General features: G+C 44.6%; 1 non-coding gene and 1 pseudogene across 1 annotated transcript; both read left to right on the forward strand.

The window, feature by feature from the left end:
• The first annotated feature begins 10,553 nt into the window (after positions 1-10,553).
• LOC126022746 (adenylosuccinate lyase-like) lies at positions 10,554-11,776 on the forward strand (annotated as a pseudogene).
• Positions 11,777-26,732: 14,956 nt separating this feature from the next.
• On the forward strand, positions 26,733-26,839 carry LOC126023494 (U6 spliceosomal RNA). Its single transcript, XR_007500612.1, has one exon. It is a non-coding gene; the product is annotated as a U6 spliceosomal RNA (small nuclear RNA).
• The last annotated feature ends 41,467 nt before the right edge of the window (positions 26,840-68,306 follow it).

A 68,306-nucleotide genomic window follows, 5' to 3' on the forward strand; every position in this document is an offset into this window, starting at 1 on the left:
GATGGTACTTCATTGTTGTTTTGATTGTTGCTTTCTGTATTCTATCATTATCTGTGTTTTTTTCATTGTGACTAAGTTGTGCTTTTGGGTATTTTTTCTATGGGTCTCTGAGAGCTGGTACTATTCAGGCATCCAAATGTGGTCACTTGCAACTTTATCTTTGGGAATCCCTCTGCAATGATATCCTTGATTCTTCATGGGGGTTTTCTTCCTGACCTATAGGTCCCAATTATTCTCATTTTGTTTCATTAAATTTATACCAAAAGTCTGTTGTCATTTGTTCACTGGTACATGCTTGGTCTCCAGGGATACCATCTTCATTATCTAAGCATCTACATCATTTCCCCATTGTTACCTTTGCAGTGTGGTGTTATTTCCCTAAATCACCACTAGGTATAGGCCACCAACCTTTCCCTAGAAGTAAAATAAAAAATATTATCATAAAAATGTTAAGATTCTGAGTTCCAGGGGCCGGAGTGGTGACACAAGATGTAGGGCATGTGCCTTGCACACGCAAACCTAGGACAGACTTTAGTTTGATCCCCCAGTGTTCCATATGGTCCCCCAAGCCAGGAGCAATTTCTGATCACATAGCCAGGAGTAACCCCTGAGCATTACCGAGTGTGGCCCAAAAACCAAAAAATAAAATAAGTTTCTGAGTTGTTAAGTCCAAATAATTCCCAAGAAAAACTAAAAGGTCTATTTATTTATTTATTTATTTATTTATTTGGTGTTTGGGCCACACCTGGCAATGTTCATTGGTTACTACTAGCTCTTAATTAGTCCTGCCTGTACACTCAGGAATTAGTTCTTGTAGTGTTCCAGCACCATATAGGAAACTAGGGATCAAATCCAAATTGAACATGTGAAAGGCAATCCAAACTGTTCAATATATTATCTAATACTCTGGCTCTACGTGGATGGTTATTCCTTACCTTACCAACAGTACTATCACTCAAGCCAAAAGATATGGTTTTAAATGATGTAAATCAATACATTATTGATTTCTTAAATGCATAATATCATAAATAGGCTTAGATTTTTGGATAGTTTGTTTACCCCAATGAGCATGGCAATGCCCCACTCTGCTCCTGCAGGGGTTTGGCAGTCCCTCAGGGGTGCTGGGGACCCCACCAAAGGGAGCACACTGCATGAAAGAACTTACCATCCTTCTCTCCGATTCCCATGGGCCACCAGTGCCTCAATGCTGGGGGTTGGTGCCCTTCTCCAGGGGCAACAGAACCAAGCCCATAGCACTGACTGTGACGTCATTCCGCCTGAGGCCACGCCCCAAGCCACATCCTGAGGTGCCCCAATCAGTGGTGCCCACTCTCAGCAGACCTTAGATTCATTATTCCTCTTGACATAGGGCAGCGAGAAAGGTGCTTTCCCCAAACCAGTCCTGACTCCAAATAATGTCCCCTCATGTCTACACCCCAACCAGAAGTCATGCTTGAAATGATCTGCCTGCACCACCAGTAGGACTCCTCAGCACCTTCGCTTGCACTCAAGAGGCAGAAACCGCTGCCGGGAATCAGTTCAACGCACAGCAGGATGGGAACGTAGGCGTCCTCCCTATGGCAAATGTCTCCACCTCGGAGACGTGGCTACAGCCTCTTCAGTTGGCTCCATCAAGGGAAGTTTCAGAGGGCACAGTTCTGGAAGTTTTTCCAAATGGTGTTCTTCCTTGTGGGCAGAATGGAATCATTTGAGCGTGGAGAGATAGTAAGCACCTCTGATGCCTACCTGCACAAGGCAGATCCAACCCAGATTTGATCCACTGATCTGGGTTCCAAACCTGCATCCATATGGTCCAATCATACCTTTTAGGAGTCCCTTCTGAGTGCAGAGCAAGGATTGACCTTTAATTGTTGCAGCTATGTATAACCTATAAACAAATGGATAAAATATGAAGAAATAGATAATGGTCTTAAAACAAAGAAAAGATTGTCAAGGGTGTGTGGGGAACCTGTTGGAACTCAGCATTGATTTTACTTGTTGAATTATGTTGGTATTCTATGCCTAGGCTGTTTGGGGTTTTGAGTAGAGGTTAAGTTATTCGGTCTGTTTTGTCTGGGAGACCTTATTGGAATGCCAGGGATCAAATGTTCATCATTCTCATGCAAAGGAAGTGCCCTTGGCACTGTACGATTGTTCTTTTTCCTAGAGAGTTTTAAGATTTGCAGAGCCAGAGAGAGTGGTTTTAGGAGATATTTGTTACAGGGGAAAATTCAATTGAGTCCAGAGCATCATAGCCCCAAGGTAATGGGAATTTAAAAAAAAAAAAAGGTGAAAATCTTTGGGGGGGGGGTTTGGTTCCTTGAAATTGGTGACTGTGGAAGAGGTGCTGCCCAGAATGACCTAGTGGGCTAAATGTCTCTCGAACCGAGGGTTTCCATAGTCTTCATTGCCACTGAAATTGAGGTTTGGCTGAAAAAACTTCTGTAACATTACTAATCCAAGATATCTTTGGGATGTGAAGAGATAGGACAGGATAGCAAGGAGGGGAAGGACTTGCCTTGAATGCAGTGTTCCTTCCATCTCCATGTTATTCTGTCACCTCCTCATCTAACAACCAGCAGAAAATCTCTAAATTTCTTCCAAGTCCAAAAGTTTGTGGCCATAAGTAGTCTCAAACCATGTTTTTTGTAGAACCTTCCTTTCATGGTATTCATTCATTTTTAGTGACTTTTTTGTGGCCTTGAATTTGAGTGATGGTGGCTAAATTGACTTCAGTGCCTATAAACCATTAGATGATAAGAGAAACAAACTAAGATCAACATCACAGAAACAAATTAAGATAAACATCTGTATGTTAGGATATATACAAAGAAATGTAAATTTAAAAAAAAAACTGTACCTCAAACAAAATAATGACTAGATCAAAATGATACCTTCTGGACTGGGTGATCATATTGACCCCAAATGGGTAGAAAACATTTGTCTATCTGACAGCAAAAGTATAATCCAGTTTAGAGTAAGCACTTCTAAAGCCTAACCACCTAAACCAAAAAAGTCTCCTTTTACTAATTTGGGGAAGTGATGAAAAGATACTTCCTTCAAAAAAACCTACAAAGTGCTAATAAGTATATGAAAAACATCATTCTGTCATTGGTTATCAGGAAATTCTGACTGTTGCAGACAGGAAGGTAGAAAGCTCCTACCAAGGGTATGATGGGGAAAAGATGATCTTGATCCTAAACTAACCTCTGGTTTTTTTTTTGGTCACACCAAGCAGTTCTCAGGGGTTACTCCTGGCTCTATGCTCAGAAATCACTCCTGGCAGGTTCGGGGGACCATATGGGATGCCGGGATTCAAACCACCATCCTTCTGCCTTTTTCTTAGAACCATGTGATATGAATTATTTTGTTTTTCTATAATCAATTAGGGGGAGATGTTGTAATACTGGATCCCTTCCTACTCAGTATTCATTCTACACCCTTGAATGTGATCTGGTGTTAGATTACTGATCCTTCCCTACTTAGTATTCATTCTCCACCCTAGGGTATGGTCTGGTTCTTGCTAATAAAAAGCTCAGGTTTCAGGCAGGCACGACATTCATTCTCCAGTCTTCCTCCACTAAACTGCCTTCCTTGTTAGGATTGAAGTATTGGAATTCCTGGCTTGAGTGTTGGAATTCTGAACCTGTTCTTGACTCCTTTCACTGTGTGGACTGTTTTCTGTGTAGACGGTTGCTTCCAGATCCACATTTTTCCAGATCCTGGATTTAAACCTTGAGGCTTCCTTCACAATTTGGCTTGGGTAGAACCAACTCTTCATGATATTCACTCATTTTTAGTGACATTTTTGTGGCCTTGACTTGTGAGTAATGACCAATTTTGAGTCCTCAATGCCAATGGCTAAACCAATGGAGGCAAAGTGAAGCAAACTAATATTAACAACACAGAAACAATGTTCGATCCTGGGTTTCGGCACAAAAACAAAGAAACAAACAAACAAATTAAGATAAGTATCTGTAAGTTAGGACATATACAAAGATCTTTAGCTGAAGAAGCCTCTATACCTCAAACAAAATAATGACTAAAACAAAAGGATGCCTCCTACACTGTGTGATCCTATTGGTACCAAGTGGGCAGAAAGCATTTGTATATCTGATGGAAAACCAATAATTTAAAAAGCACTTCTAAAGGCTAACAATCAATCAATGAATCACCCAAATATGGGGGAGGGGAAGCAATGAACAGATATTTCCTCCATAATACATACAGATTACCAATAGCTACTGTTGGATTACTGACCAGTAATTCATACTCCATCCTAGGGTGTGATCTGGTGATGGGATCACTGGATCACTCTCTACTTGGTATTCCTTCTCCACCCTAGGGTATGGCCTGGTTCTTGCAAAATAAAGCCTGGATTTCAGAAAGGAAAGGGCTCATTCTTTGGTCTCCCTCCACTAAGCTGCTTTCCTTCGTAGGAGCAGAAGGCTGTGTCGTGGCTTGAGTGTTAGAATTCCTGAACCCATTCTTGCAACCTTTAACTGTGTGGATTATTTCCTGCATCAATGTTTGCTTCCAGACCTGTGTCTCACCAGATCCTAGTTTTGGAGCCTGGAGCTCCACTTATAAGGTACATGTCAAAACAGCTCTCCATCATTAATTAACAGCAAAGTTCAAATTCAGATTGCAGTGAATTACCACCTCGCATCAGTGAGAGTCACTAGGTTTTGTAAGTCAGTTTTCAGGTTCTGTTGCTTCAGGCAATGATTATTTTCCCCTTTTTAGCAAGGGTGGGGGAACGCCAGACCCAGGAGTACTTAGGATTTTTCTGGATAAGTGATTAGAAATCATTCCTTGTGGGCTTGAGGGAACATATTGGATGCCTGCCCAGGATCAAATCTGGGCCAGCTGCATGCAAGACAAGTCACTGTGCTCTCTCCTTTCCTGATATTCTCAATCTATAGCCTACATATGAAAGAGTTCTGCTTCTGTACCACTCTTTTTTTTTTTGGTTTTTGGGCTACACCCTGTGACGCTCAGGGGTTACTCCTGGCTATGCGCTCAGAAGTTGCTCCTGGCTTCTTGGGGGACCATATGGGACGCTGGGGGATCGAACCGCGGTCCGTCCTAGGCTAGCGCAGGCAAGGCAGGCACCTTACCTCCAGCGCCACCGCCCGGCCCCGTGCTTCTGTACCACTCTTGATTAACTTCTTTCAGTATGATATTCTTCATTATCTTCATTTTTCAGCCACATGGCATATATGTACACATTATGTATACATATTTATATATATATTACGTATCTTCATAGATTGATTTCATGGACATTTGGGTTGTTTCCAATCTTTGGCTAATGCTGCTAGGAGCACAGAAGTCTTTGAGGAATGGATTCTGAGGGTTGTTTGGATAGAGACCAAGATGTGAATATGCTGGGTCCAATGGAAGCTCAGTTTTTAACTTCTTGGAACAGCTTCCATATTGCTTTCCAACAGTTTGATGCCAGGGTGGAAGTAGCTGCCTACAAGGCAAGCACCTTCCACTAGTAAGTAGCGTCTCTGGAACCCGTGAGGGTTTCCATGGTTCAGGATGCACTGCTGTCTTGCACACGCGAATGCCTGCACTCCAACCTCTGCACCCAAAATAAAAGTGATGATGAGTACCAGAATCTTCAAGGAGTGAAAGTGCTCTGAACACATAGGTATATCTCCCGCACCTAAACTGTCGCAGGCGGGAAGGAAAGGGGCTCCTCCGAGGGTCTGATGGGGAAAAGATGATCTGGATCCTAAGCAAGCCCCTTCAAAGAGGAGGGCCTTTCAGGGGGTTCCACCGCTGGAACAAGGGCCAAGCCAGGAAAGTCCCAGCAGGGGCAGAGAGGATCCAGAGGGCAGGCAGCTTGTCCTTCATGTGGCCAAGTCATGTTCGAGCCCTGGAACCCATAGTGTCCCCTGAGTGTCTCCAGGATGATCCCAGAGTGACTTTCCTCAGACCTGGGTTTCCCAGCACGTGCCAGGTTGACCGAGGTGGCCACAGAAGAAAGCGGTGAGTTGTGTTTGGGGGCCACTCCTGACTGTACGCATCTTGACTCCTAGCTCTTTACACAGAGATCACTCCTGGAGGGCCTCAGCAGTCTCTGTGGGGTACTGGGGACCCCACCAAGGGGAGCACACTGCCTGAAAGAACTTACCATCAAGAAGCAGCCTTCTCTCTGCTCTCCGATTCCCATGGGCCACCAGTGCCTCAACGCTGGGGGTTGGCGCCCTTCTCCAGGGGCAACAGAACCAAGCCCATAGCACTGACTGTGGCGTCATTCCGCCTGAGGCCATGCCCCAAGCCACATCCTGAGGTGCCCCAATCAGTGGTGCCCACACTCCGCACCTTAGAGCCATCATTCCTCTCGGCTTAGGTCAGCAAGGAAGGTGCTTCCCTAAGCCAGTCCCGGTTCCACATAATATCCCCTCATGTGTCCACCACGTACCCCAACCAGAAGTCATGCTTGAAATGATCTGCCTGCAGCAGCCTTCGCTTGCACTCAAGAGGCTGAAGCAACTTCCAGGAGGCGGCTCAACCGCACAACAGGATAGAACTTAGGCGCCCTCCAATCACCTTAGCGGAGGAGGCAGAGTTCCCGCCCACTGGCAAACCGTCCTTCCAGAAAGAGCTCACCTATTGGTTCACGCCGCTCTTCTCAGCCTTGGAGGCGTGGCTACTGCCTCTTCAGTTGGACGCTCCATCAAGAGAAGTTTCAGAGGCCCAGCTCTAGGAGTTCTTCCAAATGGCCTTCTTCCTTTTGGGCAGAGTGGAATCATTTGGGCGTGGAGGATAGCACAGCGCCTCTGACGCCTACCTGCACAAGGCAGACCCAATCCAGATTTGATCCACGAAGCCCAACAGCGCAGTGATGCCCACCTCCCCCATTTTCCTTTTTGGTTTGGTTGCCACACCTGGTGGTGCTCAGGCCTTCTTCCTTGCCCTCACTCAGAAAAGATTCCTGGCAGGCTAGGGGACCAAATCGGATGTCAATTGAACTCCATGAATCGCTTGCTAGGCCAATGCCTAGCTGTGTTGTTGGGAGTCACATCCTGTGTTGTGGTTCAGTCTGCACACCGACCTTGGAAAGGCAGAAGTGGAAGCAATAATATTGTGCACAGAGCCCTCGCCTGGCACTCTGCCAATCTGGTTAGATCCTCAGCATCCTATAAGGTACCTTGAGTACTGCCAGGAGTCATTCTAAAGTAAAGGACAGAAATAGCCCTGGAGCATCTAATCGTTGTTATAACTATTCAGTAGTTATAACAACAACTATTCAATAGTTATAACAACAACAACAACAACAGTAAAATAAAATTTGCCTTAGGGCATATGAGGACAGAGATCTTAGGGCCTTTCTTTGCACACCACTGACCTGGGTGTGGTTCCTTGAAATTAGTGACTGTGGGAAAGGTGCTGCCCAGAATGACCTAGCGGGCTAAATGTCTCTGGAACCGAGGATTTCCACAGTCTTCATTGCCAGTGAAGTTGAGGCTTGGTTGCAAGGGCTTCTGTAGCTTTACTAATCCAGGATATCTTTGGGATGTGAAAAGATAGGACAGGATAGCAAGGAGGTGAAGGCCTTGCCTTGAGTCCAGTGTTCCTTCCATCTCCTTCCACGTTTACTCTGTGACCTTCTCATCTACCAACCAAGCAAAAAAGTCTCTGGATTTCATTCCAAGCCCAAAAATTTGTGGCCATAGGTAATCTCAAACCATGGTTTTTTTTTTTTTTTCATAAAACCTTCCTTTCATGATATTCACTCATTTTTAGTGACTATTTTTATGGCCTTGAATTTTAGTGATGGTGGCTGAATTTGAGACCTCACTGCCAATGTCTAAAACAATAGAAGCTAAGAGAGAAAAAAAAAAGAATCTAAGAGAAACAAACTAAGATATACATCTATATGTTAGGATATATACAAAGAAACATCAATTAAAAAAAAAAAACCAGGGCCAGCAAGGTGGCACTAGAGGTAAGGTGTCTGCTTTGCAAACACTAGCCAAGGAAGGACCACGGTTTGATCTCTCGGCATCCCATATGGTCCCTTCAAGCCAGGGGCAATTTCTGAGCGCTTAGCCAGGAGTAACCCCTGAGCATCAAACAGGTGTGGCCTGAAAAACCAAAACCAAACCAAAACAAAAAAACCCTCTGTACCTCAAACAAAATAATGAATAGAAAAAAATGATACCTTCCAGACTGGGTGATCATATTGGCCCCAAATGGATAGAAAACATTTATCTGACAAAAATCCAGTATAGAGAAAGCACTTCTAAAATCTAACCACCTCAACCAAAAATGTCTCCTTTAACTAATGGAGAGAAGTGATGAAAAGATACTTCCTGAAAAAAAAAACATACAAAATGCAAATAGATATATGAAAAACATCATTCTGTCATTGTCAGGAAATTCAAATTCAAATTGCAATGAGTTATCACCTCACACCATTGAGGCTCACTTAGTTCTGTATGCCAGTTCTCATGGTCTGCTGCCTTCAAGCATTGGTTATTTCCTTAAATGATGAGATTGGGGGATTTCAGACTCACTGTTCTCAGGTCTTTTCCAGCACAGTGATCAGAAATCACCCTTGGGGGCCAGAGAGATAGCATGGAGGTAAGGCGTTTGCCTTTCATGCAGAACGACGATGGTCCAAATCCTGGCATCCCATATGGTCCCCTGTGCCTGCCAGGGGCGATTTCTGAGCATAGAGCCAGGAGTAAACCCCTGAGCACTGCCAGGTGTGACCCCTCCCCCCCAAAAAAAGAAATCACCCTTGGCAGGCTTGAGGGACCCTATGACATGTCTACCCAGAATGGAATCTGAGTCAGCTGTGTGCAAGGCAAATGCCCTACCAGCTGTGCTATTGTTCCTTCCTTGTCATTTCTTTTTTTTAATTATCTTTATTTAAACACCGTGATTATAAATATAATTGTAGTTGTATGATTACAGTCATGTAAAGAACACCCCCCCTTCACCAGTGCAGGATTCCCACCACCAATTTCCCAGATCTACTTCCCACCCCACCCACACCTGTACTCGAGACAGGCTTTCTTTTTCCCTCCTTCATTCACATTGTTATGATAGTTTTCAGTGTAGTTATTTCTCTAACTGCACTCATCACTCTATGTGGTAAGCTTCATGTCATTAGCTGCACCTACATGGGAGGCCTTGTCATTTCTTATCTACAGCCTATGTAAGGAATAGTTCTGTATCTGTACCTTTCCTGATTAACTTCTTTCAGCATGACACTGTTCATTATTTTCTTTTTCAGATACATGGCATATATATACCTATCTATATGCCTATCTATATATATGTATTGTCATATATCTGTCTGCATAGTTTAGTTTTGTGGCCACTGCATTGGTTACAGCATTGAGTATTGAAACTAATGCTGCTTTAACAAAGAGCAGATATTTTTGAGGAATTGTCTCTGAAGGCTATTTGGTAAACACCAAGATGTGAATGTGCTAGGTCCAATGGAAGCTCAGTTTTTAATTTTTTGGAACAGCTTCGATACTGTTTTCCAACAGTTTGATACCAGGGTAAAAGTAGTCACCTGCAAGGCAAGCACCTCTGGAACTCACGAGGGTTTCCATGGCTTAGGATGCTGCCTTGTGCACATGAATACCTGTGTATTGAACCTCCACACCCAGAATAAAGGGATGGGTAGGTACCAAAATCTTCAAGGGTGTACAAAGTGCTGATCAAACAGGTCCATCTCCTGCAGCATCTTTAGGTGTGTGTACCTCCCCCCCCCACTGTTGCAGACTTGAAGGTAGGGGGTTCCTACCGAGGGTATGCTAGGGAAAAGATTATCTGGATCCTAAATAAGCCTTTTCAAGTCAGGAGGCTTTTTAGGGATGGGACTCCAGGGGGCTTCACCGCTGGAACAAGGGCTACACTAGTTTCCAGCAGGTGTAGAGCGGAGTCCAGAGGGCAGGCAGCTTGCCCTGCATGTAGCTGAATCATGTTCGAGCCCTGGACTCCATATGTCCCCTGATTGCCTCCAGGAATGACACAGAGCGACTTTCCTCAGTCCTGAATTTCCCAGCACTTACCAGGGTGACCGAGGTGACCTCAGAAAGAAGTGGTGGGATCTGTTTGGGGCCACCCTTGACTGTATGCATCTTTTTTCTTTTTTCTTTTTGTACACATCTTGACTCTTAGCTCTGTACATGGAGATCATTCCCAGAGGGACTTGGGCTGTCCCTCAGGGGTGCTGGAAACCTTAGCAAGGTTCCCGAAGGACTTAACATCAAGAACAAGCTGTTTCTCTGCTCCCCAATTTCCATGAGCCACCCGTGGACCAAAGCTGTGGGGTGTCCCTTCTCCATAGCAACAGAACCAAGCCAATAACTGACTGTGACATCATTAACGTCTGAGGTCACAATCCAAGAAAACGTTCTGGGGTGCCTCATTTATTGGTGCTCACACCTAGCACATCTTAGACTTGACATTCGTCTTGGCATAGGTCTTACTATGCCAGCCCAGACATGTGCTTCCACCTGTTCAGTGACAGACGCTGTGTTTGCCCATCTCGTAGGAGCACTTGCTTCTGGGAGATGAGAGACAACCTGAACAATATCGACTTCGGGCTGGCAGCTGAGGAGAAGCGGCTGCAGCATGAAGTCATGACCTACGGGCACACCTTTGCCTGCTGCTATCCAAAGACCGAGGGCTTCATCCACCTGGGCGCCACCTCCTGCTATGTTGGCGACAACACTGACCTGATTATCCTTAGAAATGCGTTTGACCTGCTTCTGCCAAAGCTCGCCAAAGTCATCTCTCGACTCACTGATTTTGCTCAGGAACATGCTAACCTCCCCAACCTGGGTTTCATGTATTTTCAGCCTGCCCAGCTGACCAAGGTGACCAATGTTGGGAAGCGCTTCTGCCTCTGGATTCAGGATCTCTGCATGGACCTGCAGAGTCTCAAGTGAGCTCAGGACCACTGCACTTCCGTGGTGTCAAGGGCAACACTGGCACTCAGGCCAGCTTCCTCAATCAGCTCTTCCAAGGGGATCACCAGGAGGTGGAGATGCTTGCAAGATGGTGACAGAAAAGGCAGGATTTAAGAGAGCTTTCATGATCACAGAAGAGACATACACCCTAAAGGTGGATATTGAGGTGCTGTCTGTGCTGGTGAGCTTCGAGAGATCCATGCACAAGGTGAGCTGCACGGATATCCGGCTCCTGGCGAATTTCAAGGAGATGGAAGAGCCCTATGAGAAACAACAGATCGGCTCCAGCTTGATGTCCTACAAGTGGACCTCAATGCGTTTTGAGCTCTGCTGCAGCCTCTCCCGGCACCTCATCGCCCTGCTCATGGACCAGCTTCATGCAGTGGTTCCAGCGCACACTGGAAGATAGTGCCAACCAACGGATATTTGGCCGAGGCCTTGTTCACTGCAGACATGATACTGAACACACAGCAGAACATTTCTGAAGGACTGGTGGTGTACCCCAAAGTCATCAAGCAGCGCGTTCGACAAGAGCTGCCTTTGATGGCCATGGAGAACATCATCATCATCATCATCATGGTAAAGGTGGGGGTGGGGTGGGGGAGCCAACTGGCCGGACAGTGGTCAAGCAAGAAGTGGGTGACAGTGACCGCATCAAGTGAATCCAGGCCAATGCCTAGCTGGTTTGACTTCTGGCTCCTCGCTCCTTCACATCCTTCACCAGCGGGTCCTCACAGAAGTTACAGAGATTTTTTGAAGAGGTTCATCTACGGTTAGAACCAATCAAAAGTGTTCTGAAGGTGAAAGAAGAATTATGCCTGTAGAGCCGAGAGAGAGAGAGAGAGAGAGAGAGAGAGAGAGAGAGAGAGAGAGAGAGAGAGAGAGAGAGAGAGAGAGAGAGAGAGGAAGAGAGAGGAGAGGGGGGGGGGACGGGACAGGGGGAGAGAGGGAGAAAGAGAGGGAGAGAAGGAGAGAGGGAGAGAGGGAGAGAGGGAGAGGAAGGAGAGAGAGAAAATTAAACATACAGTTATTGTTAACTTTCAAATGTACCTTATTTTACATCAAGACTTGTTACCTTCCATGAATACAGCATTTTCCCCCTTAATAAAAAAGAAAAGATAGCATAGTGGCATTTGCCTTGCAAATAGCTGACCCAGGACCTAAGGTGGTTGGTTTGAATCCCAGTGTCCCATATGGTCCCCCATGCCTACCAGGAGCTATTTCTGAGCAGATAGCCAGGAGTAACCCCTGAGCACCGCCAGGTGTGGTCCTAAAGGAAAAAAAAAAAAAACAAAAACAAATAAAAAAGAAAAGAAACCGTTGCCACTAGCTGACCGAGACCTGCCATCCTTCCTCTAGCTGGCAAGAACTCAATGGGGTCAACGGAATTGGCTTAACTGCATGAGAGGGCGGGGCCATAAGCCCTCCAATCACAGTAGGGGAGTAGGCATAGTTCCCGCCCACTGGTAACGGTCCTTCCATGAAGAGCTCACCCTTTGATCCAAGTCCCTGCCTGAGACTCTGCCTCTGAAGTGTGGCTACGGCATCTTCAGGGGAAGGTTCCATCAAGAGATATTTCAGAAGGCGCCCCTCTAGGAGATTTTCCAAATGGTGTTCTTCCTTTTGAGTACAGTGGAATCATTTGGGCGTTAGAGATAGTACAGAGCTTCTGACTCCTACCTGAACACGGCAGACCCAATCCAGATTTGATCCACGAAGCCCACCAGCTCAGTGAAGTCCCACCCCCCATATTTTCCCTGTTGATTTGGTTGTACACGAGGCGGTGCTCAGGGCTTCTTCCTTGCCCTCGCTCGAAAAATGAATCCTAGCAGGCAAGGGGATCAAATCACATGTCAAGAACTGGGCCTGGTTCGGTCATTTGCTAGGCCTCTGTGCTGTGCTGTTGCTCAGGCAGTCTGCCCACCAACCTTGGAAAGGCAGAAGTGGAGTGCAAAGAGTATTCTGCACAGGCCCTCACCTGGCACTCTGCCACTCTGGGTAGATCCTCGGCATCCTATAAGGTCTTTGCATACTTCGGACCTGGGTTCAAAACTGACATTCCATATGGTCCACTGATCCCTTCTGGGAGTCAATTCCGAGCACAGAGCAAGGAGTGACCCCTAAGTGCCGCAGCCATGTCTCCCCCAAATACATAGATAAAATATGAAGAAACCTATAGCTAATGCCCAAAAACAAAGAAAAGGTTGTCAGGCGAGTGTGGGGAATTTGTTGGAGCTCAGCATTGATATTACTAGTTGTATTATTGGTATACCATGCCTAGGCTGTTAGGAGTTTTGTGTGGAGGTAGGGTTATTTGGTCTGTTTTGGTGTTCTGAGATACTTAATTGGAATGCCAGGGATCAAATGCTCATCATTCTCATGTAAAGGAAGTGTTATTCCCACTGTTCTATTGTTCTGTTTCCTAGAGAGTTTTGAGATTTGCAGAGCCAGAGAGAGTGGTTTTCGGGGCTATTTTTTTTTTTACAGGGGGAAATTCAATCTCATTACAGAGCATCATAACTCAAGGATATGGGAGTTTTTTGGGTTTTTTGGGGAGGTCACCCCCAGCAGCACTCAGGAGTTACTCCTGGCTCTATGCTCAGAAATTGCTCCTGGCAGCTTGAGGGACTATATGGGGTGCTGGCACTCAAATCACCATCCTTCTGCATGCAAGGCAAATGCCCCACCTCCATGCTATCTCTCTGGCCCTGAATATGGAAACTTTTGAAAAAAGTCGAAAATCTTTGGGTTGATTTTTTTCCTTGAAATTGGTGATTGAGGGGCCAGAGAGATAGCATGGAAGTAAGGTGTTTGCCTTGCATGCTGAAGGACGGTGGTTCGAATCCTGGAATCCCATATGGTCCCCTGTGCCTGCCAGAAGCGATTTCTGAGCAGAGAGCCAGGAGTAACCCCTGAGCGCTGTCGGGTGTGACCCAAAAACTAAAAAAAAAAAAAAAAAAAAAAAAAGAAATTGGTGATTGAGGCTGAGCATTGTCAGAATGACCTTGTGGACTAAATTTCTCTTTAACTGAGGGTTTCCATAGTTTTCATTGCCATTGAAGTTGAGGCTTGGCTGCAAGGGCTTCTGTGTGCTGGAGTTACTAGTCCAGGATATCTTTTTTTTTTTTTTTTTTTTTTGGTTTTTGGGTCATCACACCCAACGGTGATCAGGGGTTACTCCTGGCTCTATGCTCAGAAGTCGCTCCTGACAGGCTCAGGGGACTATATAGGATGCCAGGATTCAAACCACCAACCTTCTGCATGAAAGGCAATCGCCTTATCTCCATGCTATCTCTTCGGTGTCTGTCCAGGATATCTTTGGGATGTGAAGAGATAGGACAGGAGGTAAAGGCCTTGTTTGAATGCACTATTTCTTCCATCTCCTCCACGTTAGTCTGTGACCTCCTCAACTACCCACCAGCAGAAGTTCACTGGATTTTTTTCCCAAGTCCAAAAGTTTGTGTCCATAGGTAGTTTGAAACCATGTTGTTTTATAGAACCTTCCCTTCATTTTATTCACCATTTTTTTTTTTTTTTTTTTGGTTTTTGGGCCACACCCGGCATTGCTCAGGGGTTACTCCTGGCTCTCTACTCAGAAATAGCTCCTGGCAGGCACGGGAGACCATATGGGACACCGGGATTCGAACCAACCACCTTAGGTCCTGGATGGGCTGCTTGCAAGGCAAACACCGCTGTGCTATCTCTTTGGGCCCTTATTCACCATTTTTAGTGACATTTATTGTGGCCTTGCTATTTGAGTGACAGTGGCTAATTTTGAGTCTCCAGTGCCAATCACTAAACCACTAGATGCTAAGAGAAGCAAACTAAGCCAACATCGGGTGTTTTCAAGTATCAGTGATCAGAAATCACCTTTGGCAGGCTTGAGGGACCCTATGGCATGTCTGGCCAGGATGGAATCTGGATCAGTGAGTGCAATGCAAATGCCCTACCAGCTGTGCAATTGCTCCTTACCTGTTATTTCTTATCTACAACCTATGAATGAATGAGTTCTGTTTCTGCATCTCTGATTCACTTTTTTTTTTTTTTGGTTTTTTGGGCCACACCCGTTTGATGCTCAGGGGTTACTCCTGGCTAAGTGCTCAGAAATTGCCCCTGGCTTGGGGTGACCATATGAGACACCGGGGGATCGAACCTCGGTCTTGATCCTTGGCTAGCACTTGCAAGACAGACACTTTACCTCTAGCACCACCTCATCTGGCCCCTAAACTTTTTATTCTTTTTTTTTGTTTTGTGTTTTTTTTTTTGGTTTTTCAGGCCACACCCATTTGATGCTCAGGAGTTACTCCTGGCTAAGCGCTCAGAATTGCCCCTGGCTTGGGGGGACCATATGGGACGCCGGGGGATCAAACCGAGGTCCTTTTTTGACTAGTGCTTGCAAGGCAGACACCTTACCTCTAGCGCCACCTCACCGGCCCCCTGATTCACTTTTTTCAGCATGATGTGAGGTATTCCTTTACGCCATGTCCTAAACTTTCTATTGAAATATTAATATCACCTGGATGGTCAGACTAACTCACACCTGGGAGAGGTCAGATTTTTGGAATAAAAAAATATAAAGTGTTGCCTGGGGGTAAGGGTAGGGAGGAAAAAAGCAAGGAAGCATGGGGATCAGTAGTGAGGAAGACAGACAGAGAGAGCTCCTTAGAGAAAGAGATGAGTTAGGCACACATGGCACAATCTGCAAATGGTGTATAAGGCCATGGAATAAACCGAGCTGACTCCAATGAAACTTTGACTGCTTGTGATGATTTTTACCCAGTTATCCAGTGTCTTCAGACCCACTGGCGGAAGGTGTAAAGGTGCCGTGCTGAGAAAGGCCTCCCCTCAACACTAGGATTTTAGACTTTTTTATAATTAAAACAACAGCGTGGGAGCTGGAGAGATAGCATGCAGGTAGCCTTGTATGCAGAAGGATGGTGGTTCGAATTCAGGCATCCCATATGGTCCCCCGACCCTGCCAGGAGTGATTTCTGGGCATAGAGCTAGGAGTAATCTCTGAGCATTGCCAGGTATGACCCAAAAACCAAAAGAAAAAAAGATAAAACAACAGCATGATACTCTTCATTCTCTTCATTTTCAGACACATGATACACACACACTCACATTTATCCATGCCTACCTATGTATACATATTGTCATTTTTATCTGCAGAGTTTAGCTTTGTGGTCGCTTGCATTGTTTGCAGCCTTTGAGTATTGACACTAATGCTGCTTTAACAAAGGAACAGTTGTCTTTGAGGAATTGTATCTGAAGGCCATTTGGTAGACACCAAAATGTTAACATGCTGGGTCTGATGAAAGCTCAGTTTTTAATTTTTTGAAACAGCTTCCATATTGTTTTGCAACCGTTTAATGGCAGTGGTGGAAGTAGCTGCCTGCAAGGCAAGCACCTTCCACTAGTGGCATCTCTGGAACCTTAGATGATTTCCATGGCTCAGGATGCACTGCTGCCTTACACATGTGAATATTAGCTCCAAACTCTGCACCCAGAATATAAGGGGTGGTGGTTGGTCCCAGAATCTTCAAGGGGGTGGAAAGTGCCGAACACATGGGTCCATCCCCCACAGCATCTCTGGGTGTGTATACCCCCAAACTGTTGCAGGCAGGATAGAGGCTCCCCCGAAGGTCTGATGAGAAAAAGATGATCTAGATCCTAAATAAGCCCTTTCAAGTCAGGAGGGGTCTTTCAGGGAGGGTATTCCGGGGGCTCCACCACTGGAACAATAGCTAAGCTAGGAAAGTCCCAGCAGAGGCAGAGAGGAATCCAGAGGGCAGGCCGCTTGCCTTGCATGTGGCTGGGTCATATTCGACCCCTGGACCCCAAAGTATCTATCCCATGATTCATCACCTCCAGGAATGATCCCAGTGTGACTTTTTCAGTCCTGGTTTTCCCAGCACATGCCAGGGTGATCAAGGTGACCCCAGAAGGAAGCGGTGGATTGTGTTTGGAGGCCACCCATGACTGTATGCATCTTGACTCCTGCTCTGTACACAGAAATCACTCATAGTGGGGCTCGGTGGTCCTTCTGTGGTGCTGGGGACCCAGCAAGAGGAGCACACTGCCCGAAGGACTTACCTTCAAGAAGCAGCGCTCTCTCAGCTCCCCGATTCCCACGAACCATCCGTGCACCAACACTGGGGGTCTCCCTTCTCCAAGGGCAACAGAACCAAGCCCATAGCACTGACTGTGACGTCATTCCATCTGAGGCCACGCCCCAAGACACACGTCCTGCGGTGTCCATTTCTTGGTGCCCACACCCAGCACACCTTAGATCCGACATTCATCTCAGTGTAGGACAGCGAGGAAGGTAGGACAGTCTCAGAAACGACGCCCCGACTTCCATCCCCAGCATCAACACAGGTCAGGACTGATCTCCAAGCTCAGGGCCATGGGTCAAGCCTGAGCCCTTTCGGGTGTGGCCCCAAATCAAACATCAAAGCAACTGCAGGGCTGAATACAACCTGACCTTCCCCTGACTAGGAAGAAGACGACTAGAAATTGCTTCTGGAAAGTGTCAGGAGTCAATGGCAGCGACCTGCCTGCCCTTCAAGGCTAACAGCACAGAGGCTGCTGTGGGAGGCACCTCCGGGAATTTTGGCCTTCTCCAAGCTCGTCCTACTCCCACATAAAGTCCCCTCAAGTCTCCATCACGTATTCCAAACGGAATTCATGCTCGGAATGATCTGCCTGCAGCATCAGCAGGACCCCGTACCCTCTTCGCTTCCAGTCACTAGGTAGAATCCACTGCCACTAGCTGACCAGAACCTGCTTTCCTCTAGCTGGCAAGACCGTAAGACTTGGGCCTTGGCACCAAAGGAATTGGCTTAACCACACAGGAGGGTGAGGCTGTAAGTGCCCTCCAATCACGGTAGAGGAGGAGGCCTTGTTCTCTCCCACTGGTACCGTCCTTCCAGGAAAAGCACACCATTGCTCCACGTCTCTCTGGCTCCAGCTCTGAGGTGTGCCTACTGCCTCTTCAGCTATAGACTCCATCAAGAGAAATTTCAAGGGACACTCCTAGGAGTTTTCCAAATGGTATTCTTTCTTTTGAATCATTTGAGAGTGGAATCATTTGGGTGTGGAGAGATAGTGCCTATGACGCCTACCTGCACAAGGCAGACCCAATCCAGATTTGATCCACGAATCCCCCTGCGCAGTGATGTCTCTCTCACCTGCTCTTTTTTCCTGTTAGGTTTGGTTGCCACACGTGGCAGCGCTCAGGACTTCTTCCTTGCCCTCGCTCAGAAATGACTTCTGAAAGGCAAGGAGGACCAAAGTAGACGTTAGGAATTGAACCTGGCTGGGCCAGAGATATAGTATGAAGGTAGGGTATTTGCCTTGCATGCAGGACAGTGGTTTGAATCCCGGCATCCTATATGGTCCTCTGAGTCTACTTGGAGCGATTTCTGAGCATAGAGCCAGGAGTAACCCCTGAGCACTGCTGGGTGTGAATCCCCCAAAAAAGAATTGAACCCGGGTCAGTTGCTTGCTAGGCCAATGTTTAGCTGTGCTGTTGTGAGTCACACTCTGCCCTGTGACTCAATCTGCGCACCGACCTTGGAAAGGCAGAAGTGAAGAGCAATAATATTGTGCACAGGTCCTTCGCCTGGCACTCTGACAATCTGATTAGATCCTCTTAGGCATCTTATAAGATCCCTTGAGTACTGCCAGGAGTCATTTCGAAGTAAAGGACAGGAGTAGACCTGGAGCATTTAATCATTATAACTATCCAGTAGTTATAACAACAACAACAACAACAACAAAATAAAATTTGCCATGGGTCATATGAGAACAGAGCTTGTAGGGCCTTTCTTTGCAAGTCACTGACCTGGTGGTTGGTTCTTTGAAATTGGTGACTGTGGAAGAGGTGCAGCCCAGAATGACCTAGCGGGCTAAATGTCTCTGGAACCAAGGGTTTCCACAGTCTTCATTGCCAGTGAAGTTGAGGCTTGGCTGCATGTGCTTCTGAAGGATATCTGGGATGTGAAGAGATAGGACAGGATAGCAAGGAAGTGAAGGCCTTGCCTTGAATGCAGTGTTCCTTCCATCTCCTCCACGTTCTTCTGTGATCTCCTCATCTACCTACTAGCAGAATATCTCTGGGTTTCTTCCAACTCCAAAGTTTGTGGCCATACATAGTCTCAAATCATGTTTTTTCATAGAACCTTTCATGATATTCACTCATTTTTTGTGTTTTTTTTTGTTTTTGTTTTTTGTTTTTGTTTTTTGGGACACACCCTGTGATGCTCAGGGATTACTCCTGGCTATGCTTAGAAATCGCTCCTGGATTGGGGGACCATATGGGATGCCAGGGGATCGAACTGCAGTCTGTCCTAGGCTAGTGCTCGCAAGATAGACTCCTTACCATTTTGCGCCACTGCTCTGACACCCTTTTTTGTGGTCTTGAATTTTAGTGATGGCTAAATTTGAGACCTCAGTGTCAATGTCTAAACCAATAGAAGCTAAGAGAAACAAACTAATATCAAAATCACAGAAACAAATTAAGAACATTTATGTTAGAATATATTCAAAGAAAATATCAATTAAAGAAACCTCTGTACCTCAAACAAAATAATTACCAGAACAAAATGATACCTTCCAGACTGGGTGGTCATATTGGCCCCAAATGGGTAGAAAACATTTGCCTGTCTGACAGAAAAAAGTATAATCTAGTACAGAGAAAGCACTACTTAAAACTTCACCACCACAATCAAAAATTTTTTCTTTTACCAATGTTGGGTAGTGACAAAAAGATACTTCATGAAAAAACATACAGATTGCCAATAGATATATGAAAATCATTATTCTGTCATTGGCTATCAGGAAATTCAAATTCAAACTGCAATGAGTTATCGCCTCACATTAGTGAGGCTCACTTGGTTCTGTAGGTCAATTCTAAGGTTCTGCTGCCTTCAGGCATTGGTTATTTCCTTTTTTGGTGGGGTTGGGGGATTTCAGACCCCCAGCTCTCAGGTGTTTTCCAGTATCAGTGATCAAAAATTACCTTTGGCAGGCTTGAATGACCCTCTGGCATGTCTGCCCAGACATTGCAATGCAAATATCCTACCAGCTGTGCTATTGCTTCTTCCCTGTTATTTCTTTTTTTCTTTTTTTGTGGTTTTTGGGTCACACCCAGCAGTGCTCAGGGGTTATTCCTGGCTCCAGGCTCAGAAATTGCTCCTGGCAGGCTTGGGGGACCATATGGGACGCTGGGATTCAAACCGATGACCTCCTGCATGAAAGGCAAACACCTGGGGCCGGAGAGATAGTATGGAGGTAAGGCGTTTGCCTTTCATGCAGGAGGTCATCGGTTCGAATCCCGGCGTCCCATATGGTCCCCCTTGCCTGCCAGGAGCAATTTCTGAGCATGGAGCCAGGAATAACCCCTGAGCACCACCGGGTGTGACCCAAAAACCACCAAAAAAAAAAAAAAAAAAAAAAAAAAAAGGCAAACACCTTACCTCCATGCTATCTCTCTGGCCCCTTCCCTGTTATTTCTTATCTACAGCCTATGTATGAGTGAGTTCTATATCTGTACCTCTCCTGATTCACTTCTTTCACCATGATGTGAGGAATTCCTTCACCTAATGCCCTAAACTTTCTATTGAAATGTTAATATACCTGGGTGGTCAGACACACTCAAACCTGGAAGGAGTCTGTGATTTGGAATAAAGATTTTAAGGTGTTGCCTGGGGTTAATGGTAGGAAGGAAAAGAAGCAAGGAAGCATGGAGATCAGTAGTGAGGGAGACACAGAGATTGCTCCTTAGAGAAAGAGATGAGTTAAGCACACATGACAGTCTGCAAATGGTGTATAAGGCCATGGAATAAACTGTGTGGACTCTGCTGAAACTTAAACTGACTACAGTTTATCTAGTGCCTTCAGACCTCTGGAAGAAGGTGTAAAGGTTGTGTGCTAAGAAAGGCCTCACCTCAATACAAGGACTTTAGACTTTATAATTTGTAATTAAAACAACAGCATGGTACTCTTCATTCTCTTCATTTTCAGACACATGATATATATATATGTATATATACATATATACCCATGTCTATCTATGTATACATATTGTCATATATATCTGCATAGTTTAGCTTTGTGACCACTTGCATTGTTCCAGCCTTTGACTATTGAGATTAATGCTGTTTTAACAAAGGAGCAGATGTTTTGGAGGAATTGTCTCTGAAGATCATTTGGTAGCCACCAAGTTGCTAACATGCTGTGTCCAATGGTAGCTCAGTTTATTTTTTTGTTTTGTTTTGTTTTGATTTTTGGGCCACACCCGGCGGTGCTCAGAGGTTACTCCTGGCTGTCTACTCAGAAATAGCTTCTGGCAGGCACAGGGGACCATATGGGACACCGGGATTCGAACCAACCACCTTTGGTCCTGGATTGGCTGCTTGCTAGGCAAACACCACTGTGCTATCTCTCTGGGCCTGGTAGCTCAGTTGTTTTTTTGTTTGTTTGTTTGTTTGTTTTTTTGGTTTTTTGGGCCACACCCGGCGGTGCTCAGGGCTTACTCCTGGCTGTCTGCTCAGAAATAGCTCCTGGCAGGCACAGGGGACCATATGAGACACTGGGATTTGAACCAACCACCTTAGGTCCTGGATCGGCTGCTTGAAAGGCAAACACCACTGTGCTATCTCTCTGGGCCCGGTAGCTCAGTTTTTAATTTTTTGGAACAGCTTCCACATTATTTTGCAGCAGTTTGGTGGCAGGGGTGAAAGTAGCTGCCTTCAAGGATGGAGAAACCCTGAATCTCTTAGGCCATAGGAATTCCCTTTCTTCCCCATTGCTTACTGTGCCTATGCCAAAAAAAAAAAAAAAAAAAAAGTGTGGAGAACGCCAAACCCTGCCACTCCAGCACCCATACTTTTTTTTTTTGTTTGTTTTGTTTTGATTTGTTAGTTTTTGACTTTATTTTCCTTCTCTTTTTTCTTCCACTTTTTCTTTTTCACTCTTGTGGTTATTATTTAGAGATTTATTTTTATTTTTTTTATTTGCCGGGTCCACTTTTTTCTTTTTTCTTCCATTTTTCTATTCTTTCTTTTTTTTCTCTCTCTCTTCTTTCTTTTTTTGGTAGTTGTCACTAAATTTTTTTCTCCCTTTTTTCTTTTTTTTTTTGTGGTTTTTGGGTCACACCCGGCAGTGCTCAGGGGTTACTCCTGGCTCCATGCTCAGAAATTGCTCCTGGCAGGCACGGGGGACCATATGGGATGCCGGGATTCGAACCGATGACCTTCTTCATGAAAGGCAAACGTTTTACCTCCATGCTATCTCTCCGGCCCTCTCCCTTTTTTCTTATCCTTTTTATCTCCAATGACGGTGGAATGGATGCTAAATCTACAACAAGCTGTAAAGTGGAGACCAGTTGCACTAGCATTCTGGGAGGTAAAGGAGGGAGATATGGGATGCATACTGGGAACAGGGGCAGAGAGAGGACAGCACTGGTGGTGGAAATGCCCCTCATTCATTGTCACTATGTACCATAAATGATGCAGTGAAAGTTTTGTAATGCACTTTGGTCACAATAAAAACTAAAAAAAAAAAAAAACAAGTAGCTGCCTGCAAAGGCAAGCACCTCCCACTAGTAGCATTTCTGGAACCCATGAAGGTTTCCAGGCTCAGGACACACTGCTGCCTTGCACACGTGAATATTGAGCTCCAAATTCTGCACCAGAATAAAAGGTGTGGTGGTGGGTACCAGAATCTTCAAGGGGTATACCCCAAACTGTACCAGAAGGGAAGGTAGGGGGCTCCTCTGAAGATCTGATGGGGGAAAAGATGATCTCCTAAGCAAGCCCTTTCAAGTCAGGAGGGCCTTTCAGGGAGGGTACTCCAGCGGGCTTCCCCGCAGGCACTAGACTTAAAATAGGAAAGTCCCAGCAGAGGCAGAGAGGAATACAGAGGGCAGGCCGCTTGCCTTGCATGTGGCCTAGTCATGTTCGAGCCCTGGAATTTTTATTATCCAGATTGCCTCCAGGAATGATCCCAGTGCAACTTTCCTCAGTCCTGGTTTTCCCAGAACTTGCTAGGGTGACCTAGGAAGCCCTGGAAGGAAGTGATGGGTTCCTTCCCACCATACGTACCCCTGACTGTACGTATCTTGACTCATAGCTCTGTACACAAAGATCAAACTTGGAGGGGGTCAGTGGTCCCTCTGGGGTGCTGGGGACCCCAGCAAAGGGAGCACACTGCCTGAAGGACTTACCATCAAGAAGATGCCGGCTCTCTGCTCCCCAATTCTCACGAGCCACCAGTGCACCAGTGCTTGGTTGCATCCCTTCTCCAGGGGCAACAGAACCAGCCAATACGCACTGTGACTTCATTCTGTCTTGGGCCACACCCCAAGCCACTCGTAGTGCGGTGCCCCGTACATTGGTGCCCACAGCAGCACACCCTAGGCCCGTCATTCTTCTCATCATTGGACAGCAAGGAATGTGCAAGCTTCAGAAATGACAGCCCAGTCTCTACCCCAAGCCCAACACCTGTCAGGACTGATGGCTGAACACAGGGCCTGAACACTTTCAGGGTGACCCCAAATCAAAGCAAAGGCTGGGCCGGACACTACCTGACTGTTCCCCGACTAGGAAGAAGGAAGCTAGGCAGTGGCATCTGGAACGTGTGAGGAGTTAATGGCAGTGAGGCAGGAGGGTCCAACCTGCCTTGTCTCATGGCTAATAGCTCAGAGGCTGCTACAGGAGTCACACGCAGGAACATCGGGCTTTCCCAAACCAGTCTCTGCACCACATAAAGTCCCCTCAAGTCTCCACCATGTACCTCAACCGGAATTCATGCTCAGAATGATCTGCCCGCAGCCCAGCAGCCCCCCACCACCCATTCGCTTCCAGTCACTAAGCAGAATCTGCTGCCACTAGCTGACAAGACTGGAAGAGATGAGCCTATAGTCAATGGAATCGGCTCAACCATACAGCAAGGCAGGACTGTAAGCATCCTCCAATCAAGGTAGGGGAGGAGGCATGGTTCTCATCCACCAGTAGCTATTTTCCAGGAAGAGGACATCCATTGGTTCATGATGCTCTGAGGTATGGCTAGGGCATCTTCAGTCCAACTCTTCATCAACAGAAATTTTAGAGGATGCCTGTCTAGGTGTTTTTCCAAATGGTGTTCTTCCTTTTGGGCAGAGTGGAATCATTTGGGTGTGGATAAATAGCACAGCACCTTTGACAGCAACCTGCACATGGCAGACCTAACCCAGATTTGATCCACGAAGCCCATCAGTGCAGTGAGGTCCCACCACCCTTTTTTCCTTTTTGGTTTGGTTGCCACACCTGTTGGTGCTCTGGGCATCTCCCCCTTGCCCTCACTCAGAAGTGATTCCTGGCAGGCAAAGGGATCAAATTGGATGTCAAGAATTGAACCAGGTCAGTGTTGCAAATCAGCCCTTGATGGGGCTGACTGATGGACAGATGGAGGATGAGGTCTTTCTCCTCCAGCTCGGAGCACGCGTCTGTCACCCCGTTCAGCCGGCAGTTCTGAGGTGAATGTGGCAGGTATAAAGCTAACAGGCAGTCAGGCTTCAGAAGATATCAGCTTTATTCAGTGGACATGGCTGAAGCCAAAAGCCCCAGAATCAGCCCTCAAAAAAAAGCCCCTGCCTTCCACAGACCCTTGCTTTTATACATCAGAATCAGGTACCACTCTAGGGTGGGAGCAGAATCAGGTACCACCCCAGGGTGGGAGCAGAATGCCAGGTCACACCCTAGGGAAGGGCACAATCACTGATTAGGGTAGGATCAGTAACATAATAGTCCCTTGGAAATGTTTACACAACAGGTCGGTTGCTTGTGAGGCCATTGCCTACCAGCTGTGCAGTCACTCAGGCCCACCTACCTTGGAAGGTATAAGTGGAGAGCAATAGTGTTGTGCATAGGGCCAGTGCCTGACACTGACAATCTGGGTAGATCCTCGGCATCCCATAAGGTCCCTTGAGTACTGCCAGAACTTATTCTAAAGTGCAGGCAGGAGTAGCCCTGAAAATATCCAATTATTGTTATAACTATCCAGTAGTTATACCATCACCACCACCACCACCACCACCACCACCACAACAACAACAACAACAACAATAGCAACAGTAAAATAAAGTTTCCATAAGGCATACAAAAGTAGAGTTAGTAGGGCCTTTATTTGCATGTCGCTGACCAGGGTTCCAACCTATAAGGCCCACTGATCCCTTCCAGGAGTCAGTTCTGAGTGCAGAGCAAAAAGTGGCCCCTAGTTATTGCAGCTGTGCCACAAAAAAATAATTAAATGAGGGCCCAGAGAGATAGCACAGTGGAGTTTGCCTTGCAAGCAGCCGACCCAGAACCAAAGGTGGTTGGTTCGAATCCCAGTGTCCCATAGGGTCCCCCGTGCCTGCCAGGAGCTATTTCTGAGCAGACAGCCAGGAGTAACATCTGAGCACCTCCGGATGTGGCCCCAAAACAAAAACAAAACAAAACAAAAATAATTAAATGAATAAAATTGAAGAAACATATAGATATTGGTCAAAAACAAAGAAAAAGTTGTTAGGTGAGTTTGGGAGGCTATTGGAGCTCAGCAGTTATTTTACTAGTTGAATTATGTTGCTATTCCATGCGTGGGCTGTTTGGAGTTTTGTGTGGAGTTTGGGTTATTTGGTCTGTTTTTGTGTTCCTGAATACCATATTAAATGCCATGGATCAAATGCTCATCATTCTCATATAAAGGAAGCGCCATTGGCACTGTACTATTGTTCTGTTTCCTAGAGATTTTTAAGATTTGCAGAAACAGAGAGAGTGGTTTTGGGGGCTATTACTTATGGGGGGGATTTAATTCCAGTCTGAAGCATCATATCTCCAAGGTAATAGAAACTTTAGAAGAAAATTGGAAATCTTTGGGGTGGCTGGGTCCTTGAAATTGGTGACTGGGATGATGTGCTGCCCAGAATAACCTAGCTGGTAAAAGTCTCTGGAAATGAGGATTTTCACATTCTTTTTTTTTTTTGTGGGGGGGGCCCCACACCTGGCGGTGCTCAGGGGTTACTCCTGGCTGTCTGCTCAGAAATAGCTCCTGGCAGGCACGGGGGACCATATGGGACACCGGGATTCGAACCAATCACATTAGGTCCTGGATCGGCTGCTTGCAAGGCAAACACCGCTATGCTATCTCTCCGGGCCAGGATTTCCACATTCTTAATTGCCACTGAAGTTGAGGCTTGGCTGCAAGGGCTTACATGTTCTGGTGTTACTAATCCAGGATCTTTGAGATGTGAAGAGATTGTACAGGAGGTGAAGGCCTTGTCTTAAATGCAGTGTTTCTTCCATCTCCTCCATGATATTCTGTGACCTCCTCATCTACCAACCAGCAGAAAGTCTCTGGCTTTCTTCCCAAGTCCAAAAGTGTGTGCCCATAGGTAGTTTCAAACCATTTTATTTCATAGAACTATCCCTTCATTTTATTCACAGATTTTCAGTGAATTTTTTTCCTGGCTTTGATATTTGAGTGATGGTGGCTAATTTTGAGTTCTTGTGTCAATTGCAAAACCTATAAAAACTAAGAGAATCAAACTAAAATCTAAGGCCAACATCACAGAAACAAATTAAGATAAATATCTGTATGTTAGGATATATACAAAGAATCATCAATTTAAAAAAAACCTCTGTACCTCAAATAAAATAATGACTAGAAAAAAATGATACCTTCTAGATTGGGTGATCATATTGGCCCCAAACGGCTAGAAAAACATTTGTTTATCTGACAGAAAAAGTATAATCTGTGCTCGCTTCAGCAGCACATATACTAAAATTGGAACGATACAGAGAAGATTAGCATAGCCCCTGCGCAAGGATGACATGCAAATTCGTGAAACGTTCCATATTAAAAAAAAAGAAAAAAAAAAAAAAAAAAAAAGAGGGGCCGGAGAGATAGCACAGTGGCGTTTGCCTTGAATACAGCCGATCTAGGACCTAAGGTGGTTGGTTCAAATCCTGGAGTCCCATATGGTCCCCCATGCCTGCCAGGAGGTATTTCTGAGCAGATAACCAGGAGTAACCCCTGAGCACCACCGGGTGTGGCCCAAAAACAAACAAACAAAAAAAAAACAAAAAGAAAAAGAAAAAAAGAAAGAAAGAAAGAAAGAAAGAAAGAAGAAAGAAAAAGAAAGAAAGAAAGAAAGAAAGAAAGAAAGAAAAGAAAGAAAAGAAAGAAAGAAAGAAAGAAAGAAAGAAAGAAAAAAGAAAGAAAGAAAGAAAGAAAGAAAGAAAGAAAGAAAGAAAGAAAGAAAGAAAGAAAGAAAGAAAGAAGAAAGAAAGAAAAGTATAAATCAGTATAGAGAAAGCACTTCTAAAACTAACCACCTCAACCAAGAAGATACTATAATTCTAATGGGGGGAAACGAAGAAAAGTTATTTCCTGGGGGCCGGAGAGATAGCATGGAGGTAAGGCACTTGCCTTTCATGCAGGAGGTCATCGGTTTGAATCCCAGCACCCCATATGGTCCCCTGTGCCTGCCAGGAGCAATTTCTGAGCCTGGAGCCCCTAATTTTACAGTTAAAACATAGGTTTAGGCCTATATTTGCTGTATAAGACAGAATGTTCCTGTACTGCAACTGTATCTTCCACAGTGAGCCAATCACAACAAGCAAAGGTCCAAAGGTTATACTGTAATAGACGTCCTCTCTGACTCTGGCCAATCTAAGCAGGCTTTTGACAGTGTAGATTCGGGTACAGAACACTGTATAATTTGCATACATAACACTGTATAATTTGCATGCATAAAAAGCCTGCTTGGATTGGCTGAGTTAGAGAGGCGGTCTGGGCAGCCTTGCAGTGATTGGTGCAGGATTGAGTTGGAAAATTCGTTTTGTGGCAATATTCAGACAATTTTCGTTTAGCGGCATATTGAAACATTTTTCGGGATATACTCGGCGTATAAGACAACCCCCGATTTTCGGTTGACTTTTTTTGTTTCAAAAGTTGTCTTATATGCCGGAAAATACGGTAACTTCTTTCAGCATGATACTGTTCATTCTCTTCATTTTCAGACACATGGCATATATACACACACATATATATATATATATGTATATATATACATATATATATATATACACACACCTATGCCTATCTATGTATACATATTGTCATATAATTATCTGCATAGTTTGGTTTTTGTGGCCAATAGCATTGTTTCCAGACTTTGAGCATTGAGACTAATGCTGCTTTAACAAAGGAGCAGAAGGGGGCCAGAGTGGTGGTGCAAGCGGTAAGGCGTCTGCCTTGCCCGTGCTATCCTAGGACGAACCTCGATTCGACCCCCTGGACCATATGATCCCACAAGCCAGGAGCGATTTCTGAACGCATAGCCAGTAGTAACCCCTGATCGTCACCGGGTGTGGCTGAAAAAACAAAACAAACAAATAAAAACAGGGGCCGGGAAGGTGGCGCTAGAGGTAAGGTGTCTGCCTTGTAAGCGCTAGCCAAGGATCAGGACCTCGGTTCGATCCCCCGGCGTCCCATATGGTCCCCCCCAAGCCAGGGGCGATTTCTGAGCACATAGCCAGGAGTAACCCCTGAGCATCACACGGGTGTGGCCCAAAAACCAAAAAAAAAAAAAAAAAAAAAAACAAATAAAAACAAAACAAAGGAGCAGATGTGTTTGAGGAATTGTCTCTGAAGGCTGTTTGGTATACACCAAGATGCGCACATGATGTGTCTGATGGAAGCTCAGGTTTTAATTTTTTGGAACAGCTTCCATATTGTTTTCCAACAGTTTGATGGCAAGAGTGGATATAGCTGCCTGCAAGGCAAGCCACCTTCCACCAGTAGCATCTCTGGAACCTTCGATGGTTTCCATGGCTCAGGTTGCACTGCTGCCTTTCACACGTGAATACCTGAGCTCCAATCTCTGCATCCAGAATAAAAAGGGTGGTGGTGCATCCCAGAATCTTCAAGGGGGTGGAAAGTACTGAAAACACAGGTCCATCCCCCACAGCACATCTGCGTGTGTGTACCCTCCCAAAATGTCGCAGATGGGAAGGTGGGAGCTCCCCAGAAGGTCTGATGGAAAAAGACGATCTGGATCCTAAACAAGCCCTTTCACAGCAGGAGGGCCTTTCAGGGATGGGACTCCAGGGGTCTCCACCGCTGGAACAAGGGCTAAGCTAGTAAAGTCCCATCAGGGGCTTAGAGGAGTCCAGACGGCAGGCCGCTTGCCCTGCATATGGCCGAGTCATGTTTGAGCCCTGGACTCCATAGTGTCCCCTGCTTGCCTCAAGGAGTGATCTCAGAGCGACTTTCCTCATTCCTGGGTTTCCCAGCACTTGCCAGTGTGACTGAGGTGGCCTGAAGGAAGTGGTGGGTTCTGTTTGGTGGCCATCCCTGACTGTATGAGTCTTGACTCCTAGCTTTGTACAGAGAGATCACGCTTGAAGGGGCTTGGCGGTTCTTCTGTGGTGCTGGGGACCCAAGCAAGGGGAGCATACAGCTCGAAAGAGTTACCATCAACAGTATCTCTGCTCCCCAATTTCCATGTGCCCCCTGTGCCCCAACGCTGGGACTATTCCCTTCTCCAAGGCAACAGAACCAAGCTGATAAGCACTGACTGTGGCGTCATTCCATCTGAGGCCATGCTCCAAGCCACACATCCTGAGGTACCCCATTCATTGGTGCCCACACCCACCACACCGTAGCACACCATCATTTGTCTTGGCATAGGTCAGCGAGGAAGGTGCTAGCCTCAGAAACAACAACCCGGTTTCTATTCCCAGCACCAGCACGGACAAGGGCTGATTGGAGCACAGGACCAGGAGTCAAACATGAGCACTTTCGGTGTGGTCCTAAATCAAACATCAAAGCCAAGGCTGGGCTGGACACTCCCTGACCGTTCACCGACTAGGAAGAAGGAAACGAAGGGCTTCAGGAATGTGCGAGGAGCCACTGACAGCGAGGCAGGAGGAGTGGGGCTGCCTTGACTCATGGCTAACAGTGCAGAGGCTGCTGGAAGTCACATCTGGAAACGTCGGGCTTCCCAAGCCAATCCCAGCTCAATATAAAGTCCCCTCAAATTTTCACCACTTACCTGTACTGGAATTCATGCTCTGAATGATATGCCTGCAGGAGCAGCAGCAGCAGCAGCAGGACCCCCACCCCTTCGCTTCCATACACTAGGCAGAAGCCACTGCCATTACCTGCCCAGAATCTGCTTTCCTCTTGCTGGCAAGAATTGGCCCTGCACAACAGGGCGGGATCATAAGCACCTTCCAAACACTGTAGGAGAGGAGGCATAGTTCCGATCACCGCAACTGTCCTTGCAGAAAGAGCTCATCCATTGGTTGACAAAATCCTTGCTTTACCTCTGAGATGTGGCAATGGCATCTTCAGCTGGAGGCTCCATCAAGAGAGATTTCAAGGGGCCAAAGAGATAGCACAGTAGTAGGGTGTCTTGCATGGCCTACCTGGGGAGGGACCCGGTTCAATTTCCAGCATCCCATATGGTCCCCCGGCCTGCCAGGGGTGATTTTTGAGTGCAGGACCAGGAGCGACCCCTGAGTACTGCTAGGTGTGACCCCCAAACCAATCAATCAATAAATAAAGTTTATAAAAAAAAAAAAGAGATTTCAGAGGGTGCCCCTATAGGAGTTTTTCAAAATGGTATTCTTTTTGGGGCAGGTGAAATAAGTTTGGGGACGAGAAATAGTGCAGTGCCTCTGACGCCTACCTACACACGACAGATCCAATCTAGATTTGAACCACGAAGCTGGTCAGTGCAGTGAGGTCCCACCCCACCCCTTTTTTCTTTTTGGTTTGGTTGCCACCAAACACTGGCAGTGTTTAGGGCTTCCTCCTTTCCTCACTCAGAAATGAGTTCTAGCAGGCAAGGGGAACCAAATTGGATGTCAAGTCAATTGAATTGAACCTGGTTCAGTCCCTTGCCTGGCAACGTCTATGCACTGTGCTGTCCCCTCAGGTAGTCTGCCCATCAAACTTGGAAAGGCAGAAGTGGAGAGCAAGAGTATCGCACTGGGCCCTCACCTGGCACTCTGCCAATCCCATAAGGTCCCTTGACTGCCAGGAGTCATTCCAAAGTGCAGCCAGGAGTAGCCCTGGAGCATCGAATCGTTGTTATAACTATCCATTAGGTTCAACAACAGTTAAAGTTTCCATGGGACATATGAGAGCAGAGCTCATAGGGCCTTTCTTTGCACAATGCCGACCTGGGTTCAAACTTGGTATTCTATATGGTCCACTGATCCCTTCCGGGAGTCAATTCTGAGCACAGAATAAGGAGTGACCCCTAATTGTAGCAATCATATCTCCTCCAAATAAGTAAATAAATAAAATATGAAGAAACATATAGATAATGGTAAAAAACAAAGAAAAGGTTGTCAGGAGAGTGTGGAGAGTCTGTTGAAGCTCAGCATTGAATTACTTGTTGTATTATGTTGGTATTCCATGTCTAGGTTGTTTGGGGTTTTGCGTGGAGATTGGGTTATTTGATCTGTTTTGGTGTTCTGGAATACCTTATTGAAATGCCAGGGATCAAATGCTCATCATTCTCATGTAAAGGAAGTGTCATTTCCACTATATTATTGTTCTTTTCCCTAGAGTGTTTTAAGGTTTGCAGAGACAGAGAGAGTGGATTTGGGGGCTATTTGTTACAGGAGGAAATTCAATTCCAGTCTGAAGCATCATATCTTAAGGTAATGGGAACTTTATTTTTTAATTAATATCTTTATTTAAACACCTTGATTACAAACATGATTATTGTTGGGTTTCAGTCATGTAAAGAACACCCCCCCTTCACCAGTGCAACATTTCATCACCAATGTCCCAAATCTATCCTCCTCCCCACCCCACCCCCGCCTGTACTCTAGACAGGCTTTCTACTTCCCTCTTTCATTCTCATTGTTAGGATAGTTCTAAATGTAGTTATTTCTCTAACTAAACTCATCACTCTTTGTGGTGAGCTTCATGAAGTGAGTTGGAAGTTCCAGCCTTCCTCTCTTTTGTCTCTGAAAATTATTGCAATTTTTGAAATTTTATTTCTTAAAACCCATATATGAGTGAGATTATTCTGCAACTTTCTCGTTCCCTCTGACTTATTTCACTCAGCATAATAGATTCCATGTACATTCATGTATAGGAAAATTTCATGATGTCATCTCTCCTAATGGTTGCATAATATTCCATTGTGTATATGTACCACAGTTTCTTTAGCCATTCATCTTTTGAAGGGCATCTTTTTTGTTTCCATAGTCTGGCTATGGTAAATAGTGCTGCAATGAATATAGGTGTAAGGAAGGGATTTTTGTATTGTGTTTTTGTGTTCCTAGGGTATATCCCTAGGAGTGGTATAGCTGGATCATATGGGAGCTCAATTTCCAGTTTTTTGAGGAATCTCCATATTGCTTTCCATAAAGGTTGGACTAGAAGTCGAAAATCTTTGGGATGATTGGTTCCTTGAAATTGGTAACCAGGGCTGAGGTGATGCCCCGAATGACCTAGTGGGCTAAATGTCTCTGTAATCGAGGATTTCCACAGTCTTCATTGCCACCAAAGTAGGACTGAAAGGGCTTCTGCGTTACTAATCCAGGATATCTTTGAGATTTTAAAAGCTAAGACAGGGGCCAAAGCAGTGGCACTAGAGGTAAAACGTCTGCCTGGAAAGCGCTAGCCTAGGACTGACCTCGGTTTGATCCCCTAGCGTCCCATATGGTCCCCCCAAACCAGGAGTAATTTCTGAGCACATAGCCAGGAGTGACCCCCGAGCATCAACTTGTGTGGCCTAAAAACAAAAACAAAAACAAACAAAAAAGAGCTAGGACAGAAATTGAAAGCCTTGCCTTGAATGCAGTGTTTCTTCCATCTCCTCCATGTTATTCTGTGACTTCCTCTACCAACCAGCAGAAAGTCTCTGGATTTCTTCCCAAATCCAAAAGTCTGTGTCTGTAGGTACTTTCAAACCATGTTGCTTTGAAGAACCTTCCCTTCATTTTATTCACTGATTTTTAGTGACTTTTATCGTGGCCTTGCTATTTGAATGATGGTGGCTAATTTTGAGTCCTCAGTGCCAATGGCTAAACCAATAGAAGTTAAGAGAAGCAAACTCTAAGGCTAAGATAAGGACAACATCACAGAAACAAATTAAGATAAACATCTGGGGGCCTGGTGGTGGCGCTAAAGGTAAGGTGCCTGCCTTGCCTGCGCTAGCCTTGGACGGACCGCAGTTCGATCCCCCGGTGTCCCATATGGTCCCCCAAGCCAGGAGCAACTTCTGAGCGCATAGCCAGGAGTAACTCCTGAGCGTTACTGGGTGTGGCCCAAAAAACCAAAAATAAATAAATAAATAAATAAATAAACATCTGTATGTTCATATCAATTTCAAAAATCTCTGTACCTTGAACAAAATGACTAGAAAATGGTATGTCCCAGATTGGGTGATCATATTGGCCCCAAAAGGATAAAAAACATTTGTCCATCTGACAGAACACATATAATTTAGTACAGAAAGAGCACTTTTATTTATTATTATTATTATTATTATTATTATTATTATTATTTTGGTTTTGGGGTCTCTCCATGCGGTGCTCAGAAAATACTCCTGGCTCTGTGCTCAGAGTCACTCCTGGCAGGTTCGTGGGACTACATGGGATGCCGGGATTACGAACCGTGGTTTGTCCTGTGTTGGCCACGTGCAAGGCAAACACCTTACTACTGTGCTATTGCTCTGGCCCAGAGAAAGCACTTTTAAAACCTAACCACCACAAACAAAAAAAGTCTTCTTTTCCTAATGGCAGAAAATGATGAAAAGATACTTCCTGAAAAAAACATACAGATTGGGACTGGCACTTGCCTTGCATGCAACTGACCCAGAATGGACCTCGGTTCAATCCCCGGTGTCCCATATGGTCCCCCAAGCCAGGAGCAATTTCTGAGTGCATAGCCTGGAGTAACAGAGCATCACACGATGTGGCAAGAAAACAAAAACAAAAACAAAACGTACAGATTACCAATAGGTATACGAAAAACATCATTCTGTCATTGGCTATCAGGAAATTCAAATTCAAACTGCAATGAGTTATCACCTCACATCATTGAGGCTTACTTGGTTCTGTAGATCAGTTCTAAAGTTCTGCTGCCTTCAGGCATTGGTTATTTCCTTTTTTTGGTTGGGTTGGGAATGTCAGACCCACTACTCACAGATCTCTTTCAGCATCAGTGATCAGAAATCAACTTTTTTTCAGGCTCGAGTGACCCTATGACCCTATGAGCAGACCCATGTCTGCCCAGGATCAAATCTGGGTCAGCTGCATGCAATGCAAATGTCCTACCAGCTGTGCTATTGCTCCTTCCCTGTTATTTCTTATCTACAGCCTATGTATGAGTGAGTTCTGTATCTGTACCTATCCTGATTCACTTCTTTCACCATGATGTGAAGGTATTCCTTCACCCAATGCCCTAAACTTTCTATTGAAAGGTCAATATCGGGCCCGGAGAGATAGCACAGCGGCGCTTGCCTTGCAAGCAGCCGATTCAGGACCAAAGGTGGTTGGTTTGAATCCCGGTGTCCCATATGGTCCCCCGTGCCTGGCAGGAGCTGTTTCTGAGCAGACAGCCAGGAGTAACCCCTGAGCACCACCGGGTGTGGCCCAACCACCAAGAAAAAAAAAAAAAAAAGGTCAATATCACCTAGATGGCCAGATCCATCTACACCTGGCTGGTGTCCGTGGTTTGGAATAAAAAATATAAGATGTTGCCTGGGGGGACAGGGAGGGAGAAAAAGACGAAAGGAAGCTTGGAGATCAGTAGGGAGGGAGACAGAGAGAGAGCTCTTTAGCGAAAGGATGAGTTAGGTATGCATGGCACAGTGTGCAAATGGCGTATAAGGCAATGGAATAAACCGTGTTGACTCCGATGAAACTTTAACTGACTGCTTATGATGATTTCTACCCAGTTATCCAGCACCTTCAGATCCACTGGTGGAAGGTGTAAAGGTGCCATGCTGAGAAAGGCCTCACCTCAGCACTAAGACTTCAGACTTTATAATTTATATTGAAAACAACAGCATGGTACTCTTCATTCTCTTCATCTTCAGACACATGATAGTTTAGCTTTGTGACCACTAGCATTGTTTCCAGCCATTGAGTATTGAGACTAATTCTGCTTTAACAGAGGAGCAGATGTTTTTGAGGAATTGTCTCTGAAGGTCGTTTGGTAGACACCAGGATGCGAAAATGTTGGGTCTGATGGAAGTTTCATTTTTAATTTTTTGGAACAGCTTCCATATTGTATTGCAACAGTTTGATGGCAGGGTGGAAGTAGCCGCCTGCAAGGCAAGCACCTTTTACCAGTAGCATCTGTGGAGTCAGGCAGGGTTTCCATGGCTTAGGATGCATTGCTGCCTTGCACACGTGGAAACCTGAGCTCAAACTCTGCACTCAGAATAAAAGGGGTGCTGGTAGAATACTAGAATCTTCAAGGCAGTGGAAAGTGCTGAACACAGAGGTCCAATACTCCACCGCATCTCTGGCTGTGTGTACCCCCCACCCCAAACTGTTGCAGACGGGAAGGTAGTGAGCTCCTCCAAAGGTCTGATGGGGAAAAGATGATCTGGATCCTAAACAAGCCCTTTAAAAGAGGAGGGCCTTTCAGGGATGGTACTTCAGGGGGCTTCACTGATGGAACCAGGGCCAAGCTAGGAAAGTCTCAGGAGGGGCAGAGAGGAGTCCAGAGGGCAGGACGCTTGCCCTGCATGTGGCCGAGTCATGTTCAGGCCTTGGACCCCATAGTGTCCCCTGCTTGCCTCAAGGAGTGATCTCAGAGCGACTTTCCTCAATCCTGGGTTTCCAGCACTTGCCAGGGTGACCGAGGTTGCTCCAGAAGGAAGCGGTGGTTTCTCTTTAGGGGCCACCCCTGACTGTACGCATCTTGACTCCTAGCTCTCACTTGATCTCACAGAGATCTCTCTTGGAGAGTTCAGTGGTTCCTCTGGATTGCTGGGGACCTCAGCAAGGGGATCACACTGCCCAAAGGACTTACCATCAACAGCACGCCTCTCTCTGCTCCCCAATTCCCATGAGCCCCCTGTGCACCAACGCTCCCTTCTCCAAGGGCAACAGAACCAAGCCAATAGCACTGACTGTGACGTCATTTGGTCTGAGGCCACGCCCCAAGCCATAAGACTTGAGGTGTCCCATTCATTGGTGCCCACACCCAGCACACCTTAGATCAGACATTCGCCTCAGCATAGGTCAGCAAGGAATGTGCAAGTCTCGGAACCGACCGCCCAGCTTCCATCCCCATCATCAACACGGGTCAGGACTGATCGCCGAGCACAGGACCAAGAGTCAAGCCTGAGAACTATCGGGTGTGGTCCCAAATCAAACATCAAAACAACTGCCGGGCTGAGCACTACCTGAGGGTTCCTGAAGGAAGAAGGAAATTAGGAAGTGGTTTCCAGGCCTTGCAAGGAGCCAACGGCAGCAAGGCAGGAGGACCCAGCCTGCTGTTGTTTCATGGCTTAACAGTGCAGAGACTCCTGAGGGAGTCACATCTTGGAACATCAGGCTTCCCCAAGCCAGTCCTGGCCCCACATTAAGTCCCTTTAAGTCTCTACCATGTACCCCAACAGGAATTCACCCCTTTCGCTTCAAGCCACTATGCAGAAACCACTAGCTGACCAGAGACCTACTTTCCTCCTGCTGGCAAGAGATGGGCCTTGGCGCCAATGGAATTGACTCAACCACACTGAAGGGCACCCCCCCCCCCAATCACAATAAGGGAAGAGGCATAGTTCCCACCCACTAATAACCGTCCTTCCAGGAAAAGCACATCTATTGGTCTACGTCTCTATGGCTCCACGTCTGAGGCGTGGCTATGACCTCCAGTTGGAGGCTCCATCAAGAAAGATTTCAGAGGTTGCCCCTCTAGAAATTTTTCCAAATGGTGGTGTTCTTTTGGGGCAGAGTGGAAAATCACTTGGGTGTGGAGAGATAGTACAGCGCCTATGACACCTATGTACACAGGTAGACCCAATCCAGATTTGATCCATGAAGCCAGCTCTGTGAAGTCCCACACCCAGTTTTTTACTTTTTGGTTTGGTTGCCTCATCTGATGGTGCTCAGGGCTTACTCCTTGCCCTCATTCAGAAATGAGTCCTGGTAGGCAATGGGGACCAAAGCGGACGTCAAGAATTGAACCCAGGTTGGTCACTTGTAAGGCCAATGCCTACCTGCTGTGCTGTTGCTTAAGCAGTCTGCCCAATTGGAAAGGCAGAGGTGGAGAGCAATAGCAGTTCACAGGGCCCTCACCTGGCACTCTGCTAATCTGGGTAGATCCTCGGCATCCCATAAAGTCCCTTGAGTACTGCCAGGAGTCATTCGCAGTGCAGGTCAGGAGTAGCCCTGGAGCATTGAATCGTTATAACTATTGAATAGTTATAACAACAACAACAACAACAACACCAGCAACAGTAAAATAAAGTTTCCATAATGCATATGAGTGAAGAGCTAGTAGGGCCTTTCTTTGCACGCTGCCAACCTGGGTTTAAACCTGGCATCCCATATAGCCCACTGATCCCTTCTGAGAGTCAATTCTGAGTACAGAACAAGGAGTGACTCCTGATTGTCGCAGCCCTGTCCCCCCCTCCAATAAATAAATAAAATATGAAGAAACATAAAGATAATGGTCAAAAACAAAGAAAAGGTTGTCAGGTGAGTGTGTGGAGCCTGTTGGAGCTCAGAATTCTTTACTAGTTGAATTTTGTTGGTATTACATGCCTGGGCTATTTGGAGTTTTGCGTGGAGGTTGGCTTATTTGGTTTGTTTTGGTGTTCTGAGATACTTTATTGGAATGCCAGGGATCAAAGGCTTGTCATTCTCATTGAAAAGGAAGCACCATTGGCACTGTACTATTGTTCTGTTTCCTAGAGAGTTTTAAGATTTGCTGAGCCAGAGAGGTTTCCCGGGCTATTGAATTGAAATTCAATTCCAGTCTGGAGCATCATATCCCAAGGTAATAGAATTTTTGGGGAAAAAAAAAGCTGAAAAATCTTTGGGGGGTTTGGCTCCTTGAAATTGGTGATTGGGGATGAAGCGCTGCCCAGAATCACCTAGCAGGCTAAATGTCTCTGGAACCAAGCAAGGGTCTCTACAGTCTTCATTGCCACAGAAGTTGATGTTTGGCTGTAAGGGCTTCCATGTGCTGGAGTTACTAATCCAGCATATATTTGGGATGTGAAGAGATAGGACAGGAGGTGAAGACCTTGCCTTGAATGCAATGTTTCTTCCATCCCCTCCACTTTATTCTGTGACCTCCTCATCTACCAGCAGAAATTCCCTGAATTTCTTCCCAACTTCTAAAGTTTGTGGCCATAGGCAGTTCAAACCATGTTGTTTCGTAGAACCTTCCCTTCATGATATTCACTCATTTTTAGTGACCTTTTTCATGGCCTTGACTTTTGAGTACTGTTGGCTAATTTTGAGTCCTCGGTGCCAATGGCTAAACTAATAGAAATTATAAGAAGCAAACTAAGATCAACATCACAGAAAAAAATTAAGATAAATATCTGTGTGTTAGGTTATATACAAAGAAACATCAATTGAAAAAAATCTCTACCTCAAACAAAATAATGACTAGAACAAAATGATACCTCCCAGATTGGGTGATCATATTGGCCCCAAATGGGTAGAAAACATTTGTCTATCTGACAGAAAAGATATAATCCATTTTAGAGAAAACACTTCTAAAACCTAACACCTCAACCCCAAAAAAATCTCTTTTTACTAATTGTGGGAAGTCACGAACAGATAGTTCCTTGAAGAGAACATATAGATTGAGGCCAGAGTGACAGCTTAGTGGTAGGGTATTTTCCTGCATGCAGCCAACCCAGGATGGACCTAGTTCTGATCTTCAGCATCCCATATGGTCTCCTGAGCCTGACAGGGGCGATTTCTAAGTGCCGAGCCAGGAGTAACCTCTGAGTGCAGCTGGGTGTGACCCAAAAACAAAAACAAAAAACAAAGAAGGAAAGGAAAGAAATAAAGTAAAAGAAAACATACAAATTGCCAATGGATATATGAAAAACATCTCTCTGTCATTGGTTAAAAGGAAATTCAAATTTAAATGGCAATGAGTTATCACCTCACATCAGTGAGACTCCCTGGTTCTTCTGTAGGTCAGTTCTCATGTTTTGCTGCCTTTAGGCATTGGTTATTTTCTTTTGTGGTGGGGTTGGGGGATGTCAGAACCATTGCTCTTTTTGTTTTTGTTTTTGTTTTGTTTTTTTGTTTTTTGGTTTGATGCTCAGGGGTTACTCCTGGCTATGTGCTCAGAAATCCCTCCTGGCTTGGGGGACCATATGGGACACCAGGGGATAGAACCGTGGTCCGTCCTAGGCTAGTGCAGGCAAGGCAGGCACCTTACCTCTAGCGCCACCACGCTGGCCCCCCACTGCTCTTGTAGTAGGAAGCTACATGTTATAAATATTAAGAACTGAAAAAAAAACCCCAAACTTTAGTAGTCAGAAATTCTGAGAAAAGATACAGATAGTAAACTGAAGAAGTCTTAACAAAAGTGTTTGGAATGCCTTTATCAGTTAGGAAATGCCCTAGGGTGGAAGTCCTTGTATACAGTCTCCAATCTATTATCCTTGCCTGGAGGAAGACAATCCACAGAACTTATTACCTAAAACGCCTTCATTCCTCACATTCCCTTATTGAAGTTGTAAACCCCCTCAGGTTTTGTTTGTGATCTACACTTCTTTCTATGACCAATGATTGCTGAACAATAAATATCCAATGGAAAGGACAGTTGGGACTCTCTGTCTATGAGACAGTTAACCCTCTGACCTCTATGTCTTCTCTCTCTCTGTCTTGTTTTCTTTTTTTTTTTTTTTTTTGGTTTTTGGTTTTTGGGTCACACCCAGCGGTGCTCAGGGGTTAGTTACTCTTGGCTGTCTGCTCAGAAATAGCTCCTGGCAGGCACGGGGGACCATATGGGACACCGGGATTTGAACCAACCACCTTTGGTCCTGTATCGGCTGCTTGCAAGGCAAACGCCACTGTGCTATCTCTCCGGGCCCTGTCTTGTTTTCTTGATCTTCACAGGACTCTGCTTCAGACACCTTCACTTGGAGCAGGACTCCAGTATGCTCTCAGGTCTTTTTCAGCCTCAGTGATCAGAAATCACTCTTAACAGGCTCAAGGGACCCTATGGTATGTCTGCCCAAGATTGAATCTCAGTCAGCCGCCTGCAATGCAAATTTCTCCCAGTTGTGCTATTATTGCTTCTTCCCTGTTATTTCTTATCTACAGCCTATGTATGAATGAGTTCTGCATCTGTATTCTCCTGATTAACTTCTTTTAGCATGCTACTCTTCCTTTTCAGACACATGGCATTTATATACCCATGCCCATCTATGTATACATATTGTCATAGATATATCTGCCTAGTTTAGTTTTGTGGCCACTTGCCTTGTTTTCAGCCTTTGAATATTGAAACTAATGCTGCTTTGTGTGGGGAGAGAGGCCGGGAAATAAGGACATTTCTGCAAGCTGGCCTTGAATATAAAAGAAAGTCTCTTTTTAGAGACTTGTGTCCCTGCTGTTTTGAGTGCAGGAGAAAGTCATCCAGGTCAAACAACCTGTCTAGGCTAAAAGTGCAACAAGCATTGTAACCATTATCTTTACATACTTCCTGATTTAATGATGTCATAAGCATTGCTATGCTATCTTTACATGCTTTCTGATTTATCGTGGCCATAGGCATTGTAACTGCTATCTTTGCATAGCATCTAAATCAATGATGCCATGTACCTTGTGACTGTTGTCTCTGCATACCATCTTGTTGCTGTAATGTCTAAACTGTATTACCCACATTCTGTTTCCCACCTACAGTTTACCTTTAAAAGCCTTGTCCCTACCTTCAATAAACGAAGTCCATTGCTCTGACAATGTGAGTGGTCTATGGCTCACAGTCTCCCCTCTCTTTTCCGATTCTGGCCTGGAGGTCACGGGCTGGAAGAGACCCTTACCTACCCTTGCATCGGCCTCGTGGGGGGTGGGGGAGCCTGGCTCCAGAACCCTACACTTTAAACTTAGGAGCAAATGTTTTTAAAGGCTGTTTGGTAGACACCAAGATGTGAATGTGCTGGGTTGGATGAAAGCTCAATTTTTAATTTTTTGGAACAGCTTCCATATTGTTTTTCAACAGTTTGGTGCCAGGTATGTAAGTGGCTGCCTGCAAAGCAAGTGTCTTTCCCTATTAGCATCTCTGGAACCTGCAAGTGTTTCAGGCTCAGGGCACACAGCTGCCTTGCGCACGTGAATGCACACACCCAGAATAAAAGGCGGATAGTGGATCTCAAAATCTTCAAGGGGGGGGGTAAAAAGAGTGGAAGACACAGGTCCATCCCCATTGCACCTCTGGATGTGTGTCCCCCAAACTGTTGCAGGCTCTTCTTTGGGGTCTGATGAGGATCCTAAATGAGCCCTTTAAGGGTTTTTGAGGGACAGAACCCTCTGAGGTCTGCCAATCTTCTGAGCATGTCTGTAGCCCCCAGGAGAAGGTCCCACTGCTGGAACAAGGGCTTACATAGGAAAGACCCTAGCAGGGGCAAAGTGGTATCCAGAGGGTAGCCTGCTTGCCCAACCTGTGGCCATGTCAGTTGTGATTTCAAGCCCCCACATCAAACTCCATCAGTCTGCCATAATCCCCTACATTACCCACATTACCCACTATTCTTCACAGTTCCCCACAGTTCCAGATCACCAAAGTCCCCACAGCCCCCAATATTCCTCAAATCCTCCACAGTTTCCGCAGTCCTCCACAGCTCCCCTCCCACAATTTCCCACTGTCCCCCATAGACCTTCACAATCCCCATTGTTCCAAAAGTGCCCCAGACCCCCCACAAAGACCACAGACTCCATAATCATCATAGTCCCCCACTATCCCCCATTTTTTTACTCTAGCCTACTGTCCCCCAGCTCACTTGCAGTCTTCAAGTGACACAGTAGCCCCACAGTTCCCCAAAGTTCCATAGTCCTTGCAGCATCGAAGTCTCCAGATTCTACACAGTCCCCCAATAACCCCACAGTCCCCACAGTCACTATAAACCCCTCTGTTCCCACAATCTGTCACAGCCACCCAGAAGCAACACAGTCCCCCACAGTAATCAAGTCCCCCACAACCTCCCATATATCCACGTTCACCCAGAATCCCTGAAAGTCCCCACAGTCCTAAAAGCCCCACTGTCCCCACAGCACCCAAACTAAGTATGTCTGCAATAATAGGGCCCGGAGAGATAGCATGGAGGTAAGGCGTTTGCCTTTCATGCAGGAGGTCATCGGTTCGAATCCCGGCGTCCCATATGGTCCCCCGTGCCTGTCAGGAGCAATTTCTGAGCCTGGAGCCAGGAATAACCCCTGAGCACTGCCGGGTGTGACCCAAAAATCACACACACACAAAAAAATAAATGTTCTAATTTTCTTGTTCACAGAAGTCTATGAATAAAGAAGTTGGATGTCCTGGACGTGCATGCAAAGCTCTATACTCTAACCTCTCATTACAGTGCTCATTATATGAATGTTTTAGTAATCCATTTTCTTTTTTGTTTTCTTTTGTTTTGGGTCCACACCCGTTGTTGCTCAGGGGTTATTTCTGGCTATGTGCTCAGGAATCACTCCTGGCTTGGGAGACCATCTGGGATTCCGAGGGATTGAATCATGGTTTTTCCTAAGTCAGCATGTGCGAGGCAAATGGCCTACCGCTTGTGCCACCACTCTGGCCCCTAGTAATCCATTTTCAATAGAAATACATCTAAAAATGTTCTAATATTTTTGTTTACAGAAGTCTACAGGAATGGAACTGAATAGTTTGGACTTGTTTACAGTACTCAGTGCTCTTAACTCTTACTATAAGGATGTTTAGCAACTTATGGAAAAAGCTTTTGTGACACATTTTGTTTTGTTTTGTTTTTTGGTTTTTGGGCCACACCCGGCAGAGCTCAGGGGTTACTCCTGGCTGTCTGCTCAGAAATAGCTCCTGGCAGGCACGGGGGACCATATGGGACACCGGGATTCGAACCAACCACCTTTGGTCCTGGATCGGCTGCTTGCAAGGCAAATGCCACTGTGCTATCTCTCCGGGTCCTTTTGTGACACATTTAAGACAGGATATGGAAAATACAATCGGTTTAAGTATGATGTATGCATTTACAGCTAAGTCTAACTTCACTAATAATGTTTCCTTGAAATTAGCCACTACAGTAACTGGTTTACAATTTCCTGACTACCTTTCTTGTCAGTTTTATATATATACACCTTCCCTCACCCCTGTCTGCCACTCTGAAAAACCAATTTTATTGTATTCCTATTGCTTCATTTATCACAGATTTGTTACTTTCCCTAATAAACTTCTTTACTCTTATAGCTCTACATCTTTTGTGCCCTGAAAATCACCCTCCCCCCCACAAGACTTTCCACCTCTCATTACTGTGAACTGCTGCTTGTGACCAGAATCACTTTTTTGAGTGGGCTCTGGCTCAAGGATTTGCAAGGCCTGTGATTACACCCAACAGCTGCAGGACATTTCCACCTCCCTGGAATACCATCAACCAACTAATCACCTTTTTAGCTGAAGTAGTAATTCAGAATCTACCTACTTTGAACTTATTCAACAGACAAAGGGGTATATGTATATTTCTTTTTGCATATTTCTTTATTGGTATAATATTGCTCCTTTGAACTTGTTCAGTAGAAAATATTAGGGGATATGTGTTTTTCTTTGTATTTATCTCCTGCAGAACAATGTTTCTATACTGATGTATCAGGAAGTACACAGCATAACATCTTTTGAGGAATATATATTACCTATAATTCACTGTTATCCCACTATTACTTTATTGCAATATCTTTTCTTTTTCTTTTGCATAAACCTAGTAAAGTAGGGAAATCTTATGTAAGAGAGGAACTCCAAAATTTATATGTTGCAGGTGGGCCTTTAACCCTGAACATTTATCATATTGACTTGACTTAAGCTTTAGTTGCTCTGAACTGGAAAAAGTTTGAACATCCATGGACTTTGGTCCCATCACTGGAAATAAGGACAGGTTCCAAGTGGCTCTGGCAATGAGGAATCCAGGAATGCTATGTGATACCTTGGCAATAACATAGGATTTGTGAGAACCCAAGGATTTTTAATATTATGCCTGCTTTCAACAACCAACATGAGAAGAAATTTTTCTGGGACCTAGATGAAACATTCTCTGGGGTTAGGCAAACTTAGACTGTCTGAAGCCTGCAGTTGGAAATGTGACCAGATGCTTCCTGGGAAAAACCACCCTGCTCTTAGGCTAAAAGATTTTTTATTAAAATTTCGAGGGCCGGAGAGATAACACAACCAGTAGGGCATTTTCCTTGCATGCAGTCACCCAGAACAGATGGTGGTTTGAATCCTGGCATCCCATATGATCTCCCGAGCCTGCCAGGAGTGATTTCTGTGTGTAGAGCCAGGAATAACCCGAGTGCCACAGGGTGTGACCTAAAATCCCTCCCCCCACAATTACCCCAGCTTTTACTGTGCCTATGAAGAAAATACCATAATTCTTTTAGTTCCTATCTCATATTTCTGCATTTTATTAAACACAGAAGAGGAGTTAGCTAGCCTTCACACTAAACTTTGATGGCTTCTTCTTTTACATGTAAAAGACGCACCTAGGCAGGAAGAACTTCTAGATAAGTTCTTTACCTTAGTTGTCCCCATCCTTTGGGGATGGTCCTAACTTTCCAGTAAATACTGCTGTCCTGGCTATCTTCTTCCTCTTGCTCCTCATGGTGGAAAGGATTCCTGATTCCTGTTTTATCTCTCTTCGGCCTGGTTTGGATTATTTCCAGCAGTTGCCCTGCTCCAGGGATTATGATATTTAGAGTTATTCATAGCCCTCCCAACTGTGCCTCCACAGTACTTCGTTTTTAGAGCTCAAAGGATCATTCAGTGCTGGGAACAGAACCCAGGTGTTGTGCTTGCAAAGTGTGTGCTACATACAGCTGAGCTTCTCACTCTTTCTCATTGATGTATAGTCTATCAGGGTCCTAGTTCACTGTCCCTCAGACAGTTGGAGAGCTGAAGTATAGTTTAAAAAACAGTCAGAACAATAGTGAGCTGCGGGTCACAGTTTGAGGAGCCGTGTCTGAGACTGAAAAAAGAGTCAGGAGACAGAGAGGAGACAGAGAGTTATCAGAGAATGAGGCACACACTCCACTGCAGCCTGGGCCTACACAGCAGCTAAGCAGAATAGGCAGCAGTGGCAAAAACACCCACCTGGCTGAATAAAGGTCCTACAGTCTCATGGGCTGTAGTTTGAGGACCCCTCAAGAATGTAGACTCTTGGGGGGCGGGTGGCGCTGGAGGTAAGGTGCCTGCCTTGCCTGCGCTAACCTAGGACGGACCGCGGTTCGATCCCCCGGCGTCCCATATGGTCCCCCAAGAAGCCAGGAGCAACTTCTGAGCGCATAGCCAGGAGGAACCCCTGAGCGTCACAGGGTGTGGCCCAAAAAAAAAAAAAAAAAAAAAAAAAGAATGTAGACTCTATATTCTTAAAATGTAGACCACCACTCCATGTGAAAGTTGTAAACAAGCAAACAAACAACAATTGGGAATAGCAAAAGGTCTAAATGACCAAAAATAAATTCCAACTCCAAGGCCTAAAGAATCGAAGATTTTTCTACCCAGGTTCCAGTTTTCTGGTATGAAGAGGTCTCCAGTGGGAAAAGTCCAAGAAACTCTGGTCCAGACTTAAGAAATTTTATTCTTTTTTTTTTGTTTTGTTTTTGTTTTTTGTTTTTGGTTTTTGGGTCACACCCAGCAGCGCTCAGTGGTTACTCCTGGCTCTATGCTCAGAAATAGCTCCTGGCAGGCTCGGGGGACCATATGGGATGCCGGGATTCGAACCACCGTCCTTCTGCATGCAAGGCAAATGCCTTGCCTCCATGCTATCTCTCTGGCCCCAGAAATGTTATTCTTTATCTTGCACTGCCCACTCTAGCTCCCTAGTTTTCTCCCAGTTTTATCTCTGGGTTGCTCATTGGATATTTTCTTTTATATACCTAAGTTCAAGGAGAGATCACATCCAATTACTTTCTTGTTCATTTCCCGTTGTTCACTTCTAATGAATTCTTTAAGAAATAATTTCAAAGAGAGAAACTTCTTTTCCTAGTAGTGGAGTACTATGGAGTACTCCTGAAAAATAACATGTTTCTTTTCAATATTATTACCTACAACAAATGCTGTCATTTGTAGCAAACGCATCAGGACTATAGCACCACAGAAGAAAATGATTGCCCTTTCTTGGGGCCAGTGAGGTGGCGCTAGAGGTAAGGTGTCTGCCTTGCAAGCGCTAGCCAAAGAAGGACCGCGGTTTGATCCCCCGGCGTCCCATATGGTCCCCCCAAGCCAGGGGCAATTTCTGAGCGCTTAGCCGGGAGTAACCCCTGAGCATCAAATGGTGTGGCTCGAAAAACAAAAAAAATAAACAATAGCCCTTTCAAACAGTGTTTCTCTTTCGAATTCTGCCCACATCCTGTCACTTCTCTTAGCTAGAAGGTGTAATAACTTATTTCATTGAAACTTCCACTGTGATGAACTAGAGACTGGCTATTTTTTCTCTTGGATCATTCTCACCATGCTATGAACATATCAGGATCTTAGGAGACTAGATATATAGTAGTAAAGATAAGAAGTTAAAAAAAAACCATATGTTTTAAAAATTATTTAGCTCTCTAAAAATATCTATCCCTCATTAGGAAAGACACATAAAAATCTTGCAACAGCATATAAGGTAGAGCATTTGCTTTACACACTGATGACTTGGGTTCTATCCCCAGAAGCCCATAGGGTCCCCTAAGCACTTCCAGGAGTGATCCCTGAGTGCAGAGCCAGGAGTAAGCCCTGAGCACTGCCAGGTGTGGCTTCAAAATAACAACAAAAAATATTCCTGATTAAATAATGTACATAATTAATTATGTGATATATGACTGATGGTATTGATATGTCTTCTGGGCTAGAGAATTATTATGAAAGAGATTATCTCTCTAGGTCATTGCTCCAATCTAGATATTACTACTACAAACTTCCTCCAACAGCATTGTAGGATCCAAATCTATTCTTCCTGTACTCATAACACATTAAAAAATAAAGATCATGGTAATGATTATGGTTATGTCTATTTTAAGAACACAAATATTTTCCTTTCACAATATTGTACAACATCTCTCCACCGTGGTTTGTGTTCCTCTCTGTTTCACTCTCCTCCCACCGTCTCTGGTAAAAATAGTTGGCAGTCTCAGTCCACTGGTTTGCTTCCTTTTTTATTTTTGTTTTGTTTTTGGATCATGCCCAGAGGCACTCAGGGGTTACTCTTGGCTCTGTGCTCAGAAATCGCTCCTGACAGGCACGAAGCACCATAAGGGATGCAGGGAATCAAACCACTGTGTGTCCTGGATAGGCTGCATGCAAGGCACGCCCTACCACTGTGCTCTCTCTCCAGCCTCAGCTTCCTTCTGGTTTTGTCTCTTCCCTTTCTTTACTTCTCCAATAACACCACCCAACATTGGTCTTTCTCCTTCTGACTTACTTCATGTAGCTTGAAATGAGCCTCCAATTCTTTTCTTGTGACTGCAAAAGGCAAGATTTTGTTTTATCTGAGAGCCAAATAGTATTCAATTCTGTCTCTGTACTCCACTGACTCTATGCTATCATCTGTCAGTGAGCACTTGGTTCACATCCATATATTTATCTACTTATAAATAGTGGTGAAGTGAATATTGGATAAAAATCTTTCTTTTTCTTTTTTGGGTCACACTCGTCAGTGCTCAGGCATTACTCCTGGCTCTGTGCTCAGAAATTGCTCCTGGCAGATACAGTGGACCATGTGGGATGCTGGGATTCGAACCACCATCCGTATTGAATTGGCTGCGTGCAAGGCAGTGCCCTACCACTGTGCCCTAAAAAACTTTCTTGACAGAATCAATATCTGTAGAAAAGAATACTGATAATGCCTCAGAACTAGCTCAGAGCAATATTACTTATTAACTAGTTTAAGTTAATAATGATGAGTACCATCATTGAGCACCATCTGAAACCAGATGGACATTGTGCTGTGGGATTCTTACAAGTATCTACATATTGTGATTGGAGAAACCTGGGCCCAGAGTCAAACTATGAACCCTGGTCTGTTTCACTACAATGTCAACTATGTCTTCCTGAATATTTTTCTTATCAGAAATGTTCATGGACAAAAAAAAAAAGGGGGGGGGTTGAAGAGATAGCATGAAGATAGTGAGTTTGCCTTGCATGCAGAAGGACAGTGGTTTGAATCCCAGAGTCCCATATAGTCCCGTGAGCCTGCCAGGAGTGATTTCTGAGCATAGAGCCAAGAGTAAACTCTGAGCATTGCTGGGTGTGACCCCCCCCCAAAAAAAAAAAAAAAAAGAAAAGAAATGTGTGTGGGATAGGTATTGCTTAAGTGACATTTTTTTTGTTTGTTATTTTTGTTTGTTTTGGGGTCACACCCAGCAGTGCTCAGGGGCCACTCCTGGCTCTACGCTCAGAAATCACTCCTGGCAGGCTCAGGGGACTTTATGGGATGTCGGAATTCGAACCACAATCCTTCTGCATGCAAGGCAAATGCCCTTCTTCCATGCCATCTCTCTGGCCCTCAAGTGACAACTTTTTAAAACGCTGGATCTGGGGCCGGGAAGGTGGCACTAGAGGTAAGGTGTCTGCCTTGCAAGTGCTAGCGTAGGACGGACCGCGTTCTGATCCCCCGGCGTCCCATATGGTCGCCCCAAGCCAGGGGCGATTTCTGAACGCATAGCCAGGAGTAACCCCTGAGCGTCAAATGGGTGTGGCCCAAAAACCAAAATAAATAAATAAAACGCTGGATCACTTATTCTAGAATACAAGCAGAATGTTTCAGAGGGTTCCTATTCCTTAGAAATATTGAAGCTAACGTGATCGAAATGTGCTCAGTCCTTGGCCTTCTACTCTTTCTTATGTTCTCCTGAGGATGCATTCATGCCTCTCTAGGCCCAACACACCACTCTTAAAACAATAGATATACATAATGTATTTTTCAGCGTATAAGACGACTGGGCATATAAGACTGTCCCCTACTTTTTCTGTTAAAATATAGGGCTTGGGCTATATTCATTGAATAAGACTACCTCTCTTTAATGCACACCAAATGGAAAGTAAAAAATGTAAGAGAAAGGGGCCAGAGAGATAGCATGGAGGTAAGGCATTTGTTTGCCTTGCATGCAGAAGGTCAGTGGTTCGAATCCCAGCATCCCATATGGTCCCCAGAGCCTGCCAGGAGTGATTTCTGAGCGTGGAGCACCTGAGCGCTGCCAGGTGTGACCCAACAAGCAAGCAAACAAACAAACAAACAAACAAACAAACAAAAAAACAATGCAAGAGAAAAAGAGTAGACTCCTCAAAGGTTAACAGTATATGTTTAATAAAGCCAGACTTTGGAGTGCCAACAAGCATTTTACATTTGTCATTTGTTGTGAGTGACTGATTTTTAAATCTACAATGTGATCTGCAATGAGAGCGGGGGGGGGGGGGCGGGGGGGGGGCTCCACCAAGAGCACTTGGCTGGGGTGCAGTGATTAATAGGACAGCTAGAGGGAGACAGAGTGTCTCCTCTGTTGAAGCCTCATTCCCCCCCATTCTTCCTAGGTAACTTGACCTTACCTGCAAGACCCCGCCCATTTCCTGGGAGGGGTCTTGGAAAGGGTAGATAAGGTTTTGACCAGAGGGGATGAGGCCCTTTTGGTCTTTTGCCAGCATGGAGGTCAAAGGGAAGATGGCTGAAAGGAGTTAAGATGCAGGGCTAGCTAAGAATGGCTGAATGCTTAAAAGGTTATGATATAGGCCACAGATGTGCTGGATAGGGCATGAATAAAGTTGATGCTTCCTGAAGCCTGCCTGTGAGTGAGTTCAATACCCTTCGCTTTCCTGGACCCCAGACCCACCAGTTGATGGGGGATGAAGCCACGTGGCCATGGCCTAAGAATAAAAGCCTCTATCCTTCTCCATCCAAGCCCATCCTAAGGCCGAAATGCAACACTCTGTGTCCCATTAAAGCTGAACAGAGGACTGAGCACTGGAAAGCCGCATACCAACGATGACACCAGGTGGCTGGATAGGATGCAGCTCTTGGTAACTCAGCTCCTCTGTGTGCCCTGAAAGATGAATCAGGACAATCAGAGGACTGAGTGATGACGCCTAGAAGCTTTATGGGATGCGGGGGTAAGAGGGGGGCAGATCACTCATCCCTGAAGCTGGAGTAAGTTTCAGCATACCCTATACTGTATAAGACAATCACCGACTTTTAAGAAGTTTTTCATGGGTTAAAAAGTCATCTTAGGGTCCGGAGAGGTGGCGCTAGAGGTAAGGTGTCTGCCTTGCAAGCGCTAGCCAAGGAAGGACCTCGGTTCGATCCCCCGGTGTCCCATATGGTCCCCCCAAGCCAGGGGCGATTTCTGAGCGCTTAGCCAGGAGTAACCCCTGAGCATCAAACGAATGTGGCCCGAAAAAAAAAAAGAACTAAAAAAAAGTCATCTTATATGCCAGAAAATACGGTATATATAAATAAGAGCAAGTTAATTGATGAGGTAAAGGAAGGAAAGGAGAGAGGTAGGTTAAGGTAAGTGCTCAGGGGGTCAGGACGATAGCACAGCAGGGAGGACATTTGCCTTGCATTTGGCTGACCCAGGTTTGATCCCCATCATCCCACATGGTCTCCGAAACCTGCCAGGAGTAACTTCTGAGGCAAGAACCACGAGTATTGCCTGAGCACCACTGGGCATGGCTTCAAAACAAATACAAACAACAACAATAAACAAAGACAAGTACTCAAGAGAGAACATGAGCTTTTGCTGGTGTGAAGATTGGGAAGTACTTTCTCATCTGAGGGGAATGTGGGCACCTGCCTGTGTGGGCTACATGGCATTGCTCCACCCATAGGGTACATGATGGGACAGACTATGCCTGGGTGTTCATATTTCATAAAATTTTCTTTCAAGAGATTCTGATTCACTAGTAAAAATGGGACTCACAGCCGGCTCACTTCAGGATACTAATATTAAGACCATTTCCGGGGCCGGGCGGTGGCGCTGGAGGTAAGGTGCCTGCCTTACCTGCGCTAGCCTAGGAGACGGACCGCGGTTCGATCCCCCGGCGTCCCATATGGTCCCCCAAGCCAGGAGCGACTTCTGAGCGCATAGCCAGGAGTAACCCCTGAGCGTTACCGGGTGTGGCCCAAAAACCAAAAAAAAAAAGACCATTTCCATTCTGAGTGGCATTTTATATTTCTCCCAAATTTTATTCTTATTCAGGGAATGTCCTACCACTTACATTCAGGGAATGTCACTGCATAATTCTTCTCTGTTCAAGGGCTGGGGTTTGAAAAGGAGAGTCTGGGTGGAGTGAGTATCAGAAATTATTGGCTTTGTATATTTATTGAAAAGAGGTGACTTTTGATTTTGGGGTGTAGCCTTTTAACTTTGGATTTTAGTGTGTAACTTTTGAGACTAGGCCCAAGGAGACAGCTGATTCCTGAGACCAGGCTGTAAATCACAAAGGACATTCCAAGAAATGCAAGGACATCTTATTTTCCACCAGACACCTTGAGGGAGGGAAAACCAACTAATCATCTTATATTCCAACAGGGGAACACCTAGACCCTCTAGGAGGAGATCCCCACAGAGGACAGATGGCCCTTGAAGATTAGGGAGGAATAATTGCACACAGTCACTAAAAAGGAATAACACATAGGTATAGAATAAGGGTAAAATCTAATTTAATGCTATTCTCGCTCTGTCTCTGGCTTGCTTGATATAATGAACAAGGCTCCCTTCCCCTAATTGCTCTGGTCACTATGCTGCCAGGAGAATGTGTCCTCCACCCTGTGGATTGGGGGGACCACCTGAAGAGTTTAGCACATATCTCTGCATACCATCAATCTGGGAGTGGGGTAAAATGATATCATGAAAGGGCTGAGCAGATGGGTTCTCCACCCTGTAGATTAGGCGACCACCTGAAGGGTTCAACCTATATCTTTGCATGCCATCATCCTAGGAGTTGGGGGTAAATGATGTCATGAAGGGGCTGAACAGACAGGAAATTGCGCCTTTTCTGTAAAAAAAATCATTGGATGATTCAAACTGTATAAACCTATGAAATGCTTTGACCTGTATGCTCATTATCATATGAATTCCCTTAAATGTTTGTGAATTTGGATTCTCGGGGTCTCACTGCAGACCGAATCCCCTGCTTGCGGTGACACCCCAGGATCCTGGAAAAAGAATAAACCTATGTGTGATTGCATCCTCCAAGGTTTGTGTCTCCTCAATTGAGCGGTGTGCTTTCCTTGGACCTTGGGCATCCCTGACCTGGCCTCCCTGGGCTTGGCTATCCAACCCCGGACCCCAAACCGGGTCCAGGCCAACTTTGGTCAGTTTTAACACCACCCCTATATTTCTTTTTTTTTTTTTTTTTTTATTTGGGTCACAACCCGGGCGGTTGATCAGGGGTTACTCCTGGCTGTGTGCTCAAGAAATAGCTCCTGGCAGGCACGGGGGACCATATGGGACACCGGGATTCGATACCAACCACCTTTGGTCCTGGATTGGCTGCTTGCAAGGCAAACACCACTGTGCTATCTCGCGGGCCCGACCCCTATATTTCTAACCCTGCATGAGTGTGTCTGCCGGTAGGGTTTGGCTGCATGAGTTAATAAACCGAAGACTGTCATGAGGGAAGAAAAGCATGGAGTCAGAGGTTTCTAGCCTCTAGGTTAAACACCTGGATCCTATTTGCTTTGCTTAAACTGTGCGTTCAACTGTAGTTAAATTGGATGCTAGTTAAGCTGGGTGCTCTATCTGTATAGATCTTAATAGATCTATATATTAAGATCTTAATCTTTTGTTCTATGCCCCACTGCAAGCAGATAATTATGTATCCAACTCTAGTGGATATCAGCTTGCACAGTTCTGGGGGAAATGCATAATGCTAGTTTTTTAATATTTCTTAGTTATCTTAGTGAAGTTTCCAATTGCTATGATACTTGATTGTGTATATCACTTAACAACTTATCTCAAAATTACGCCTTTAGAAATGTTCTATGTTTTTGTCCACAGAACTTATGGGAAAAGAACTTGGATATGAAAGACTCTTATTAGAGTGCTCATTATAAAAATAGTTTAGCAAGCTTATTTCTTTTTATTTTTTTTTTTTTTTTTTTTTTGGTTTTGGGCCACACCCGTTTGACGCTCAGGGGTTACTCCTGGCTATGTGCTCAGAAATTGCCCTGGCTTGGGGGGGAACCATATGGGACGCCGGGGGATTGAACCGTGGTCTGTTCCTTGGCTAGCGCTTGCAAGGCAGACCACCTTACCTCTAGCGCCACCTTCCCGGCCCCAGCAAGGCTTATTTTCAAAGTATGTATATCTTCAGAAATGTTTCTAATAAATTTTTAGAGAAGTCTATGGTAAAGGAACTTGGAAGCTCTGGACTTGTATTACAGTTCTCAGTGTAAGAATGTTTAGCAGCGGCCGGGCGGTGGCGCTCGAGGTAAGGTGCCTGCCTTACCTGCGCTAGCCTAGGAGACGGACCGCGGTTCGATCCCCCGGCGTCCCATATGGTCCCCCCTAAGCCAGGAGCGACTTCTGAGCGCATAGTCAGGAGTAACCCCTGAGCCGTCACCCGGGTGTGCGCAAAAACCAAAAAAAAAAAAAAGGAATGTTTAGCAATCTGTTTAAAATTAAGTATATCTGCTGAAAGGTTCTAATGTTCATGTTCATAGAAATTGATTAGATGTTTTGTGATATGTATAACACAGGGATATAGAAAAAGCTGATTGTTTTGAGAATAGTGTATATACAATCTAACCTATGATGCTGTTTACAGCCAAATACTATACCTCTTAGCAGTGATTCCTAGAAATTAGCTACTACAGCAATTGGCTTAAAATTCCCTCACCATGGGGCCGGAGAGATAGCACAGCAGCGTTTGCCTAGCAAGCAGCCGATCCGGGACCCTAAGGGTGGTTGGTTCAAATTCCGGCATCCCATGTGGATCCCCCGAGCTTTTCGAGGAGCTATTTCTGAGCAGATAGCCAGGAGTAGCCCTGAGCACTGCCCGGTGGGGTGTGACCAAAAAACAAAACAAAACAAAACAAAAAATTCCCTCACTACTTACTTGCCGCTAAAATTATTTTTTTCATTTTATTTCCCCAACTTTTAACTGTGCTTATACACATTAATAGCCATTTTACTAGCTCCATTTTGGGGATTCCTGCCTCTTGCAGAGAACATTATAACAGAACTTATGTAGCCTTTCTCAACAAAAAAGAGTGAGTTGGGTGAAACACCCCATTTTTTTTTCAAAACAAGCGTTCTCCAGCCTCCTCTTTTCCTTTTCACACAATCCATTTGACATGCAAAAGTTCACCTAGACTAGATTAGCTAGATAGTACTTTTGTCTCTCACTGAACTCTTCCCCCTTTGGTTGGATTAGAGCTAGTAAATAAAGAGAGGTTTCTGTTTGAGGGTCTTTGAACAGAGAAGAATTATGCAGTGACATCCCTGAATGTAAGTGGTTAGGACATTCCCTGAATAAGAATAAAATTTGGGAGGAAATATAAAAATGCCACTCAGAATGGAAATGGTCTTAATATTAGTATCCTGAAGTGAGCTTCTACCCAATTGGTGATATGGATAAGCTGCTGAAGGTTGGGGGCCCCGAGGTCCATGCACCTTTGGTAGAAAATGCAATGGGCATTGGCCTCTGGGACGATGCCCAGAGTCTTCAACTCTCTCCTCTTCACCTGCTTCTGTCCTGCCCGAGTTGGCCTCTGCCATCATGGGTGGTGGAGCAGCTGAGCAAGGCTGAGGAATGAATCAGCAGAACCTATATAGATTGGAAACATAGAGGCTGCCCTTCACCAGCATCCCCAGGACTAGTTACATTGGGTAGCTTCTGTACCCTTCTCTCCTTCCATGACATCAAACTTCATAGTTTTCCCTTCTCCAACACTACACAGAAAATTCTTGGGATTGTTTCTTTTCATAGCTGTCCAGTGAACAAAGACATCCCCTTTGGTGTCAATCCTCTTGATTAATCTATAACCATTCTGGACATTGAAAGATTTTACAGTGCCCAGAACTTGGATTGCCAGCACCAGCTTGACCTCATGACTCCAGGTGTGGGGCACGGGTGTGGGGGTGGGGGTGGGGGGGAAATCTCTGCATTTTACTTGTTGTATGCAAAAAAGGAAAAGAATAATGCACAAACTACTGTTGGAGCACCAGGAGACTATGGCTAGATAGTAGTAACTATCCCTCAGTTAATGTCATGCTCAATAATTCCCGATACATAGGTATAGTAACAACAAGGTTCCCCAGGAAGTATATACAAAATATATATATATATATATATATATATATACTCTAATATTTTCTACTGAACAAGTCTAAAGGAACAATACTACATCAATATTACATTCCAATAAAGAAATATACATTACTCATGCTCAGCATAGGAATGTTTTAGTAGCTTATTTTCAAACTAGTATGTCTACAATAACATTCTAGTTTTTTTTTGTTTTTTGTTTTTGGGCCACACCCGGCGGTGCTCAGGGGCCACTCCTGGCTGTCTGCTCAGAAATAGCTCCTGGCAGGCACGGGGGGGTGGGGGGGGGCATATGGGACACCGGGATTCGAACCAACCACCTTTGGTCCTGAATCGGCTGCTTGCAAGGCAAACACCACTGTGCTATCTCTCCGGGCCCACATTCTAGTTTTTTTAGTTCTCAGGAGTCTATGAAGAAATGGGGCTGGAGCGATAGCACAGCGGTAGGGTGTTTGCTTTGCATGTGGCTGACTTAGGACAGACCCAGCGTCCCATATGGTCGCCCAAGCCAGGAGCAATTTCTGTGCGCATAGCTAGGAGTAAGCCCTGAGCATCACCGGCTGTGGCCCAAAAAACCAAAAAAAAAAAAAAAAAAAAAAAAAAAAAAGAAATCTATGAAAATTGGACTCCCTATGAACATTACTATGCTTTCTACTCTAAACTCTCATTGTAGTACTCATTATAAGAATGTTTTAACAGATTATTTTCAATTTAATTATGAATGCAAAAATATTCTAATGTTTTTCCCACAGAAATATGTGAAGAAAGAACTTGGATGCTATAGCCAGGGGTCTTCAAACTATGGCCCGCGGGCCACATATTGTTCCCGTTTTGTTTCTTCACTTCAAAATAAGATATATGCAGTGTGCATAGGAATTTGTTCATAGTTTTTATTTTCACTATAGTCCGGTCCTTCAACGGTCTGAGGGACAGTGAACTGGCCCCCTGTTTAAAAAGTTTGAGGACCACTGCTAAACTTTTAGTACAGTGCTCATAAGAATGTTTTGGTAATTTATTTTCAATTTAATTATGTCTGAAATTATGTCATATTTTTTTATTCACAGAATTCTATGGGAAGGGATTTTGTATGTTCTAGACTCATAATATAATATTCAGTGCTCTAGACTCTATACAGTGTTCAGTGTAAGATTGCTTAGCAACTTATGAAAAAAGCTTTTGTGATATGTTTAAGACAGTATATTGGAGAAACTTACTGGTTTGAGAATGATGTATACACAATCTAACCTATGACACGTTTACAGCCTTATCTAGCCTCCACAGCAATGATTCCTTGGAATTAGAAAATTTCCACACTACCTTTCTTGTCAGCTTTATATTATGAAGTGCTTTGGCTCGTTCCAATTTGTCACCCATGATGGGTCAGTTTTACAGCTGTAACATATTGATCAATGTACCATATGTGTGTGGTGGCTACCTTTATGTCAATTTAATGTTCGTCTGTGTTGTAAATAATGTCAGTCTATGTTGCAATAGTCCTTCTACCCTCTCCCACCTCCCTCTTGCCACTCTGAAAAAGCCTTTTCTACTGTTTCCCTATGCTCACTTAAGCCAAATTTGTTGCTTTAAACCCCTTTACCCTACATCTACAGTTCTACACTCCTTATACCCTGGAATATCACCTTATTCCCATGCTTTCCACCTCTCATCACTATGAACTGCTGCCTGAGACCAGAATCTCACAACTAGAATTTGCTTTCTAATTGGGCCTTGGCTCAAAGACTTATCTCAGGCCATGGTTCCCCAGCAGCCACAGAAAAGTTTTACTGTCTCCCTGACCACCTTGAACTTCTTCAACATATAAAGGTGTATATGTATATTTCTTTATGTGTATTTCTTTATTGGGATAGAATATTGCCCCTTTGGACTTGTTCAGTAAAAAATATTAGCTTATATGTGTATTTCTTTATATGTATTTCCTGTGGAACATTGTTGTTACTATACCTGTGTATCAGAAATTATAGAGCATGACATCTTCTGAGGGATACATATTACCTACAGTCCCCTGGTTCCCCAATATTATCTTATGGAAATATCCTTTCTTTTCCTTTTTGCATAGACCCAGTAAAATAGGGACATCTTAAGTAAGAGAGGATTTCCGTCTATTAGGGATAGGAACTCCAAAATTTATATGTTGCATGTGGGCCTTTAATCCTGAACATTTGTCATATTGTTTTGACTTAAGCTTCAATTGCTCTGAATTGAAAGAAATGTTTGAACACCATGAACTTAGGGTACCATCACCAAAACCAATCACAAGGACATGTTCTGAGCCATCCTGGCAATGAGGAATCTAGGGCATGCTTTGTGACATTCTGGCAATGATTGGCAAACCAGGACATGCTTTGTGATGCCCTGGCAATGATTGACAAACCAAGGCATGCTTCTTGATGCCCTGGCAATTATTGGCTAACCAGAACACCTTGACTTTGTGACACTTTGGCAACGACATAGGATTTGTGAAAAATCCAAGAAGTTTAATTATAGAGCCTGTTTACAACAACCACCTTAAGAAGAACTTTTCCCAGGACCTAGAAGAAAGACCCTCTAGGGTTAGGCATACTTCGACTGTCTGAAGCCTGCAGTTGGAAATGCGATCAGATGCTTCCTGGGAAAAGCCACCCACCCTGTTCTTAGGCTAAAAGTTTTTTCTCTTTTATTTCCCCAGATGTTACTATGCCTATACAAAATACAGTCACTCCTTTAGCTCCTCTCTCATATGGCTGAATTTTAGTAATCACAATAGGGGGAGATGCTAGATTAATCAGTTTTCACCCTGAACTGTTATGGTAAACCAGCCTTCACCCTCAACCTTTATGGCTTTCTCTTTTATATGTCAAAAACCTATGTGGGCAGTAAGAACTTCTAGATAGGCCCTTTACCAATTCTCCTCCTATGAGGGTAGTCCTATTTTCCTAATAAATATGCAGTCCCGGCCAGCTCTTTCTCTCACTTCATGTGGTGGACAGTTCCCTAGACCCATTGGTTCATCTCTCTCCAGCTTGATTTGGATTATTTCCTGCAGTGACCCTGCTCTAGGCCTGCCTCATCTTACCCTGTAGAACTGGCATATGGAATTAGTCCCACAAGTAGGTAAAGCTATTTTGGGAATTTTATAATGCTAGGTTGCGATGACTAGTTTTCTGCATTTATTTCATTGCAGCATTACTCTTAGATAAGACAAAGAAGGTAAGATTGCCCTGAACAGTGACTTAAGTACAAAAGAAAAATATTAACAGTATAGTTATCTTTATTTATTACTCATTATTGTAAAGTGTAGTGGCAGGAATTAACCCTAGAGCCTCACATGCAAAGGCACAAGCTCTAGCACTGGCTGCATTCCTGGCCTACATTATCTTTATTTTCAGTTATAACTGATGTATGCATATCTTAGATTCTTTCTTAATGTCTTTTGGTGGTGCATATTAATTCCTAAAGAAGGTGCTACTTTCGAGCAATTATGGAATTTAGGCTAGCTAGAGAGAATAAAAAGTTATGTCAGGGCCCAGAGAGATAGCACAGCGGCGTTTGCCTTGCAAGCAGCCGATCCAGGACCAAAGGTGGTTGGTTCGAATCCCGGTGTCCCATATGGTCCCCCGTGCCTGGCAGGAGCTATTTCTGAGCAGACAGCCAGGAGTAACCCCTGAGCAACGCCGGGTGTGACCCAAAAACCAAAAACCAAAAAAAAAAAAAAAGTTATGTCAAGTTCATTTTCTTATTACAATGACATTTATACTTGTTGGGTTATCAGGTTAATGCTCTTGACCTTCTTTCGCTATTTGACCTTACGCTTAGGCTGTTGGATATTATAAGGGATTCTTTATTTTTTCTAATTTGTATTATAATGTCATGGTTTACCAAGTTGTTCACAATACAGTTGTTTCAGGGTTTAAATATTCCACCACCAATTCCACCACCACTGTGACCTTCCCAGTGTTCCCTATCTCCCAGCCACCACCCTAGCTTGCTGCCATGCAGGCACACAAAGGTTTACATCATATTGTTTGTTACAACATGTACAAGGCAAATATAATGACCAAAACTTAGGCCAATGAGGGTCATATTGAAGGCAGTGCCCAGGGACTATTTCTATCTCTGTGCTCAAGTGTGCTGAAGACTTGAACCAGGGTCAGGGCCACAACAGTTGCAGTCACAAAGAGCAATGACCTTACCTCTAGTCCTAAAGGGAAAAAATTAAAGATGATGGAAAGCATAGATTTTTTTTCTTTTCTTTTCTTTTTTGGTTTTTGGGTCCCACCTGGCAGCACTCAGGGGTTACTCCTGGCTCCAGTCTCAGAAATCGCTCGTGGCAGGCTCGGGAGACCATATGGGACACAGGGATTCTAACCGATGACCTTCTGCATGAAAGGCAAACGCTTTACCTCCATGCTATCTCTCTGGCCCCAGGTTTTATTTATTTATTTATTTATTTATTTATTTATTTATTTATTTATTTATTTATTTAATCTAATTTTTGGGTCACACCTGATTATGCTTCGGGCTTATTCCTGGTACAGGGGACACACCTTGTAGTTCTCTGAGGACCTTTTGCAGTGCTGGGAACTAAACCTGGGTCAGCTATGTGCAAAGTACATTTTTTTTTGGTTGTTCTTATTGTTTTGTTATTGTCTTTGGACCACATCTGGAAGTGCTCAGGTTTACTCCAGGTTCTGCACTCAGAAATTATTCCTGGCAGGCTGGGGGACCATATGGTATTCTGGGGCTTAAACCCGAGCCAGCTACATACAAGTCAAATTTTTTTATTCATGTTTGAATGGCCAGAATTTGGGGAGGGGGGGAAATCATACCCGGCAGTGCTCACTTGTTACTCCTGGCTCTATACTCAGAAATCACTCCTGGCAGGCTCAGGGGACCATATGGGATGCCAGGATTTGAACCACTGTCTTTCTGCATGCAAGGCAAATGCCCTACCTTCATGCTATCTCTCCTGCCCCAGAATGGGCAGAATTTATGAATGTACAATATTAGTTCCTGAAACAAGTACATCTTATCACATACCACATACTGACTGACCTAGACCACCTGCTTAGTAATTTCTTTTTTGGATTCTATGATTTTTTTCAAAGTCTGTCTGAAACAATATCTTTTTTTGAAAAATAAATTTATTAAAAGAAATGTATTATGGGGCCGGGTAGGTGGCGCTGGAGGTAAGGTGTCTGCCTTGCAAGCGATAGCCAAGGATCAGGACCGCGGTTCGATCCCCCGGCGTCCCATATGGTCCCCCCCAAGCCAGGGGCGATTTCTGAGCACATAGCCAGGAGTAACCCCTGAGCGTCAAACGGGTGTGGCCCAAAAACCAAAAAAAAAAAAAAAAAAAAAAAAAAAAAACAAAAAAAAAAAAAAAAAAAGAAATGTATTATAGTTGACATAACTGATCATAATATATTTGTTTCAGGATTACAGGGAGCAAAGTTATTAAAAATATAAAGAAAATAGAAGCTCTAAAATTAAAAAAAATAAAGAATTGGAAGAAGAAAAAGAGAGTTCCACGGGGGCCTGGCGGGTGGCGCAAGAGGTAAGGTGCCTGCCTTGCCTGCGCTAGCCTTGGACGGACCGTGGTTCGATCCCCCCGGTGTCCCCATATGGTCCCCCAAGCCAGGAGCGACTTCTGAGCGCATAGCCAGGAGTAACCCCTGAGCATTACTGGGTGTGGCCCCCCCCCCAAAAAAAAGAGAGTTCACTAGCAGTTATATTCATGACAATTATTGTATCACCAATAAAGTCATTAATACAATAGCAGAAACTTTAGTACGTTCTTTTTTTTTTTTTTCAGGTAATAGATGGACTAGAAGAAAAGAAAGGTGTGTGTGTGTGTGTGTGTGTGTGTGTGTGTGTGTGTGTGTGTTGTTCTTTGTATAGACACAGCAAAATAATGAGAGAAATTGGAAATTGGAAGGAGAAACCTTTGGCCTAAAAACTGGGAAACCTCACCCCTGAAGTGTTTTGGCATAAGACCAACTCCAGGCTCCAGGCCTACTAGATTGTTCAACCCCTTCAACTTTCTCTGTGGTCCCAAGAACGGTTCTTCACCATCACAATTATTGCTGTTAGGTTTCTGTAGTTATAGACCCTGGTTTCTGTACAGGTCCTATGTTGAAGGCTGTGTGGTCTATGGTGTCTTCTGGTTTCATCTCACCAATAGGTAGCATTGCAGAGAATCCTGCTCTAAAAGCAGACTGTTGTTGTTCCTAGGTTGTCATGGCGGCATAAGTACCATTTTTGGAGTAAGTCAATGCCATGATGGTAGTGGAGCCTTCCTTGTTATGAGTTCTTATTCCTGGTAATGGTGTAGGAGACCATGTTTGTTTCCGCAGATGGTGTCCATGGTTCAGGGGTCAATGTTCAATCAGCTGAAGTCTGAGCCAAGTCACTATGCCAGGAGTTCAGGGTGTAAGGTCCCACTGCAGTTTAAAATGCAAAGCACATGTTTTTAAAAACATCAGTTGGAAACCATTGCAAGGACCGGAGAGGTTGGGCAGTGAGTAAGGCACTTTCCTTCCCCGCAGCTGCTCCTGGCTCAGCTCCCAGCACCACTGGGTCTTTGTGGGGAGGGGTAAGTACTTCCTGGTTTCAAGTGACCCAAGTAACCCGGTAATCTTGATGTTTACACTGAACCACAGGCCAAAAGTGGCCAAGACTCTGTAGCAGAGGCACCTAAATCTCTCCAGCATCCACACGAGACTCCCATGCAAACACATACACACAAACACACACACACACACACACACACACACACACACTCATGACCATACACACATGCAGGCGCACACACACACAACAAAGGAAATCAGAGTTGAAATGTAATGATATCTCCAGGAAAAGAGGCAGTTGGATCCTCTACTTTTCATAATAGGGACTATATGATTTCAGGCCTCATATAAGGATATAGCCAACTAATAACTAAATAATTCATAAATAACCAGAATTCACAGACTAAAATTAGCATTTTTTCCTGTGCACCAGCTACAAACATCTTGTAAAGATGTTCATGTGAACTGTTGGACATTAGCGAGTCATCAGCCATTGTCATATTTCTAAGAGAGGAAAAGGGGATTATCCTCAGTGATGACTAATTGTTGAGGAAATGAGTCCCTCTGAAGGAATGTTCTGAAGGAAATGGCTTACTGTTGGAATTTAATATTGCTGAGAGGCCCCATGTTTGGCTAGGCATATCTTCATTCTGATTGAGGGTATGGAAAACCCACAGTAGGTTAGGTTCTTCGCAGGGTTGACATCTGGCCTGTGTATCAGAAGTGCCCAGCATGAGCACTTCATTGGATCCTTTTTCATCAAGTGTGGGGTACCTGCTACATTACAAAGGACACAAAACAGTATGGAGCAATGATCATATCCAAGAGATGCTCTGAGCTGCCAGTGAGTGAGAAGCAAGTGGCCAGTGAAAGATTGTTGAACAAGGACTAGGGAGTAGTGTGTTTTTATTGCATGTGACAGACTGAGGTTCAATCCCTGGCACCCATATCCCAGTAGTAGTCGCTGAGTGCAGTTAATCAGTGCTTATCAAATCAGCTTGAAGGTCACCAGTCTTTCAGCTTGACCTGAGACTTGACCTCCACCCCTAGAAATTTTATCCCCATTCTCAGTGTTTATTGATGTACACACACACTTTGAAAAACTCCAACCAAGTTGCTTTCTATTCCTCATTTCTTAGAGAAAGAAAAAAACAAACTACTGCGGAGAGTACAAGACCAACAACATAGCATTGCCTTCCGTCATTCTCTCAATTCCCTGAGAAAACCCGAGCTCCTCTATCCTTCCCAATACATAGAATTGCTCTTCAAAAGCTCCTCATCTGACATTTACTGTGAGTCCTTTAGCTGGCAAACTGGACTGGGCATGATCAGTCACTTACTGTTCTCCTTAGGGCTAAAGCCAATTGCCACGATTGAGTACACTATGTCATGAACTGTGTAGACAGTTACTGCCATTAACACAAATGGGCTAGTGGTGCCACAGGCTTAGAGTGCAGCATTATCATCTGTTTCTCACCATTAAGAATCTGGGAGATGGGGGCCAGAGAGATAGCACAGGGGTAGGTCATTTGCCTTGCATGTGGCTGACCCAGGAGGGTCCTGGTTCGATTCCTGGCATCCCATATGGTCCTCTGAGCCTGCCAGGGGATATTTCTGAGCACAGAGCCAGGTGTGGCCCCTGAGCGCTGCCGGGTTTGGCCTCCAAACCAATCAATCAATCAAGTTGAAAAAAATTCTGGGAGAAAAAATTCCTTGTAAGTGCAGTGTATTGTCTTTGGGTGATCATCGTGGTTGATGGATGCAACAGTTCCATTAGGAGCTGAGCGTGTTGACTTCTGGTTCCTTAGTCAAAGTTGGTCAGAGTGATGGTCTCTCCCTGGAGTCTGCCCTTTAGAACAATTTCTGAACCTCCTGAGATTTGCTTTGCTCCTGCACCACAAGTCCTCTTCAGTTGAAACCTAAAAGATAGAATTCATGGCTATTTTACCTGTGAAAAGAGACCCCAAAAGGCAAGAGAACAAAGGAGTACCCAACATGTTTAGCTAGAGACGAGGAGACTATTTTTCAGGATAGTATAAGAACATCCAATTCTATCAAGTAAGTAGTAAGGTTTAATTATTGCTCAAGATGATATCAATAGATTAATCAATTCACATATAAGCAATATTTAATTTTATTCTCTCTTTTATTATAATACACTTTCTTGTCAGGTGAAGCAGAGCCTCATGCCCCAATCCCAAGAGATTGGGGAGATGCAGGTCTGGGAGCAAACACCAGCACAGAAAATAATCCAGGTTGAAACAAATTAAACAAGTTAAGGGAATTTCTACCACAAGCCTTCCACTCCTAGAAAGAGTGACTAGCAGTAGATTGTCCAGCTGTGTAAAGGAAGCAGAAAAAAGATTTCTCCCTGAGACCTGAAGTCTTTATTGGAAAGTGAAAGAGAACAGGTAGGGTAAGGGACAAATCCAGATGTATTTCTAGCAAAGAAGAATTATCCTGAATAGAATAAAAACCAGTTACTTCGGGGCCGGAGAGATAGCATGGAGGTAAGGTGTTTACCTTTCATGCAGAAGGTCATCGGTTCAAATCCCGGCGTCCCATATGGTCCCCCATGCCTGCCAGGAGCAATTTCTGAGCATGGAACCAGGAATAACCACTGAGCACTGCCGAGTGTGACCCAAAATCCACAACAAAACAAAACAAAACAAAAAACCAGTTATTCCAACATCTCCCCCTTCTTTTTTTTTAAACTCTATTGATTGATTGATTGATTAGTTTTGGGGCCACACCCAGCAGCGCTCAGGGGTTGCTCCTGGCTCTGTACTCAGAAATCACCCCCAACAGGTTCGGGGACCCATATGGGATGCAGGGAATCAAACCAGGTCCGCCCAGGGTCAGCACATGCAAGGCAAATGCACCACCACTGTGCATCTTGCCCCATCTTCCCCTTCTTAATTTATAGATAATGCAGAAATATGAGGTAAGACAAAGTAATTTTTGTCCCTAAAGTTCCTATGAAAAAGGCAGGAGCCCCTATCTAAAAGACAAACAGAGGGGTGGTGGTGGTAGGTTTTTTGCAGCAAAAGTTGGGAAAGTAGAAAGAAAAAAACGTTTGGCGTAAAACAGGGTGTCTCTACTCAGGAAGCATCCTGCCATTAGACCAACTACAGACTCTAGGCATTCTAAGTTGTCTAACCCTGAAGTCTTTCTTCATAGTCCCAGAAAAAGTTCTCCTCAATCACGTTTGTCACAATCAGGCTACAGTATTTAGACACCTTGATTTTTGCACAGTTCCTATGACAAAGTCAGGGCAACACGAAGTGTTTCCTGGTTTCATCTCACCATCATGAAAGCAAGTCGTTGCTGATTCCAAGTTCATATTCCAATCTGAACCCAGCTGGAGCAAGTCAGTGCCAGGCATCATTAAGGCCTTCCCCAGAAGAAGGTTGATTCCTGGGGATGATGCATAAAACTGTGCCAGTTCCAAAAATGAAGCCCAGGGTTACAGGGTGAATGGTTGATATCTGAACAACTGAAGCCTAAGTGAAGTCACTATGACAAATGTTCAAATTAGAAAAACTTCCTGTCACAAAAAGTTTTGGAGTTTCCATCCTTATTAGATAGGAACTTCTCTTTATTTCCCTATTTATTGGGCCTATGCAAAAAGAACAATGCCACAGGATACCGTTGGTGCATATGGGGATAAAATTAACAAGTAAAATAATCTTTATATCAAATATCTCCCTATTTTATTGTGCCCATGCAAAAAGAACAATGCCATAGGATACTGTTGGTGCATATGGGGGTAAAATGAACAAGTTAAATAATTTTTTATAACCAGATTCTATCAGAAACACAGAACCCAGAGTCCAATTTACTAGAATTTTTTACTAAACAAATCCAAAAAAAAAAAAAAAAGTGGAGAAAACTACATCTAATCAGGATAAATACAATAGAATTATATATATTAAGAAGATACACCTAAAGAAATATACAAATATCTAAGTATTTTTAAATACTCTGGGCGGGGGGGGGATATAAAACCTGGAGCACAGGTTCAGCTGGTGATATGGTCTTGTGAAGTCTGAAAACAACAGCTCGAAGCAGTCACGAATCAGGAAGTGTCCTTTAACCGAGGGTTTCTCAAAAGCTGATAGCGAGCAACAGTCCACAGTGAAGACAAGTGGGAGAAAAGGGCCACCTAGAGCAGCTTCTTCCTGTGGCTGAGTCAGGAGGTGGGCTGTGGGTGTGGAGAAATGTCCAATTTTTAAGGAGTTAAGAACTGAGGGTATAAAGGGTTGACTAAGGAGAAATAACAAATCAGAGGTGAGAGAGTAAAAGGAAAGAATAGAAAGGATTTGTAAAGTGGTTAGTAGGGGAGGGAAAAAAGGAATGTCTATGCAACATAAACATTCTGTAAAATACAGACGGACATTAAACTGACATAGAGGTAGCCACCACACACACTCTCTCACACACATAGTCAAACAACGAAGATCGATCCACAGGTTGCAGTTGAAAAACTGACTGAGTTGGAATGGGTTAAAAGCTTAAAAAATATGAAGCTGACAGATCAGATAGAAAAATTTCCCAATTCCGGCAGAGGCACGGCTGGGCTCAGACCACTCCACATGCCAGGATTTCTGGGTCTTTGACTGGTATGGTGGGGGCTCTGGGCAGGACAGCTAGCCACAGGTCCCCTGGGCTGAACTCCTAGTCCAGGGGGCCAAGATCCCCCCAAACCTGGTGGGTCTTCAGGGCCACGCCTGGTTAATCGGGCCCTGGGGGGAGGGGGGGGAGAAATCCCGCCCTATGCATCCCAAAACTGCAGAGGCACGGCTGGGCTCAGAAAACTCCACATGCCAGGATTTCTGGGTCTTTGACTGGTATGGTGGGGGCTCTGGGCAGGACAGCTAGCCACAGGTCCCCTGGGCTGAACTCCTAGTCCAGGGGGCCAAGATCCCCCCAAACCTGGTGGGTCTTCAGGGCCACGCCTGGTTAATCGGGCCCTGGGGGGAGGGGGGGGAGAAATCCCGCCCTATGCATCCCAAAACTGCAGAACCGCGCGGGGTTCGTATATTAAGAGTATTCCTATTGTTATGTTACGTTTTACGTATCCAGAATCTTTATTTTGTATCGTGCCCTTTCCCACATCCCTACAAAGCTCTTTTTTATTCCTTTACTCTCTATCCCCCCCCAAACATTTCTAATCTACATTACTCTTTTTAATCAGTAGTGTACAAGCGTTATCACAGACCAAAGCCGTGCATTGTGTGTAACAACCCCAAACTGTTTCAAGATACATAAAATGGATACGTATTTCTTTAGAATATTTTGTTTTTTTTCTCTGACAGCTATAATTCTTACTAAATGTTGTCTTATATAGTGATGATTCTAACAGCTTTTCTCCTTCTCTTTTTGAGCTGTTTAACAAGGAATCTTAGAGAAAGAGTCCCCCAGATTAATGCTTATGATTGAACCATTATTGTTCTTATCACCCCCTTATGGGCCAAGAACACCACGTGGCATTCCTCCTTTTTTGCATAGGCACATTAAAATGGGAAAATACTATACATATAAATAAGATCCTATCTAATAGAGATTGGTACAGACAAATCTTATAGTGCAAAGGGACCTTACACCCTGAACATTGACATAACGACCTGGCACAGACCTCAGAAGAAAGGCCATTTCCCTGAACCAGGGAAGCCATCCACAAAACATCCAGGCTGGTCTATAGCATCACCTGGAAGCAATCCTCTACCAAGGAAGACTCTACACTGCTCAGACATTGTCCTGCTCAAAAGAGACTTCCATTAACACTGAGAAGACTTAACAACAACAACGATTTGCTTACAGGACAGGGCTCCCTGCATTGCCCTTTGATTGTAAGGTGAAACCAGAGGACGCTCCACATCCTGACTTCAATGTTGGATATACAGATTCCAGGATCTTAAATACAGAAGCTTGATACCAACAACAGAGACTGTGTGAAAAATATAAGTGTGTTGGCACTACAGACAATGTCTTGGATTGGACGATCTAGCTTGCCTGGAGCCTAGAGTTGGTCTTGTGCCAGGAACCTTCAGGGATCGGGTCTTTTTGTATTTAGGCCAAGGTTATTTCTTTCCATGTCCCTCATATTTTGGTGGGCCTATGCAAACAACAATTGCCACTCTAACACCATTTTTGCTGTGCTCCTTTGACTCTAATCCTTAAAAAGAACCCAGTTAAGATTTGAGGTCAACTTAAGCTAATATGCATGAATATGGAAATGTAAAAAAAATGCTATGCCTGTAATGTTTAAGGAGTTATGTAAGTTTTATGGCTTTAGATTGCCTTG

This window comes from Suncus etruscus, chromosome 11, assembly GCF_024139225.1.
Source record: "Suncus etruscus isolate mSunEtr1 chromosome 11, mSunEtr1.pri.cur, whole genome shotgun sequence".
NCBI classification, from domain to species: domain Eukaryota; kingdom Metazoa; phylum Chordata; class Mammalia; order Eulipotyphla; family Soricidae; genus Suncus; species Suncus etruscus.